The sequence below is a fragment of the Callorhinus ursinus genome, unplaced genomic scaffold, assembly GCF_003265705.2.
Source record: "Callorhinus ursinus isolate GAN/ISIS: 27379988/994484 unplaced genomic scaffold, GSC_fseal_2.0 scaffold6, whole genome shotgun sequence".
Lineage (NCBI taxonomy): Eukaryota > Metazoa > Chordata > Mammalia > Carnivora > Otariidae > Callorhinus > Callorhinus ursinus.
The window spans coordinates 32,001,272-32,073,360 of record NW_027397068.1 but is presented as its reverse complement, the minus strand read 5'-3'; the positions used below and the strand labels follow the sequence as shown (position 1 = coordinate 32,073,360).

At 35.3% G+C, this 72,089-nt stretch overlaps 1 long non-coding RNA gene and 2 pseudogenes across 1 annotated transcript; 2 read left to right on the top strand and 1 right to left on the bottom strand.

The window, feature by feature from the left end:
• Positions 1-28,572: 28,572 nt before the first annotated feature.
• On the top strand, positions 28,573-39,799 carry LOC141372901 (uncharacterized). The gene is made up of 3 exons (XR_012378420.1): positions 28,573-28,690; positions 28,936-29,084; positions 39,674-39,799. It is a non-coding gene; the product is annotated as an uncharacterized lncRNA (long non-coding RNA).
• Positions 39,800-57,462: 17,663 nt separating this feature from the next.
• Positions 57,463-58,634, top strand: LOC112814068 (heterogeneous nuclear ribonucleoprotein D-like pseudogene; annotated as a pseudogene).
• Positions 58,635-64,187: 5,553 nt separating this feature from the next.
• LOC112814059 (SAGA-associated factor 29 pseudogene) lies at positions 64,188-64,712 on the bottom strand (annotated as a pseudogene).
• Between the last annotated feature and the right edge of the window lie 7,377 nt (positions 64,713-72,089).

The window sequence follows — 72,089 nt, the reverse complement described above, 5'->3', positions numbered from 1 at the left end:
GTGTATTCCAGTGGATTGTTAATCAAAACTGGAATTGAATCTAATAGATAATCTTATAGGTTTTGAATTTCTCAGAACACTAAAAAGTTGAATAATTTTTTGTTCCCCACTTAAAGGAAATTCAAAGTCAGTTACCACATTTGTTCTAGGTTAGACTGTGAGGAAACTAGTAAAGGCAAATGATTCTCAAAGAGATAAAGCAAAATTGACAACAACAATAAGCCCCTATAATTCACAGTTGAACAGAATAATAGATTTTAAATATATAAATTCACAAAAATTAAGGTCACCTCTCAAGGTATGTATTTAGTATCTTATATATAATTAGCTGCAATTCCATAATAGTTTTACATTTGTTTTGGTTTTTTTATAGATAGTCACACTTTAGTTCAGAAATAATGCTACCAGTATAGTGGTGTGTTCTTTTGCTCAGTTTTGGAATAAACTAATTTAAAGTCAATAATATGTATGTATGTACATAATTGGGCAATTTCTGAATGATCTAATACTATGGTATTTTTAAGAGTTATTTCTGAATAGGTAGGCTAAAGTTTAGTTTTTGACTTCTTAATTTATACGTATTGTTTAAAATTTTAACAGGATATGCATTATATTTGTAAAATATAATGATTTCTTATCCAAAGCAAATTCTAATATATGTCATAAAGTCTACCCATAGTACTTATTTAACATTTAAGCCTTCTTCGGAAGTTATCCTTTGAAATATTATGAAATAATAGTCATTAATATTTTAATATTTTAAAAATATAACTAGTTTGTAGGAAATTTGAAAAGGATAGAGCTACTTTGCTTTCTAGTAAAAATATGTGTGTCACAAACATCATTTAAATTTGATAATAGTCACATTAAAAAGAACAAATAAATGGGTAAACTTATATTTTAATGTATTAACCCAATATATCCCAAATATTATCATTTTAATATGTAATCAATATAAAATTATTAACAAGAGATTTTGCACTTTTACAAAGTCTTCAAAATGTAGTGCATATTTCATACTTGAGAGACATCTTAGTTCAGACTATCCACATATCAACTGGTTAATAGCCACATATGGCCAGTGGCTACCCTATTGTACAACAGAGAACTAAGAAGTGGAGAATTAAGATTTTAAATTTTAAAATTTTAAATTATGAAGGACAATAAGGAAAGCAGAAGATGAACATGAAGTCACAGCCATACTAGGGACAAAGGCCATACCAGTCAGTGCCAGAAGACCCAACTAACCCCGACACTACCTCAGATTAAAAAATGTAATCCTGAGATTTATTGTTAAGCCAAGACTCTTAATGTACATTGTGGTCCTGATTCAGTAATACTGATTGGCTCCCAACAAATGCAAACACTATTTCTCTTTGGGAAAAATGCATCATCCATTTGGGTTTTCAGGTTACCCACAAATAACATGAGCTCACAATGAAAAAAATAAAAGGCCAAATAACAAATACATTGATTTCATGATAGCTACAAAGACAAATAATTAATTTGAGCCCCAGGGACTTCAGAGAATGGAATTATTAGGTATATAACTTAAGAAAAAATTAAGAAAATAACAGATACAGTGGTTTTTTTTTTTTATTAAAAAAAAAAAAAAAAAAAACAGCTCCCCCCAGAAAAGGGCAGAAGAATAACTTTTTTTTAATGAAAATATAATTATTGTAATTTTGAATTCCAACAGCAGAGAGAATGCACTGAAAAACATATCTGAAGAACTGATCCTATGTTAACATAGAGAAATAAAGAGAAACATATTGTGGTTTACGTCACCAGTTCTTTAGTACTATGCCAGGATCTGGCACATGGTAGAAACTGAATAAATATTTATTTATTCAGGGGCGCCTGGGTGGCTCAGTCGTTAAGTGTCTGCCTTCGGCTCAGGTCATGATCCCAGGGTCCTGGGATCGAGCCCCGCATTGGGCTCCCTGTTCCGCGGGAAGCCTGCTTCTCCCTCTCCCACTCCCCCTGCTTGTGTTCCCTCTCTTGCTGTGTCTCTCTCTGTCAAATAAATAAAATCTTTAAAAAATATATATTTATTTAATCAGTTATAAGATAAAATTAATAGTTTTACATTCAATATATTTAGGTGGTACAGATTTAATATTTGAGAAATTCTCTTCCTCATAATAAATACTACATGTCATTATTAAACATGTTCTCAGCCATCTGGATTTTTTTCCCCATGATATCTAGCAATTGCATCTTTGGAAACATTTGAATAATGAAATATTTCCTTAATAATAGAACACTTTCTATTATATAAAGACCACCTCATGATTTCTATGACTAAATAAAAGCAAATATAATAATTTTTATATAAAAATTTGCAAAATCTCTGGAATTAAGCAACAAATATGCTCACGTACAAAAAACTAAAGAAAAACTATAGACTTTCATTTAATAAGGGTAGCGTCCAGCTCTTATCTTGCAAATACAACCAGATGGTAGAAATAAAACATGCCATCATTGAGATTTAAACCTCTGCCTTTAAAGCAAATGACAGACTCAGAATTTTATTCAGCTGGTAAATTTTGTTGCAATTCATATTTAAATAAAATTAGATGCCTTCTCAACATTGACACATTTAGTGCTGGAGAAAAGACAAATATGAAATTTACAAATTCTGAGCACAATCTTTTGGGTCACATTTTTACTCATAAAAATACTGATAACAGAAAGATCCAACCTGGCATTAGTCTCTTGCCTCCCTATGTTTTTATGTGTTTTTTTTCTTGTGACTATTCAAATTGTGCATATTTGTAAGACGATATGATCATTCCTCAGTACAGTGCTTACAGTAATATATAATTAAATACATATTTTTTAGATTCCCTAATGTTCAGTTGGTTTACCAAAAGCTTTGGTAGAGCTAGAATTAAACCCACTTGGGAGAGCCTAGAAAGGGAGGGGGTAAATGCAAAAAAGAGCTCCTGAAAAAAAATTCAGCTCTGGAGTTCTGCCTTTGCTTTGAAGCAAAGGTCTCGCACAGTCAGTGAAATTGAAATCCTATGGTATGACCTGAATGAAGCCCCATGCTCTAGCCTTACGGAGAGTGTGAGTGCATTATGGGTTGCAACTCCTGAAGTGTGAAAAGCCCCAAAAATGGAAGCCAGGATATTTGCATACAGAGTGCAGATTCCTTTGTCTGAGTGAAAGCCCCTGTTGCTTCTCTTCAATCCTTGCAAGGATCAGTCCAGCCAATTGTTTATATGCTCTCCATTATGTTGGTTTTGGCCAGCAAAGGGCTGTTTCAAAGAGATTTTCTTTCAGCTTACACTCTGGGAAATCATGGGAGTTCATCAGCTTGACAGACAGTTAGACAAGCCTGCTTTCTCTTTCCAAGAAATAAGAGAGTGACTTGTGGTCTGTTGAGATATACATGACAGTAAACAAGGGTATATAGCCTGAACCCCATCCCATGAAGTTCAGTTCTCAAATGAAGGAGGGGGCAAAGCAAAAAAGGGCTGGAGAAGAGAATAAAGTCAAGGTTATGGTATTCAAAAGATCTTTCTAGACTCATCATTTTGTTATTAAAATCCACTTCTCTGGCCTGTTTGAAGTAGGAAGATCTCTATTTTAAAGAGCTGGAAGTTAGCAGGTTTGGAAAATAGCATGCTGTGATTTCTGTTGCCTAAAATATTAGCTTGAGTCCATAGCACTGCTGTCACAGAATCAGAAAACAGAGTGCCCGGTTAACTCAATTGGTTACAACACAAATCAGATATATCAGGATAAGTCTCATTCTTCAAAATATAAGCAACTCAGTGCAAGAAAGATGCTCATGTAGCACCCCTGAGAATCTTCCTCCATTCCATGTATATGGAATTTATGTGATTTTTTTTTAAGGCTTGAGTTTGATGGGGTCAGCCAGGAGGGAGGCCCAATTACATAGCATAAATAAATTTCAGTAGGTCTAAGTGTAATTAGTACTAATAATGAATTTGATAGTATCACATCAGCTGTGAAATCTTAAGGTGTTTTATAAGTTCACATTTGAGACCTTGTCTCATTCCTGCAATCCAACCAAACACAGAGTTTTCTCAGTTTATCAAGAAATAACTATTCTTAATTGAAATGATTTTGTTACAAAGAAAAAGTAAAAACAATAATTTGTTCTTAAAGTTTTGCATAACTCATTTTAATGTTTTCTGCTTGTAAAATTAGAAATCAAGGGAGAACTTAGAAATGTATAAGAAATAAATTCATCAAATGCAAAATAATTAAAACATTAAAATCAAGTAGTGGGGGTGGGCATATTGACTTACAAAGTATACAAGAGATTTTTAGGGCTCTGTTAATGATCTCCTTCTTTATATGTGTGCTGGTTTTCCAGGTTGTCTCATTTTGTATTTAATATCGATCAAGTTGTACACATTATTGTCATACTATTTTGTTACATATACTCCAAGGAAATTATTTTAAAAAATCAAACTCCACAGATATCCTTTTCTCTCTCCCCAAATCACTCACGAGTATTTTCATTAGAACATTATGGTATAGGCTCAGTATCTTCCCCTTTCTCTTTCTGGAAATCATACCAAAGAGACAGGAAACAAAAACACACAACAAAATATACATTTCCTACATAGAAAGTGCTCACTCTGTGATGCAGAACCAATGTCTCTTGTTGGCAACAGCTAGTTGGAAATCTGGAGGACCATGGTTTATCATTAGAATAAATTATCATGGCCTGGTGTGGTTGAGAAGCAATTGAGGCAAAACACTACACAGGGTTCACTGGAACCTAAAATCCCTGTTTCAGGAAAGTTCATCTCATAATTATGATTAATAAAAATATCACTGGCAGAGCATTAATACAATAGTATATTTATAAAAAAATAGTGGAAAAATAGAGTAATAAACAGATAATGCTTTCCAGAAAATAATGATGTCACAAATCAGAGAAAAACAGTTAACAAGTATTCTATCATAAATTAAAAAATAATATAATGCTGCAGTCACTTCTCCAATGGAAGAGAAGAAAGTACAAATGCAAGAAATCAGAAAAAAGATGACAAAAGACACAGTAGACTCTAAAACATAAGCTGGCAGAATTCAGGAAAATAGAAGAAAGCTATGACAGAAATAAAGATAAAATTGGAAAAAGAAAAAGGAGTATGGATGATACAGAAAAAAAAGAGAAGCACATAAAATACAGCAATAAGAAAAGACAGCAAAATGAAATGGGAACAAGGAAAGAATTAAAAAGAATTGACATAAAACAGTAGCAATAGACAATAAGCAAAAGAGATACAACATACTTTTCCTTAAAGCTTCAGAAGAGGAAGAAGAAAGAGAAAGAAGAGGAAGAGAAAGAGAGAGAGAAGGAAAGACAGAGAAAGAACAAAAAGGTGGAAGAAATAAATATTTTAAAGTACAATTCAGAAAAACTGGTATCTAACTGTAAGAACGCAGTATGTGCCATATCCTGTAAACTACTCCCAAAAGTCAGTACCGACGCACAAACTTGTGAACATATCGGACATTAAAAGCAGAGGACAGGGACGCCTGGGTGGCTCAGTCGTTAAGCGTCTGCCTTCGGCTCAGGTCATGATCCCAGGGTCCTGGGATCCAGCCCCGCATCGGGCTCCCTGCTCCGCGGGGAGCCTGCTTCTCCCTCTCCCTCTGCTGTCCCTGCTTGTGCATGCTCTCTTTCTCTCTCTGACAAATAAATAAATAAATAAATAAATAAATAAATAAATAAATAAAATCTTAAAAAAAAAAAAAAGAAAGTGAAAGCAGAGACTAAATCCTTTGGAAAAGCAGGCAAAGAGATCAAGTATTTTTGTATGAGAGGAAGGAGGCTGCCCACGGACTTTGCCCTGGTGACATCTTCACAAGAAGACAGAAGAACAACACCTACAAGATGCTCGTGGGAAAGAGGTTTGAGATTGATATCCAATCAGACTCTCTTTCCAGCACAAAGACTGTTTTGAACATGCAGTATCTAAGGAAATAGTCCTATGAATCCTATGGAAGACTCCTCTAAAGGATGAACTTCAGCTGAACAAAAGATTACTGGAAACACGGTGGCAGAATTGGTCTCATTTAATCTCAGACAAGGAAAATCTAACATTTTTTTCTTCTATGAGACTCACTTAAAAAAAGATATTCAGGAATGTTAAAACACTTATTTTTTTTAAAGATAGAGAAATGTGTACCAACCAGCAAATATACAAACAGAAAAATGTAGAAGTTGCAGTCCTAATATCAGGCCAAAGGGTACTTCATAAGGATAAAGGGAATAATTCTCATTGAAGACATACAGTTCTGTATATTTATGCACCAAATGTCAGTAGCAGGATCCATGAAACCAAATTTACAGGAGATGCAAGAAGACATACAAATGAACTAGCTGGAATAAATGTTAATTCACTATTCTCCGACCGTCACAGCTGGAGTAAACAGTAAATAAAAATGCTGAAGACATTTAACATATTTAATGAAGTGACTTTCTATCATCTCTGTATCTATGCATTTGTCTAAATATCCGTCTATGCACCTCACAAACTCTACTGAGAAAATAGAAAATTCTACACTGAACACGGAACACATAGATGGTCTTTAAAGCCTTTATAAAAGCTGTCTATGTATTAGTCCATAAAGTAATTGATCAAATTGAACTTTAAAAAAAAATACAAACATATGGAAATTCAATTCAAAACATAAATGGTGGGCGCCTGGGTGTCTGTCGGTTAAGTGTCTGCCTTCGGCTCAGGTCATGATCTCAGGGTCCTGGGATCGAGCCCCACGTGGGGCTCCCAGATCAATGAAGATTCTGCTTCTCCCTCTGCCCCTTCCCCCCCACTCGTGCTCCCTCCCTCTCTCTCTCTCTCTAGCAAAAATAAATTAATTAAATTAAATTAAATTAAAAATAATAAACGGTTTGTATAAGGCTGTATGTAGGTGATCTGCTGTCTTCCTCTTCTCCCGGTGCCTGACACTCTTCTGCCTGCCTCTCCGACCTGCTAGGGCCACCACAGCCCTCCCCTCCATCCCTCATGACCTCAGGCAGGGTCTGCCTCAGGGTTCATGTCTTATTCTTTCCTTGGAATGTCCTATCCCCTAGCCACGTGACTTGCTTCAACATTTCAGTATGATTTTTATCAAATGCCATTTTGGTGAGGTCTTGCTTGGCTCTTCTACCTAAAATTTGAAAATTTCAAATCATGCCTTGACACTTGTTATCCTTCTCTGTTACTTTTTCTTTAGAACTTCCTTTTTTTCTGGCATACTTAGGTGTAGGTACTAACATTCTTGTGTTATAAATATTGATTATTTTCTGTCTCTCCCACATAAACTTCACAGAAGTCAGGGATTGCTGTTGGCCCCATTCACTTTTGTATCCTGGCTTCCTAGAATAGTGATTGGAACTCAGCCAATGCTTGATAAGTGTTTCTGAAATGGATTTCTAAAAGAACAACCACTTGGAAAAAATGGTCAATTAAAGATCACATTTAAGATATCAAGAAAAAAGGCAAAAACCTAGGAATAAGCTAAATAAGTAATAAGACCTATATTAAATAAAAACACAGATAATAAAATTTGAAATGTTTACTGAAAAACACAAAGGAAGATTTGAACAAGTAGTTTTGAGAAACGAAATCATCATAAATACTTCAGTTCTCTGAAGGCAAAGGGATACACTTCGTCCATTTCACAATAAAAGTACTAATAGGTTCAATTTTTAAAACCATATCATTCTGAAGTTTATATAGAAAAAAGTAACAACAGACTATATCCAGGAATAATATAAAAAATAAGAGTGATAAATATTGATAGCATTACCAGATGTTAAAATAATAAAGCAGCAGTTATTTAAAAAGCGTTCTGTACATTTAATTCTGCTTATGAATTATTAAATCTTTTGAATTTTTCTTTGTGATTTTTGTACTTGATTTGAAAAGTTTTTTTTTTCCAAATTTATTATTTTTCTTCTAACATTTTGAGATTTCCTTTTTTACATTGGACAATTTATTTCTTGTGGAATTTATTTTAACATTAAGTACAAAAAGAAGATATGTGATGATTTTTTTTCTCCAAAGACTTGCTAATTTCCCTGACACATTTATCAGTTCACATGTTGACATATGTGCTTTCTTTGCATATGTGAATTGTATTGTATATTATATATAATTACATTATGCATGTAATATGTCATATATATAATATGACATATTACATGCATAATCACACAGAACTATATCTATAATATCTGTATCTATCCATCTATCTATGAGATTGTCTCTCTCTCTCTCTCTCTCACTGTCTTTCCACGGGATTCAGCTGAAAAGGGTTTGTCTTTTGGATACATCTGCTTCATTGAGTTCACAGATACCACAATTTTTAATTTACTGTAGTTTCATAATAATTTTTAATATTTGATTATCTTTGGTTAGTCTTCCTTTTCTAAATTTTTGATCATTCTAAGTGGTTTATTATTCAATTACAATTTAAAATTGTTGTATTAATACAAAATAATCCTTTGGTATTTTGATGTGGAATTTTCAAAAACCTGAGGATGACATTGTGTAGTTGATGCTGTTCTGATATCAATCTTATATTCTAGAAGCATAGCATGTTTATTTGAGGCCCCTTTATCTCTCTCAGAAAGATATTTGTGCTTTTATTAAAGGGCCTACCCGTGTCTTACTAAGTTCATTCTTAGATGTTTTATGTTTATGTTGCTACTCTGAGTTTACAGAGTCTTTGTTTCAAATGTATCTTTATTAATTTTGGCACCAGGATTTTAAGGTATTTGGGCTTGTTTCAAAATTATCAATGATGGCTTAATTCCTTTTTATACTTCACATTTCTGTTTTATATCTTATTTTAATGACCAAGAGATTAAGAACAAAACATAAATGATTATGATGTGACTTTTCCTCTGCTATCTCTGAATTTAGAGGAAATTGTGATGTTTCCATGTAGTTTGAGAGGTACTTTTATATCGAATGAATCCTGTTTCTAATCTGATCATTTTTTAAAGATTGGGATTAGGGTTTAAATTTTATCCAGTGGCTTTTCTATGATCTATTCATATGGCATGTGGTTTGCTTAATTGACTAACGGGTGTTGACTGACCAAATATTATAGTTTATGATACTAAATCACCTTGCATTCTTATATAAACCTAGTTGAAGATGACAATTTTTAAGTAAGACATTAATTTTAATTAAATATCCAATTAAATATATGTTTAATTTAATATTTATTTAATCATTCATCAATTATTTATTAACACTTATTGGGATTTCAAATATATATCAATTAGCGAAATGGCCCTATATTGCTTATTATTGAATGATCTTAGTATAAAAATGTTTCTAGTTTCATATTATAATTAGAAAATTTTTAAATTTTAAATGTAATATACAAATAGTAGTTAATAAATTCAAAATTTCAGGACAAAACTATCACCTAAAATAATCTATTACTCACATCCTAGTGAAGACCATTCAGTATCAAATTTCCATATATTAAACATTTCATCTTGTATATTATTGCCAATTTAAAATGTTATAGCTGCTAATTTTATGATGTTTTATCCCACATTTATCCAATATTTAGTAACAATAAAGCCTGCAACAATTCTTTTAGAGTTCTACCAAATCCTTACATATCCATAGGACTTCTGGGAAATCACCTTATCATTTAATAAATACACTTAACACATGACTTTCCCTTGTACAGAATACTTAAAACTGTGAAAAGAATACAGACAAATAATATTTCAAAATTAAATTTTGGACCTCCAGCCAAATGATGATAAATTGAAATAAAGTTGAGGGTATATACATATCTTTCTTAATTAAAAATATGTGTATATAAAGAAGAAATGAAAATTGTAACTCTTCACCCTCCCTTTTATGTTATTTATTAAAAAGTTGTATTTAGCTATGTATTTACACACACCTGATTGATATTTGGTGAGAAATGGCCATGGTGGGTGAATGTGATAGATTATCTAGAATAGAACAAACTCTAGTTAGTAGCCTAAACATGCATTTATAGTTATTTGTTCTGGGAAAGTTGCCAAATGGGGCATTTTGCTTAGTAACTTTGGAGAAAGTGATTTCTTGTGTCTACCAACAGGCAAAATATGGGGCTTCCTAAAATCATAAAGAGCAGAAAGGTAGAAATTTTTTTTAAAAAATTTTATTTATTTGAGAGAGAGAAAGCAGGGAAGAGCAAGACGGGGAATGAGAGGGACAGGCAGACTCTGTGCTGAGTGCAAGCGTGACCTGGGGCTCCATCCCAGGACCCTGACATCATGATCTGAGCTGAAACCAAGAGTCAGACATTCAACCAACTGAATCACCCAGATGCCCCAGAAAGGTAAGATTTTTATTTCACTGTTTCAGGAAACAAAAAAGGACCTCCCTTTAGTAGAATATCTTTATGCTCTAAATAAAACTTAAGTTTATCACACCAATGGGACCACTAAATAAAAGACAGCTCTTTGTCTTTTATCTTGTTTGGTTTCATTAAGCACTTACACCTGTAAGATATGAAGAGTTTCAGGATAAAATAAACAAAAAATATATTTCAAGTAAAATCACTTGACTTTTCACTTAAAATAATCTATAGAATACTAGTATATGCATTTTTTTATTTATGGAAACCATCAGTTTGATCTCTGTATTTATGGGTCTGTTTCTGCTCTTTGTTGTTTTTAGGTTCCACATATAAGTGAAATCACTTGATATTTGTCTTTCCCTGCCTTATCTCACTAAGCATAATATGCTCTAGGTCCATTCACATTGTCACAAATGGCAAAACTTCATTATTTCTTATGGCTGAGTAATATTCTAAAGTATATATATATATACACCACATCTTTATTCATTTACTTACTGATGAACACTTGGGTTGCTTCCATAGTTTGGTAATTATAAACAATGCTGCAATAAACATAGGGGTGCATATATCTTTTTGAATAAGTATTTTCAGCAATTGGAAGTTCAAGTTTTAAAATATTATTTAAGATTCTATGAAAAATATTTTTCACATGAGGCATATTAAGCAAACAACATATTTATGTTTGCCCATTTATATTTTGCATAAATGTTTGATTTAATAGTCATTATAGGAAAAGTATTTTTCATAGGGTATATACATATTGTTTTGTAGCAGTGCTGGCAATTTTACATGATTTAATCTAATATACACGTTGATTGTATATTTTTCTTCATTATTTGAATAAGCTATTTTCTATATGTGTGTATTTCTTGTTAATAAATTTTCTTCAATCTGTATAAGCCATTAATTCAACAAATACAAACTGAAATAAAGCTTTTAAGATGGCAAATCACTGTACAATTGTACTTTAGACAGAATCATGTAATTTTCAAGTGATAAGAACAATTATTTTTAAAAATAATAGACAATACTCAGCTTTCCTGGATCATACAGCTTTGCCTTTTTTTCTAAGTAGAGTAAGAGAAAAAAGATAATAAAAAGAATTTGAGCAAGAAAAGTAAAGAAAGAAGTGAAAGAAGACTGGAACGGAAAGGAGAAGTTGTGAGTGGAAGGGAAAAGGAAAAATGTATTTTTACCAAAAGGCTCAGAAATATTATTGGACATATTTCTGCCTCAATATTACATAGATTATCTGAGATTAAATGAGAATCAGGAAATAATGCAATATCGTATTTCCTCTGTTTACAAAGATGTGCCAATGGAAAGACTGACTGTGAAAAAGTTCTTTTCTAAACAATAGTTAAACCAAAACTACCTCTGAAATTGCCAAAGAATATTTGAAAGCATAGGACTTCTATTTAAATTTAATATTTTATTTCAACATTGGGATTCTATTTTCCTCTCAAAGAATACCTGTTTGTTGAGTGCAGCAATAAAATATAAGGATAAAAATTATGACAATATTTTTAGAAGATTTTAAAACTTCTAAATTCAGTCTGAAGAGTCTATATGTATATCCAGGGGTGTTGTGGTTCCATCTTCTATTTTACTTTTGTTTCCTTGGAATCCTATAATTATATTTGGTAGTAACTTGAGGCAGACTTAATCCCAAACAGTTTTTTGTTTGTTTTTTGGCAATGATAAAGGTATGATTTGTAGATGTGCCATTGTCCCTTGTGTGGTCATTATTACCAAACACACTATTCTTTCTTTTTCTAAGGAATTAAGACTCTTTCTGGTTTTTCCAGTCATTATGCTAGAGAGCCCTCAAAGTTCAATAGAGGTTCACAACCCAGTGGGTTAGATGGAGATCTTCTTAGATGGAAACTCCTAGAGAAATGTAGAGCATAAGGCAGCATGACCAGGTAGAGAGACCCTCCAAGCTACCACATTAGGTGTCACTGTAACTTAATGAGCCAGAGGTCAAAGGTCTTAACTTCCTTGACCAACTATTGCTTGTATTGCAAATACCCTTCAGTGAACCTTCAGGATCTTCTTAACTTTCTAGTCAATAAATATTACCTATTCTTAATACCTTTTAAATAATATTATTATTAACCAAGCAGCTGTTGGGTCCTGAGGATGTAATAGCAAACAAAAAGATATAAGAAAGGGCAGAAACTTCTGCCCTCATGGATGAGAAAGAGAAAATAATTATCCATAATTTGGCATAAATGAAATCAAATTTATACATCTTCAGTCCATTTTTAACTACCACATCCTAGTTAGTGTGTTTAATTTCATCATAAAGGAAGACTTTGGCCTAGACTCTCAATTGATCTTTTGGTTTTGAGACCATGGTCATGTAAATTAAGCCTCCCCACCTCTTTTTTCTAGGTAACATTAGTTTAGCAGCATATGCTAAGCAACACTCAATATATTGATTTATGTTAGCTTTTTAAAATCTTCACTGTAGTTCTATGAAGCAAGTTATGTCCACTTGAAGATGAGGAAATTGAGGCATTGAGTGGCACACTGACTTGTCCAAGGCCACAGAGCAGGCCACATACATCTAGGTGAAAGGCAAGGAATGAAACAGCTTCTCTCCATCACAGATAGGTGGTACAATCAGTTGAATTGATTCAGAAAATATCATGAGACAGGATTATAATTATTTTATTGTTTATAACAGTAAAAACTTGGAATAACCCAAATCTCCAAAAATAGAGATAGTAAATGAAAATATAGTCTAAATATAAAATGAAATAGTTATTATATATAATATATGCATATATTATATATATATAGCTATTCAGAATAATTAAGTAGACCTATGCTTAATAATATGGAAAGAAGCCACATGATATATGGTGTGGAGAAGAAAAAAACAGATTAGAGAACAGCAAGTAGAGTGTTAACATTGTGTAAAATTGCATGTGTGTAGATGCAGAGAGAAATGCCTGAAAATGTGTTTACTAAGAATGATTACTTGGAGATGTTAAGATCTCATCTAAGCTTCACATTTTCATTTGTACATTTGTGTAATATGTGAGCTTATTTTTATTCTAATCATGCATCAATTTTATAAAATCATAACTATATAATAAATAACACAGAAAAGTATATCTGATCCAGGCTTTGCATCTAGCTACTGGTGTGACCTTGGTTAAGTCTCTTGAATTATTTCTATCTTAGGTGTACCAAGTTAGCTTTAAAAATAAGCTTGATAGTCTTATTTTCTAGTGACTATGATTTATTCATTCAGAAGGCACTTGGTTACTTACCTGTGTGTTCAGAGTGGGACTGGACCTGCAGCATGGACTGACCTAGAAAACTAGGGAATAGAACCAAAGATGTGTCTCAAAACAACTTTGCCTCTCTTCTACTCTTCCTCCTTTTTCTTCTCTTTAAACTGATATGTTGACAGTGAACCTTGGATAGACAGATAAATAGAATTAAACCATGGTGGCTAAAGGACAGGAACTTCCTTGTGGTCAGACCCCCAACATCTGGTGGCCTTGTGGTAGAGCACAGGGTTGGAGGGTAAGTTTGAGGGCTGGGACTAGGAAGAACTGCCTAATCAGACCTGGTCTACCCACACACATAGGACCAACTTTGGCCAGAAATCTTTACAGTTGTTTGGATAGTAAAGTGACTAAATGAGAAGAGGTTTCAGTGAGTTAAATAAAGGAAGTTCTCAATATCCAGAGATACGTCAGGAAAAAGCTATTAGAGAATGATAACCAAATGTAATTTCCTTGAATGTTCTGTGGGATTCAGGAGTATTACCAAACTGTGCCACCAAATGTTTAAAAAAAAAAATGTTCTATGGGATTCATGAGTACTACCAAACTACGCTACCAAATCTTAAAAAAAAAAAGTTCCAGTCTTAGTATCATCCAGTCATTAATTTATTTAGTTATCAAACACTTATTAAACACCCACTTGTCAGGCACTGTACTAATTGCAAAAATGAGTAGGTTCTAGACCTCAGAGTTGGTGGTAAAATAAATGATCTATTAATGTACAGATACTGCAATACAATGTAATACATACAAAGATGGTAATCAAAGAATGCTACAGTAGCCCATCTTAAAGTCCTAATAAGAGCAGAAAATAAAGTCCTTTGTCTTAACAAAGGTTAAATAATCTTCCAAAGTATTAGGGAGATTTACAGATCCCTGTAGGATAGAGGTTTTTCCTATGCATTTCTGTTTACAAGAGAGGTTTTATAATCTACAATCAGATTCCATCCAGTTGCATTAGGTCTAACTCATTACTCACTTTTTCAAAAATCCCAGACTATTCCCTAAATCCCAGGAAAAGACCCACAGTTGAAAGTTAAAAAAAATCCTCAGTTCTCCCCAAATATAAACACACAATGGGACCTGGAAGAAAAATTCCCTCTGGCCACTGTGGTTTAGTGGCACATGTTCCCACCTGTGTCAGATTCCCAGGCCTGCCATAGCAAATTACCACAAACTAGGTGGCTTGAAACAACAGAAATTTATTCTTCACAGTTCTGGAGGCCAGATGTCTGAAATCAAGGAGTTGGCAGGGCCGCACTCCCTCCAGAGGCTATAGGGGACATTCCATTCCCGTATTCCAAACATTTTTGAAGAAACCAGAGTTTAGTTGATACCTTTAAGCACATCCGTTAGAGTTCTGAAATAATCTTATATGCAACTATTATTTACTGTTTATCATTAACACCTTTCTAATTCACTGACAAACACCACTAAATGTATGACATTCCAAACCTGATAGTAACTACAATTTTAAAAATATATTGACTGAGAACTGTTACACATTATTTCTCATTGCACTCTCTGAAAACTAAGATTTAGCAGCATCTCATAATATTAGGTTATGTGCAGCCACATATAGACTTTAAATTTGCTCAAGCATTTCTTAGAAGCAAGAAGATATAATCACATCAAGGAGTTATTTCTTTTTTTGATATATTTTTATTTTATTTTATTATGTTATGTTTGTGTGTGTGTTAGGCATACTTATCTATCTATTTTTTAATTTTTTATTGTCATGTTAATCACCATACATCATTAGTTTTTGATGTAATGTTCCATGATTCATCGTTTGCGTATAACACCCAGCGCTCCTTTCAGTACATGCCCTCTTTAATACCCATCACCAGGCTAACCCATCCCCTCACCCCCCTCCCCTCTAGAACCCTCAGTTTGTTTCTCAGAGTCCATAGTCTCTCATGGTTCATCAAGGAGTTATTTCAATACGACATTAACAATTAAGGTCATAGCTGAATCTAGTTTGACTACTGTTTAAGTTACCCAGTGGGTAGCAGCAATGGACTGTAGAGTCCACAATATTTTTAGGCCACATTCTTGGCTTGTATAGCCATTCTCATTTGCTAATATAGAACTGTTATGCTTCATTTAACTTTTCTAAAAGAGATAATGCTTTGATCTATTGGAAACCCAATTACAGTTAATCTATTATTATTTTTTTTTGTAATTGAGAAACTACCTATTTCCAGGGAGATTCTAAAATATTTATAGTATTGAAAAATGTTTAAGAAGGAGAATCATTATTTATTTTAACAGAAGAAAAACAAATAGGAGCCTACAGACACAGGAGACCTGGGGTAATACTATTACCACAGAAGAGCTATACTCAGTTTTAAGCTTCTTGGGGAAAGGACAACCATCAGTTTATAACAATGATATGTGGTAGCTACTGCTTTTTGTCAGCCTTTCTTCTTTTTGAAGGCCCTGTCCTTTGCTCACATATGACCTAGTTTTGGCTCATCACAGCATTCCATCTCTCTAATAACAATGGATGGGTCCAAAAATGGGCATGTGACCCAAGTAAAACAAATCAAAATTCATCTCTGGAATTGTTACACTGACATTAGGGAATGGAAGTTCTTGCTCTCACTGTCTCTCTCTCTTTCTTTCCCCATCAGGTTGTTAAATTGGGGCTTCCAGACGCATAATCCACAGATACCTAGGGAAAGTTGTTTTCTTTAGGAGGGTGTTATGTGAACAGGTAAAGACAGGCCAAGATTTAAAAAGACAGAGGGTGGGGGAGACAGAGAATACTAGAGGAGAAGTACTACATTTTAAGTCCCTTTTAGAAAGGTTCTTGGGGCTAGTCTATGGATTTTGCCTCAGCGTCCTCCTTAATTAGAACAAACAAATTCCCATTTGAGATAAAGTTAGCCTGGATCTGACATCTCTCACTGGCAAACAAAAAAGTCCCAGCAAATATCATTCCTTTGTTCTGATTTCCAATAAGGAATTCGTTCCATTTCGTCTGAGGAGACACAACCCCCTCCACTCTTCCACCATCCCCAGCATTGAACTTTAGGAGATGAGATTTCTTTTTTCAAGAGAATCCTTCCTGGCAGGAGGGCAAGAGGAGAATTGTCAAGGAAACACTACACGAGTTGTCCCACTGTAGTTTTGCGTCTATAAAGATACTTCGTTTAAATAAGGAGATAGTTAAAGTCTCCTTTTATATTTCTTGCAAAACTATAGTAGGACTTGCCCAATGTTTCCTCAAAGATATTTTTCTTTTTTTTTTTTCAGTAAAGATCACCAAAATGAAGATATATCAGCTAAGGCTTAAAATGAAAAAGCAACAAGCTGTGTTGCTTCCTGAAAAGACATTTTAAAGCAGTCGTTGAGGGGCACCCACGTGGGTCAGTCGGTTGAGCATCCAACTCTTGGCAACACTGATTTTTGTCAATGTAAGTCTGTTCCTTTGGAGAAGGACGTCAATCACAAAATATTGGTTTACTTTTAGGAAAAATATCTACTAAACTGCATTGTTTTTTCCTCACCTGAGTAAAACAGGTTATTACCAACAAGTATTGACTATGGACAAACATAACTGAAGGTTCCCATTAAGAACAGTTTGGAGGCGCCTGCATGGCACAGTTGGTTAAGCCATCTGAGTCTTAGTTTCAGCACAGGTCATGATCTCAGGGTCATGACATAGATCCCTGGGTAGAGCTCAGCACGGAGTCCGCTTGAGTTTCTCTCCCTCTGCCCCTCCCCCCCACTCTCTCTTTCTCTCACTCTCTCAAATAAATAAATCTCTTTTTCTTTTAAGATTTTATTTATTTGACAGAGAGATACACAGAGAGAGAGAGGGAACACAAGCAGGGGGAGTGAGAGAGGGAGAAGCAGACTTCCCCCGGAGCAGGGAGCCTGATGCGGGGCTCGATCCCAGCACGCTGGGATCATGACCTGAGCTGAAGGCAGATGCTTAACGACTGAGTCACCCAGGCGCCCCATCAGATGCCTTTTAAGCAGATGCACAAATGAAATTTTCTTCACTTTGTGGCCCTAAATGTGTGAAAAGCATTGCTGATAAATTGTCATAAAGATTTCACAGCCGTGCTTCCATTTTGTTCTTTAAATTGGAATCCTGCAGGGCACTTGGGTGGCTCAGTTGGTTAAGGTTCTGCTTTAGGCACAGGTCGTGATCCCAGGGTCCTGCTCAGCGAGGAGCCTTCTTCTCCCTCTCCCTCTGCCTGCCGCTCCCCCTGCTTGTGCTCTCTCTCTCTCTCTCTGTCAAATAAAGAAATAAAATCTTAAAAAATAAATAAATAGCCATCCTGCCTTACTAAGAAGTGGTTCAAAGGGTTGCCTTCAGAGAGGGCCATATTTACAAAATTGTGTTTGTATTTATGTAAGCTCTCCTACAGATATTTAATTAATGTTGCAGTGTTTCCTGCCTTAAACTGTGCACAGTTTAGGGCCTAAAATTCCTGAGTGTAATCCCTGAGGAATGTGAGACTGAATAGAGCTACACTGATAAACACATGAGGAAAACAGCTCGAAAAAATCCTTCAAAGGGTATTTATTACATCATTCAACACTATAATAATCTATATTAAAATCCCACTGAAGCCTGAAGACACACAATAGAAAAATATTATAAAATATGTTGCCCAAATGAATTACTTTAGAAAATATTGTCATCTTGATAGGGTTTAGGAAATTTCTAAAATTCTCTTGTATGCTCAGAATATAAAACTACCTTAGATAATTATATTAGTTACATATGTGAATATCAGCTATAGAATAATGAGGTATGTTTGAGAAGTAAGCTAATAGAATAAATCTTATTAATTTGTACAAATGTATTTAGTCAAGTGCCAATGTTGAATGGTACTCTTATTAATAGTCCCTATCATTTAGGCTTATAAATTTAGGTTGGATTATTTTCCAGTAAAGATATTATTAGTTCAGGAAGTTCCAAAATATCATGAGAATCATATTTTTATTGCATTCATGAAAAAAAAAGTCCTGGTCTTTGCATCATTATTGACACATATCTGGCATACATATTGGCAGCTGACACATTAGCATCAAAAGTGTGACTAAATTGATTACTAATATTTCTGTTCCCCTAGGGTCATGGACTCCTCATTGGATGCTAAAAGTATATAAAATACTATTCTGGTCATTCCTTAAAATGCTTGGTTATGAGAAAAATTGAAGCTTAACCACCATGCATTTTTTTCCCCTAAAATAAATTTTTTTCCTGAGTGATTAAACAGCATATGTTGGCAGAGTTAGTTCCCCTTATTAAAATATTTCATGTCAAGGCCATCACACACAAATTATTTGTTAGTAAAATTAAGTTATCTTACTCTTCAAAAAATGACACTATCATGTTACTCAGATTTTCTTATGGAAATACGTGTCATTACATCTCATCAAAACACAGAAAAGACTTTTCTGTGGTTTATATTTGACCAGAAAAATCAAGGTTTCTTTCCCCTCTGTTAGAAAATAGCCATATTAATAAGAGCTTAAAATTACAGTCTCAAATGGGCACCATATGGACATTTAAATTATGGCATCTATTTTGTTTGGGTGCTTAACAGAGTGTTATATCATAAGTACAGTGCTTTTACTAAACTATGTAGGCAATCAATGACCAGTGTTATTTGTATGTAGAATTTTTCATTTAGGTAAAATAATTTGGTGATTTATGTTCCAGTTTGTACTTGATACAGATTTTGACTGCATGCTATTTTTTCATGGCCATTTTGTCATATCTTAATATAATATTGTTTGGAATCAGTTGTCATAAAGTTTATAAGAACTGATTTTTATCTAACACAGTTTCTATCCAAGGCATAAATTAGCAATTAGTTTTAAGTTGTCTGATCAAAAAGACAACAGCCCCTAAAGCTCCCCTTTGAAAGTTTTTCAAAATTACAATGGAATTTATGTTGTAATGCAAAAGGCCTGGAAAAAATATTCATGACAGTTTCTTACTTCAGTGCATCATCCTTATCATGTTGGACTCCACTGTTTTGGCAGATAACATTTTCAAGATAATTTTAAAATTCAATATGTTTTCAGTAAAATCTTTTTTACCTAGTGATTATTGAATGCTTTCTGATAAAAATTGAGTCTTTGACTAAGAGACATAAGTTTCCCTACCTTTCTCTCTCTCTCTCTAGGGAACTACTGATATCTATCAAATAGAACAATAAAGAAGAAGCTAGGAATGAGTTAAGCATAAAATTTCACCTTAGGAGCTGAAAACAAGGCAGGGAAGTTAAGAATTTGTATAAATTACATGCAATAACACAGTGGGAATAATGGGGTGTGAGTAGAGGAATAAGGGGAGAAACCCAGTAAGCAACCCCAAAACAAGAAAATTAAAAAAAATAATAGTGTCAGCCTCTTGCCGATCAATTAAAAAATGGGAATTGAGCCAGTGTTTGAGAGGGAAGAATAGTACTATAATTTCTTTTGAAAGCAATGGCAATGGGCCATTTATCATGTGGGTTTTACCTTGGGTTGTTGCCCAGCCTTGACAATTAATAAAATATTCTTATTACAGCACTAGCAACTTTATCTTGCCACTATTAACTAAGTGTCACTAACAACTATGTGCACAGATCTGATACATATTCTAAGTTCAAATGAAGTGAAAACACAATCAATAAAGAAATTCAATGTAAAGAAACAAATCAGCAAAGGAGAACAGTATCTGCTTTTTCTTGGGGTAAGCATGTTGAGTAGAAGCACAAATAAACCTGAATAATTTCATGATAAAGTTCATGTTTACACTGAAATATCTAGGTGATATCTGAGTATCTGAATGAGTCAGCTGGGTAGATTATTTGTAGGATTCCAAGCAACTGGACATTTGGAGGTCCATATACATTAGTCCTCAGTAACACCCAGGTAAAATAACCTTGCATAAATGTGTTTCCTTTTTAATAATAATAAAATGTATAGTGCATTTTATTATTTCCCAATAACATTTCTAAATTAGAACCTGTATTTGATAATTCTCTCTACTTCTCTAAATATTTTGCAGAGCAACTGACCACAAATACATTAGAGCTTTTCTATGGTGTTATCCCAGTTTATTTATTTATCCCCAAAATAGTTTTTATGAATAGAAACATTGTCATTTTAAAACAATGTATTGGGGCACCTGGGGGGTTCAGTCATTAAGTGTCTGCCTTCTGCACAGGTCATGACCCCAACGTCCTGGGATCAAGCCCCACATCAAGCTCCTTGCTCAGCGGGAAGCCTGCTTCTCCCTCTCCCACTCCCCCTACTTCTGTTCTTGCTCTTGCTCTTTCTTTCCGTCAAATAAATAAATAAAATCTTTTAAAAAATAAGTTAAAAAAATAAAAACAATGCATTTTATAATAAAATTCACATAATTAAATGACAATATATTATTTGATGCAACAAATTTTCTTTTGTTTTTTTAAAAAAGTATTGTACCTGCTTATTTCTGAAAATTCTTATCTCTGAAAATACAATGTTAGCCACAACTGGGTCAACTTAATGTCTGTCAGAATCAGGATCCTATCCAAGTACAATAAATCACTCTCATTATTTTAATCATGCTACATAAACATTAGAGAAATGTTGAAAATTCAACCACACTCTTTCAGAGCTTTTTCAGTTACCAAAAATAAATAAATACACTGAATGAAGTCTAAACAATATGATTGAAAAATCCTGATAAAGACGCATTTATTCTCATTATCCTAAATCTTACAGTTTTCATATAGCATGATAGTTCACTAAAAACTAAAGATTTGGTAAGTATGTTGAATTTTAGTGAAAATCTAATATCTTTTCTATGTTATTTTATGTTAGAAAAAAATACCTTAAAATGTTAACTTTACAAGTAATACATTTTGTTGCTTTTTTTTCTAATGGAAAATTAAGATACACTCTCCTGTTATCTATGTAATTTTTATAATGGTGGAAAAGATGTTTTATTTGATTACCAAACTTACCACTTACACGAATGTGCATACATGGTATGAAAATGAGAATACAAAATTTTGAATATTTTAGTTTATTAACATAACAGATTAGACTATTCTTTGGAGATGTAGTTATATCAAAAGGACAAGAAACATGTACACATCCTTATATACAGAAAATACTAGAAAGGCTCAATTAACCACTAAGGTATAGCCCCAATTATTTAATGATTTGGTAAATTGTGTATCCATTAAGATAGCTTAGATAGTACAGTAGTTGCTCAAGTGGTGTGTCTTACTTATATACCAACATGGCACTATCATTTCAAAGCAAATTTTTAAAATAAAAGTTATTTAAAGATCTGTAGTTCATACCAAGGGCTTGAAGATAGGCTGCCAGTTTTCTAAAACTAGCCTCTCTCCCTACTTTATTCTGGTAATTTTAATATCATGTGTTTAAAACAGCCTAAGTAAAATAAATCAGAGAAGACAAATACCATATGATTTCACTTATATATGTAATCTAAAAATCAAAACAAATGAACAAACAAACAAAACCACAGAAACAGACTCATAAATACAGAGAGTAAGCTGGTGGTTGCTGGAGGGGAAGGGGAGCGTGGGTGGAGGGTGAGTGAAATATGTGAAGGGGATTAAGAGGAACAAACTTCCAGTTATAAAATAAATAAGTAATGGAGATGAAAAATATAGTATAGGGAATATAGTTAAGGATATTGTAATAACATTGTGTGGGGACAGATGGTGAGCATTGTGTAATGCATAAAATTGTCCAATCACTATATTGTACACCTGAAACTAATATAACATCGTATGTCAAGTATACTTCAATTAAAAAAATAAAAAGACTAATGAGACTTTGCATGAAAGTAACACTCTTGCTAATGTATAATGATAGTAAACCCTTAGAATAGTTGAGGGTGGTTTTTTTTGGCTCTACTCCATTATTTTGTATGATTATTTTATGCACGGTTTATTTTAACCAGAGGTTTTTCATTGTTACTGGAGTTGTTTGGAATCATGAAAACACCTTTGATGATTTAAATAGGTAAATTCCTATATACCATTTGACTAACAGTAGTTCTTTTCAGCAATTGTGTGATGAAACAAAGGACATTTCCTCTATTTACAAAAGCTATGTTTTAATCCACAGATTGTTGTTGCCTTCCAAGATATTAGGTACAAAATTCAGCTTATCCTCATAAAATATTCCCACTGAAATTAGGTGGAGTTCTGATTGGTTTAGAGCTGAAGAGCATGGCTCACTGTAATACAGGCAGTTGAAAAGTTATGTGAAATAATTGAAATTGGAATGGGACACACCCAATAATGCTCACTAGAAAACAATATAATTAAAACCACACTGATATATTATATGACCTTGACCTAAATGGAGTCAGTCTTGGATGATGCAGCAAGGCCTGTTTATCTTTGCTTTTTAATATTTTTGTTCATCTTTTTTCAGTACTGAGAAGAAAAGCAAATGGCTTATTTTTGTTGGAAAACACCCAAACATCTGTATGTGGGTTTCTATTCTCCCTAATCATCCAGCTAAAACATAGGTCACTTCCTTATTATGTATGTGAAACTCTGTATACAGACTCTACAAAGTGGGGCAGAACCTCACTGAATTTGGAGCATGGGCATATGACAATAAAAAAGTTCATTTCCAAATTTTGTATATTTGAGTTTAAACTATTTTCCCATAATTTCTAACATTTAATGATTTTTTTAATCTAAAATATGTATTTTGTACCCGATATTAATAAAGATAATTCAACTGCTCTTATTAAATATTTCCCTACCTTCTCATTCCATGTGACCCACCCTCAGGACTAGAGGTGCTTCCCCTCTAGAGTATGATCTGCCCTCAGAGGGTGGATGTAGTGAGGAGGGACTGCAAGTTCTCTGGAAGTGGGTCTGGCACCTGTGCTGGAGTCCCTGGTTCCTGGAGTACGGTTCAGAAATAGTGACAGGAGCTATCGCCTCTGGATGAGCAGGTTTCCTTGGTCTATCAGTTTTCTCATTCAACATGAAGAGGTACCTGGAGGAGGACCAGAAGAGACGCCTCTAAGATATGGAGGCCCAGTGTAGGGGCACTAATATCAGGAATATAGATATTCAGGAAATGAGTTTCAGACAAAGATGGCAAGCCATCTTTGCCATGCTGGCCCTTTAGAGCTTGAGTAGAGGCAGCTCTATCAAGAGGTAGGGTGAGCCAGAGGTTGCACACTCAGCAGGGACCTAAAGTGAGCAGGACTGGACACTTGTATTTTATAAGGTGGACTCCTTACACTTTATATATTCTTTGTGTTTATTCTCTGAGGCATTGTTCTCCTTTGTATTTAGGAATATGGTGTGTATTTTCAGCCTATTGTTGCTTTGCTATAGAGAATGATTATCTATACTTGGTTCATTTAGAGCCTTTTGAGGAGATACCACCTACAAATGTAAGCAAACCATAAGAGGAATTATCAAAGGGAGGAGGAAGTTTAGGAGAAAAAATTGTAACTAAAGAGAGCAAGGCTCAGATGACTCAAACTCTGTACAAAGGTAACCATGAAAATCTTGAGTTTTATTTAATTAAAAGAGACAATTTCAATTCTCTCGCTTAACTTCTATTTTTTCTCATCACTTAATTAGTCTGTCTAAGTTAGTGATACAGCATATGATTTCCTAGCTCAAAAGCTACACATGACTCCCTATTACCTACTGTCTCATATCTAAACTTTTATTCACTCATTTAACATTCATTGATCATCTACTATGTATCAAGCACCATGTACTAGGCATGGGGTATATAAAGACAAACAGAACAAACATGTCTTAACCTCACACAGAATGGAGGAGCGATGGTAGTCAAATCCTAACAGAAGAGAATAGGGCATGGAGGGGAAAGCAGTGAAGGAAAGGACTACTTCAGACTGAGTGGTCACAGAATATTACATTGAAGTACCTAAGAAGAGAAGGACTCAGACATTCACAAAGGAAGAAAAAGAGTGTTCCAGCAAGGGGTGACGGCATGTGCAAAGGCCCTGAGATGGCAATATTTGTCTTTTACTGAATTGAAAGAAGGGCAGTGTGCCCACAGTGTAGAAAGGAAGAGAGAAATGATGTTGGAACATTAAACAGGAACCACATGAAGTAACAATATTCAGAAGTTTGATTTTTTTTTCCTTGCAAAAGATTGCCGTTGAAGAATTTTACAGAAGGCACTGGCATAATTGATTTTATGTTTTACAAAACTTACTTTGGCTGTTTTGTGAAGAGTGAATTAGAATGGATCAAGAATTGGTCCTAAGATACTATGAGAGGCAGCAGTAGTCCAGTGAGGAGTCGTAGGGTTTAGTTTTTGTTCACAGTAGAAATAGTGTTGGACAAATTTGAGATATATTCTGGTGGCAGAATCTGACCAGTTAGGTGAAATTTCTCCAGCAAGTCACAGTTTCATAGATGCAAACCTGGAAAAAAATGGGATTTTGCTGGAAAGATGGCAAAGGCAATGAAAATATTTACTGGACAATGGTTATAAAATGGACTATGGAATCTAAGTTGGAAAAGAAGAGCTGATAAGAGAGGAGATTAATGGATGAAGGAGTATGATAAAATGAATAGATTTGAAATTGGAAATTTATACAGTAAGAGTTACAGTATTGATAGAAGTCTATTGGGTTTTTTGTTATATTTTGTTTTATTTTGGTTTGGTTTGGTTTTTGTTTCATTTTGTTTTGTTTTGGTTGCAAAACAAGAAACTAATCCTGACTCCCTTAATCATTAAATAAAACCCTTAGGATCAAGCCCTGGAAAATGCAGGCAGAAACTCATGGAAATTCCTAGGTCCATAAGATGAATCAGTGAAACCACCGTTCCGCCCTGTTTACCTTTGATGATTTATATTTTCTAAATTTCCAAGAGAAAGAATTTTTGGAGGACTTCAAAAATGTATTTATATATTTATACTCATTGACCATCTATGTACATTCAGAAGACAGGGCCGATACACTTCTTCTCTAATGCGGGAAGTAACCATTACCTACTAAAGCCCTACCAGCCTGAGCAAGAGAGCTGGAAAGCACAGGAAGTTGTGGTCAAAGAGTAGAGTGTTAGAACTGAAAGTGTGATTCCAGAAATGGTGCCATTTCTGGTGATAACAAGGACTGATAAGGGGTGGTGGCTGAGGACTGCAGGAAAAATCCTAGTCAAGGAATCAAGGTCACTCATTACATATTGAACAAAGAAAGAAACAAAGAATGTTTCTGGCCTGAGATATGGGAAGAATTGAAGCAGCCATAATCAAAATAAAGATTATGTGTTATAAAAGCTAATTGGAGAGCATGGAAAGAAATGACAGGGAATTATGTGGGTTAAAAATGTTAAAACAAGGAGCAATGCATTATATGGAACAATGGGAACAGATCGAGAAAAACTAGATGGCACACCATAGGTCTCAACCCTGCCCTGGCTCCAGTAACCTATTGCTCCGTATATCCCTTCAGGTCTCTGCACTCCCCTTATAATTCTCCCATACTCTCCTATACCTTAGTTATAAGTCCTCAAGTAAATGAATCATTCTCAAATTATTCCGATTTGAGTCTATCATTGATTTCCTATTAGGAGCCTAAGTGATATGTCAGCTAATCTAAAACATCTTGTCTCATTTTTTCTTTTTTGTATATTATGGTTAGTAATTATGATCAAATTTTGAGTAATCACTAATAACCAACCATTATGTATATATAACATAATAATAGATATTATACTATTTAACATCTTAACAATTCTGTGAGGTAGGTTGTGCTATCTCCATAATATAGGTGAGAAAACCAGGACTCGGAGATGTTATATAGTCAGTTGCAGAGCCAGTCTGCTCCAGTATTTGTAAATTTTTTTTTTTGTTTTTTAGAGAGGAGGAGAGGTGGGAGATGGGGCAGAGGGAGAGGGAGAGAGAATATTAAGCAGGCTCCACACCCAGCAGGGAGCCTGACACAGAGCTCAATCTCACAACCTGAGATCATGACCTGAGCCGAAATCAAGAGTCTGATGTTTAACTGACTGAGCCACCCAGGCATCCCCAGTATTTGTAATCCTAGATACAAGTACTATACGACTCCCACAAGAAGGGTACTAAGATGGGTAAGCCTGTTCTCTGCACTTAGAGTAGCATACACATGCACACACACAAGACTTGTGATTAAGGCAATGAGTGGTAAGTTTCTTGGAACAGACATAATTGCTGGTGAACATTTATGTTCACCAGGCACCTGGATGGCTCAGTCAGTTGATTTCCACCCAAGTCATTCAGGGTCGTTAGATCGACTCACGTGTTGGGCTCTGCGATGGGCATGGAGCCTGCTTAAGATTCTCTCTCTCCCTCTCTTGCTGCCTCTTCCTGCCTCAAAAAAAAAAAAAAGTTTATGTTCACTACAGTCTGAGGAAGACAAAAGAAGAAATGGTATACACTCTAAAGAAAGGGTGTTATTGTCTTTATCTGCATACAGTATGATTTTCATTCTTTGTACATGTAAATTACTAAATTTTTGAAACAGTTATAAAGAGTGTGTAGGAGTGTTTTCAAACAATCAACTGATTAGTTGGTATTGAAGAAATCCACTTGAAAACTCCCTGAAGTCCATCAAAATGGATCATAACTAACTTGAGTTAGCTGGATGAAAACATTTGAGGAGGTGTATATAGTGGGGAATTTAAGCCATTCTCTGCACACAGACAGCCACGGTGAAAAACAGCTCAGTAAATTCAAAGCATGACAATCAAAGGTGTTATAATTACATTCTATTTCCATTTCACCTCACTTACTGTGCATGCTTATTATTTTATGCTGTTTACCCAGCCCCTATTCCCTCTAGTTCTGAGGTCAGCGGAATGGCATTTCCCCTTTAGAGCATTATTACCTCACACCCTGTAATTGGCTCGTGGAATTAGAGAGGTTGTGGTTATGGCAACGGAAGATTCCCCCTTTAATAAAAAAGCAGAATTGTTATGGTGTGATTTATTTTCGCCCATTCAAAACATTATGCAGACTCACAGGGTTGTTGTTTTTTATCTTTCATTTTTTAAAAATTTGATATGTTTGCTATTAAACTGAACAGGCTAAAAACCATTAGACAGAGATATTTACAACTTGGAGGAATTACAGACACAATCAATCCAGACACTTTTGTTTAAAAAAAAATCCTTAGATATCATGTACAATTCACAGGACAGTTGTTTTCACATAAGGAAAGTTGTTATCTGCCAAAATTATATCAAAGATACCACACAATATCTGACAGAACAGAAAATTAGAGAAGAAATGTTCTTTGAGTTTGGAATCTTCATTTTATTTTTAAAAACGCAATATGTTTTTGTAAATTACTTCATTTATGATTTGGTGTTTCTGTTGTCAATAATTTATAGAAAGTGAGAACAGCAGTTGGCTTATTTATTTCAGGGAAAATTTTGAATCTTTTCTGAAGTCAACAGAACTTGAAAACTAAATTGAAAATCTTGCCATTCCCAAAGTACATCTTTTAGGAGCAGATGCCCAGCCAATCTTGGTAATCTTAATAGTAACACTTAATCACTGGTGACAAGGGGACTTTTCCATTCAGTACCATCAAAGACATTTGAAATTAAGGAAAATGAAAATAAAAATAAAGGAGGTGGGTTGAGTAGAGGGGAGCCACTGGTATAATCTAATCCACATTAAACCAGACACTGATAAAAAAAATGTTTTAGTATTCATATAAATTGGATAGTTCATATTGGCTTTTTTGGGGGGGTCATATGTTGGATTTTTAGAGTTTTTTGTTACTTCTCCTGGTTATTGTGACTCTGCACAATGGAAATAGAAATTCTAAGGGTTTGTGGTGTGTATTTGCAAGTCTGTGTATGCTGCACAGATGGGAGAAGGAGGGAGAGAGGGAAGGAGGAGGAAGGGAGGGCATGCGTGGAGAGGCTTCCTTGTTCCTCCACCATGTGGCCAAGAGGCTTTCATGGTTGCCAAAGCCAGAGGGTCCTCAGAATCCTCCTCAAAGTGCTGGGCTAGAAGTAACTATCAATTGATTGGAATGAGGTGAAACCAATCCACTACTTGGGGCAAGAATGAGCTTTGGCAACGCATATAATAAGGGTCACTTTTCTTCTCTGTAACAATATTGAACTCACTGGGGCAGAAAATGAAATGGTTTTATACATCATGGCATCATAAAATACCCGAAATAGAGCTTTGTAGAATGTGGGTACAGTACTCCTCCCTTATCTGAGGTTTTGATTTTCATGGTTTCATTTACCAGCAGTTGTCAACCGTGGTCTGGAAGCAGATGATCACCTCTGATATATGGTCAGCAGTAGCCTAATGCTAAGTCATGATGCCTATGTCATTCTCCCAGCTTCATCTCATCACATAGGCATTTTATATCTCATCATCACAAGAAGAAGGAGGGTGAGTACAGTACAATACGATATTTTGAGAGAGAGATCACACATAATTTTTATTAAGTATATTGTTATAATTGTTCTATTTTATTCATTATTGTTAATCTCTGATTGTGCCTATTAAACTTTATCATAGGTATGTATATAGAGGAGAAAACACAGTATATATATGGTTTGTAGTATAGTTTTGGCATCTACTGGGGGTCTTGGAACATAACCCCCACAGATAAGGGGGGACAACTGTATTCAGTGCATGTCTAAAATTAACAAACAACTACTTTATGGTCCTTTTTTTGTTGTTTTTGTTTTTATTTTTTCATTATGTTCAGTTAGTCCTTCTTTTTTGTTTTTCTGTTATTGTCCCTTTGTTTTCTTACATTTGGGTTCTTATAGTCTTTCTCCTAATTAAGGTCTTTTTGTTTTCTTCATGTTTGTTCAGCACAACACACCCATGCAGCAAGCCTCTTGGTTCAGGATGCATTTCTAAAGTTATATATAAGATAATGGGAACTCCTAAATAACTTGAGAACAAATTCATTTAACATGCAGGAAAGGTTAATAGATATAACTAGACTATGAAGAAAGAGCTTTACATGCAATTTCTTTGCTATGTAACTTTGAGTTGTGTACGCAGCTAAAAATAACCCAAGCACACCTGTGCTATTAAGTAATCCTTTATATTATAGACTTTAAGCTATACTGTGTTTCCACTTAAAAGTTGATAGCTAAGTTGTTTCTTAAATTTATCTGATGCATTTGAATTATTTCAAGTTAGCACCATTTTTCCATGATTGGCAAAAATAATAACAGTAGTAACTTATGAAATGTAAAGCTCTTCCCTTGGCTCTGTCAATGATAGGTTACTGTTTTTAGTCTTGGCCTTTCTGTTTCTAGTAACTGGTAAACAAAAAGAAACTGCATTAGGTAATAAAAACTACAAATAATAATAATACTTCAACAAAGAATCAACACTATACATAATCATAGGGAAATAATTTGTCAAGGATTTTTCTCCCTTTTATAGATAAGATGACAATCATATCTTTTCCTACAGTCTATGAAAATTCATAAAAATCTCTATGTGGGTGAGTGTCTTCAATTACATATTTTCGAAAAGCACATGCCTAGAAACCATCAGCAGAGAGGACATCAAACATTTTGGATTAGATAAGGAGCAGGACCAGGATAGGCTCCCAGAGCTTGTGTCAGCTTTGAGTCTCTAAGGGAGGCACATTTCAAAGACAGGGGATTCATTAGAGTTGCCTGGTGAATGGAACCCACTCGTATCAGAGACTCTTCAGTATTGTACTAAGCTGAAATTTTCCACTTCTTATCTAGATTTCCTTTAGATTTTGTTTTTAATTCATCGATAATCTTACTGTCTTATATAACACATTTTTATTTTATTATATATTACCTTCTAGTCTTTTTTTTAAATTTTTTTATTGTTATGTTAATCACCATATATTACATCATTAGTTTTTGGTGCAGTGTTCCATGATTCATTGTTTGTTCATAACACCCAGTGCTCCATGCAGAACGTGCCCTCCTCAATACCCATCACCAGGATAACCCATCCCCCTCCCCCCCTCCCCTCTAGAACCCTGTTTGTTTTTCAGAGTCCATCATCTCTCATGGTTCGTCTCCCCCTCTGACATACTCCCCTTTTCTTCCTCTCCTGTTATCTTCTTCTTTTTCTTTTTTCTTAAAATATGTTGCGTTATTTGTTTCAGAAGTACAGATCTGTGATTCAACAGTCTTGCACAATTCACAGCGCTCACCGTAGCACATACCCTCCCCAATGTCTATCACCCAGCCACCCCATCCCTCCCACCCCCAACCACTCCAGTAACACTCAGTTGGGAACACTGGTTCTTGATGATTGCAACCACAGGATCAACCAGATTGAAAGCCATCCTACTCTGGGACTTTTTGATAGGTGGGATAATTTTTCCTCTTAAGCTCTTTTGGTATTTGTTGGCCAACTCATTCTAACTGATGTACCAGATTGATTCATCCTACTATTAATGACAGCAAACATCCAGTTCAAATGTAAGATGATATATTTATTATTGCTAAGCATTTCACCTAAAGTAAGTTCATTCAAAATAAATTTACCCCAAATTCCATTCTATAGCCTGTTCACTTGAATTCTATCTTGTTGGATTGAGTACACCATAGTGGCTGTCAAGCTATATTTTTGACCTAATTTTGTTACTTACTATGTGTGCTATTCTGTTTTATTTATGCTGTTACAAATTCGGTGAGCCTACCTTCTATCAGCTAATCAAACATAATAACAAAAGTTATATATATTGAAATCTGGTCATATTGTCTTTTATTATATTTTTCCTTTCTTCTTTATGTAATTTATCTAATTTTCCCAATAGGGACAAAAATGTTATTCCAATTTTTTCTAGATTTTCTCTAAATCTTTTTCAATTTGATATATTTGTCTTTAATAATGTGGAGAACTAATCTAATTAATTCTTATCCATACTGATATTCAGTTATTTCAGCAAAATTTATTAATGATGACACCTTTCTAGAAAAGAGTCATATTAATCTAGAAACATAATAGATAACATTTATTCAGTATGCATAAAGTTGTTTACATTCTCCTAAATATTTTACTTATATCTTCTCATTTATTCTTCACAACTATTATCTCAAATTTACAAATGAAAGAACTAAGCTTAAATCTTAAACCACTCACAGTAAATGTCCTAAATTAAATTATCTGCACCTAAATTTGTAAAATGTCATAAAAAATAACATGAAGTATGGGCTCCTGGGTGGCTTAGTTGCTTAAGTGAGTGCCTTTGGCTCAGGTCATGATCCCGGAGTCCTGGGATCGAGTCCCACATCGGGCTCCCGGCTCAGTGGGGAGCCTGCTTCTCCCTCTGACCCTCTCCCCTCTCATGCTGTTTTTTTTTCTCTCTCTCTCATTCTCTCTCTCAAATAAATAAATAAGTAAAATCTTTAAAATAAAAACATTAAGTAATGTGTTCCTTTTTTGAAATGTATTTCTTTTGGCTATAAGGGTAAAGTTTCATTTTATTTCATTAATTTCTCGATACTGTTAAAAATAAACATGCCAACGCTTCTACATTAAAACCCAAGGGCTGCACTCAGTATAAATGTATCCATATGGTTCCTATTTCTGTTTTATATTTTGAAAATTGCTCTAGCTGAAAAAGGTAGCAGCAACAACATAACCTATTGCCAATACATATGCGGGGCCCCTTAGAACCTAGCAACGTTCTTTAGTAAGCCTGTATCCCTTATCACTCACCTGATATGCAGTTATGTATTTCAGTAGATACAATAGTTACACCCACACACCCTGCCATGTGTTTGTCCTCATCTCAAAAGGGATTAATCAAGGAATCAGATTATATACTAAAAGTATACTGACGAGACTGAGAGTCTTCTGTAAGTACTTTATAAAACTTTATTTCCAACATGATAAAACTACCATGAGGTGATTTTCTAAACCATCTGTGAGTGTTTGAGGGAAGACATCGATGCCTTTCTTAGCAAGTCATAAAGCAGGTTGCCCTGGAAGGTTTGCTGGTACCCCTGCCCAATGGCCTTTTTTTTTTTTTCTCCTAATTTGCTTTTATAGTCAGTGAGTGTATTTAGTCGTGTCTCCATTAATCATCTCCAGGGGAATCAGCCAACAAAGGTTATGATGTTCTGTTTTAGGATGTCAGTCCTGGTGTTTGCTTGAATACAAAAATCTCCTAGACAATTAGTCATGGCAATTCCAAAGCTGATGCTTAGAGGCCTTCGTTCAATTTAGGAAAGAACCCTGGGAAGCTACAAGAAAGGCTACAAAGTAGAAGAATGTCTCTGTTCCAGATAGGCTGAGACTAATGTATAAATGTGGGTAATGAATATGCAAGGAGGCTTCTTACTTCGGGAAGCAATGGCTTCTGCCCCAGGCATCTGTGTCTTTATAGTAATAATAACTGATGCCCCTGCTGCAGCTTTGTGGGCCAGAGCTGCAATAAACAAAAGGAACCCATCAGTACTAAAGGCTATCATCCTATCGTCTTACCATAGATTGATTTCTCTCCATCAACTTCAACAGGCAGGACACTCAGGGAAGAAGTGTGCATCCTGTATAGAACACTATTTCAGGAGGATTGGGAAATGCTTGCTTGGGGAATTTCACTCTGTTTCACATCCTAGCTCTGTCACATCCATGTCATGTTGGCCAATTCCCTAGCTTCTCTGTGCCAAAATTTCCTTACCTTATAGAATAAAAATAGTATCCAGCTCATTAGGGTTCTGATAAGTTATTTCATGTTAAGTGAAAAGAACAGTGTCTCGCATTTTATAGGCCCTCAATTAATGGTAACTGTCATCAATCATTGTGTTGTATATATAATTACAGTTCTACTTTAGGACATCATTTGAAACTTTTTATAACTTCTAGGTACCAGCATCCATCAAATACTTGGGTTCCACAAATACCAAAACACTTGAATGTCGAAAATCTAAGTTAGTATCTTTATGAACTAACTAAAATTCACCAAGGAGAAGATTTAATCATAGAATATGTTCAGATACTTAAAGATACATAAATGCTATTATTCTACTCTATGTTATTCAGCATGAATATATAGTTTCTATATTTTTGTTTCAGTCATTTTCAAAAAACGACTCATTTAGAAGGTACTAATTAAGAAAGGAGAGAAACTTTTGAGGGGTGCCTGGGTGGCTCAGTAGGTTAAGTGTCCGACTCTTGATTTGGGCTCACTTCATGATCTCAGGGTGGTGAAATCAAGCCTCGTGTCAGGCTCTGCTCTCAGTGTGGAGTCTACTTGGGAATCTCTCTCTCCCTCGGCTCCTCTCCCCACTCTCTCTCTCAAAAAAATAAATAAATAAAATCTTTAAAAAAAAGAAAAGAAACTTTGAGACACAGAGCTAAGACTATCCTTATTGTTGACATATTTTACTTGAAATCTCTGGAGAAAGATTCTTTGTTATATGATTTTTCTACTTTCTACTCCTACTATTTCTTAAATCTCTTTGCCCTTGGCCAAGAAAGCATACTCAGCTATTCATATATAATAGCAATCATACAGAAGGTAATATGTGTAGAGTACACATGAACGCTCAACACTGTTGTGAGGTCTTCACATGTATTATCTCATGAGACCCTTCACAACTCTATTGGGTCTTACTTATTATCCCCACTTTAGAGATGGAGAAACTAAGGCACAGAGAATGTGAAGGACCTGTTCCTGATCATAAAACTAGTAAGCCAAAGAGCTGGGACTGAAACCCTATAGAATATGCCCTCACTACCTCTAAAGCCAGCCCTCCAGAGTCATCATAATCATCCCCCACTAATCATAATCAGCCATATGGCTTGACTGGTCATCCAACAATAATCTTCCTGGTTATTTTATACAGAATTCTGTTTTTCTTTGGACTAATATCTTTTAAAATATGCTGTTTTCTTATTTAAAAAATGATACTATCATAAACACAAAGCAAGAGGGTTACTTGTGTCTGATTTCCTTTAGTGAGCAAAACTTCCACGATCAGATGATCAGACAAAAGAAATATTAGGTCCTTAATCTCTAGATTTATGAGGTTGGACTATAAAGTAATTAAATTAACTTTTTAACACAGCTCCAAATGAGTTCTGTTCTATTCAGTTTTGTCACAGCTTGGTGGGGATATGATTACCATTTTAATACCCTCACTACTCTTACAGATTTCCTCTTATGTCTAGCACATTTCTTTGTTTTTCTCCTTTTAATTCTCCTTAGTGGTGAATGGTCATGTGTTGAAGGAAGAGGATTAATTTTTGGAAGGAGCCAAAATTCATTTAAACAAAAGTATGGGTGAAAGACTATGTCAGCATTATAGCAAAGAGAGAAAGGGAGGGAGAAAAGAAAGTTTCTCTATGTTGTTATAATGGATCCAGAATGAAATCTGAAAAGTAGTCTCTAAGAATATTTTGAGTGGTATCGAGTTGTATTCACTGGAATATATGTGTAACCCCCACATTTGACAGCTATAAGGGCAACATTCCTTTTGTTAAAACATTGAGGAAAAAAGGTTTTAAACTGCATTTTTTTTAATGGGCACTGAGTCAAAAACCTGGAATTTTTTGGATCTCCAGAGGATGGCAGGAGGGTAAAGAAAAGCAGTTCGTTCGAGTGTGAAATTTCATATAAACTTATGCTTGTGTCCCTTTTTATTGTTTTCTTAAGCAGCCAATGCTCCATTTCTACATACTATTTCTCCTAAGACCCACTGCTCTGGAATTTTGGGCTCTAATCCAGTTACAACTGTGGAAAGAGAATAGTTTTAATAATAATGGAATCTGGCTGTTATTATTCAAACTTTTTATCAACCTGGAAGCAACGCGTGTTATTTGTACCATAAGACCTTCCATAAACCTGCATTATCTATCACACTATTCCTAAGCTCAAATAGCAAAAGTGCCCACTTTGCTTTCAAGTGTATTTCTCACCTGTCTTAGTTAGGTCACCTTCTGAATTGTATTTTTCACCATCCTCCCCTTCTCCTTGCCAAACAATTTTTAAAGTCTCAGGAAAGCACTCTTTGAATTGTGTTGTTCATGGCAGAGTCTGCATTGCTAATTCTTCCTGAGTGTTCTCAAATTGTGGCTTGTCTCCAAATCCAGAAATGCAAAACGATGTGATTTCTGTAGTTTCCTACATGATCCAATTTAAGGCATTTGGGCTACTCACATTTTATATCATTAAGAGGTTTTTTTAATTTTTTTTATTGATATGGTCCCTAAAAATTACTTACATGGTCAGTAATAGATAAATTATGTGGTCAACTAATGATATTATAAACATATGGTTATGTAACCTCTAAACCCAAAGATCTATCATGAATAAATAAGACAGAATACAAATCCTGTGAGAACAAATTGCATGCCTCCAGTTTCCCTTAGGAAACAGCTGTACTGAATCAGGTGGATTGATGAAGGCCAACTACATTTGGCCTTGAGAGTTGGCCTTAATTAGCATCCATGACTCTCACTAAAATTTATGAGGATAAACTTTCCTTGGACATAAAGTTACCTGCTTTTTTGTTATCACGTCATGCTCATTGGCATCCACAAAGCACTTTAATATGTCCAGACCTGCATGTAGAACTTTGATAGCATCTTATTCCTAAGGCTTCTTAGGGTTGTATGATATTTTCTCTAGATATATTGAATAAGTTTCCATGAGACTTACAGATTATTAAATGAGAAGTTTTCTTGCTAGCTAGGGGTAATATGAGTAAAACCCAACATTAGAACATTCTTATGTATGTTTACACAGACATTTATAGCAGACGCCAGTTGCTAAAGGCTAAGTAATTTTATTTAGCAAAAATACTAAACAGGGTAAGGTCTTTCAGATAGTCACCATTATCTGAAATTTGATATGCTCTGAGGCTTTTTGAGGTTTATATGGAAACAGTATCATTGCAGACAGCTTCAGGCGATGCACAGGGCATCCATGAACTACAATAGGTGTCTATTTCCCATCAATTATCCCTACCTAGAAATTGCCAGATGGTGCTTAAGAGATTGGCTAGATCACTGGATAATCTATAGATGGAACTGAGAGCAAGTTTTATAGGAACAAGTGAATATTATTCAGTTATTTAAGAATACTAGGAATAACATTGACTTGGTCAGATAATTTAATATTTAGTCATTATTAAATTAATTTTTGTAAGGAAGTTAGAGATTTTCTGATTTGAGAGGACCTAAGAAACAGAATCACTCAAACTATACCAAATAGGTCAATATTTAATTAGTCATTTACATCTTATTTAATACTCTGATCTCATTTACTTATGCATTTAGGGTGACTTTTGACTCCTATTTACTGTGAGTAAGTGAATGAATGGGTATTTAATAAAGTCAATACTTAATTAGTAGCCTTTACAATATTTTTCCATGAAGAACCTTGAAAAAAGACCTAAATTGTCTTACTCTGAGGAATAAAACTTCATCTATGGATGTTTGATTGGGAGATCAATATTTTGCCATTTATTAGTAAAATTGGCATAAGAATATATCTTATTCTGACTAGCTCCGAACAGAGCTGTTAATTTTGGTAAAATTGTGTTACAAAAAAAACTATAGAAAATTTTGAAAATATAATTAAATGAAAAATTATCCATAACCATCAAGGCATAACCACTCTCATATTTTGATATATATAATCACTTAGGCATTTTACTATGTACATATGATTATATATATAAGTATATATGTAATATATAAATGATAAATATATAAAAATAGGTAATTAAATATATAATACAAAATATGGTATAATAAGGTTTTTTGAGGAAAAAATCATAATTCCACAACACTACAACTCCTGCCGCTTTTCATTTTACCTTCTTGTCTGCATTCATATTTCTTCTTAATTGTAATTATAAAATTCATACTTCAATAACTGCTTTGATAAGAAAATTATTTGATAAGATATATGCATTTCTATTGTTTTAAAGCAATTCTTTTAATACACATTCCTTTCAAATTCTTCCAAGAAGTGCAAAACCATGACATTTACATCTGAAGTGTTTTAGTCTTTTTGGGTGACAACTCAGGAGACGTAAAAAAAGCAATAACATGAAAAATTCCAAACATCTTATTTCCATATGGGAAGCAGCTGTTCTTTTTCATGCTGGTAAAGGGAGATTTACATGCTCTCTGCTCTATCTAGCCTACTGGGGCCCTGATCATTGAAATCTCACTCCTGCTTGGATGCATCTTTGAGGGCTGGTGGTGATACAGATAACAGTCATTGGAATTTATTCTGCGACAAGCAGTGTGCTGTGAATTTTATGGTCATTACCTCATTTAATTCTTCGACTACTATTTTAAAGATGAAGGAACTCAGAAAGGTCACATGTCTTGTCCAAGGTCATACAAATTATAAGTGGCAGAGCCAGGATTTTCATCTGCATGTTGTCAGAGCCCTTGATCACAGCACAGTGTTATCCTGTATGTCTCTGAGTAGCTACATTCCACTGTTGACTAGGAGATTAGTAAGTGGATGTCTTTTGCTGGAACCCTCCATACCCTATCAGTTGTCTTCACATCTTTAAGTAAATACTCTGGCTTTCAGAAGATAGTCTAGCCTTGGAAAATCTATATTCTAGTCCTGGGAAAGCTCCTGATAAACTATTCCTTTTCTAGCAATTTTTTCTCGTTTCTTGGCTCAGTACCTTGAATTAATCCCTATATAGAGTCAATCATTAGCTATTTCTACTTTATTCTTCTCACCCAGACCCGGAAGCTTTATGCCTCCCCCTAAAATCAACTTGCATATACTTTTCTTGTCTGCAGTTTCTTAGCCATTTGAGACATTTGAAGGATCTCCTAACATTTCCAAAGCAATTCAGTTCCTCAAAAGCCTTCCATCTAGTTTTCCATTTGCTCAGATCAAATGTTTGGAGTCAACTCTGAATCCTCTTTAAATCATGAGCACATTCTATAGGTTCTACTTTCAAAGTAAGTTCAAGATACAACCACTTCTTACTTTTTTTCATTGCCACGACCCAGTTCCAAGCCTCTCCTCCCTTCTACCTATGATTCCTCTCCTTCTACACTTGCCTCCATATTCTATTATCCACACAGAGGCCAGAGGGATCCTGAAACTTGTGTTAAATTGGGCCTCTCGTCTGCTCAAAGCCCTCCAGTGGCTTCCATTTCAGACCAAAAGCCAGATGCCCGCAAGGCCCACTACCCGCTGCCCTGTCAGTCTCCCTCCATTCTGTTTGTCTAGCCAAACTGGTCACCTGAACTTTCGCAAATAACCCAAGCATCTTTATATTTCAGGAGCTTTGCACTTATTTCTCTCTTTGCCTCAGACATTTTTCTGACCAACAGACACATGACATGATTCTCCATCTTACTTCGTGTCTTTGCTTGTAAGTGACTATTTTAGAGGGGCCATTCCTGAGCACCTTATATAAATTAGCAGCTGCCAACCTCAATGTGCCTTATTCTGCCTTTCCTTATTTTGTTTTTCACCATAGCAGTTATATAAACCTGACCTATAATATATTCATTTCTTTAATTACATATTGCATCGCTACTACAGTATGATCTCCATGAGGGAAAGGAGTCTGCTGTGTCTATTGCTATATTGTCAGCCTAGAATAGTGCCTATTCACAAAAAATATTTGTTGAAAACATGAATGAAATTCACCTTTTGAGATACTGTTTTAGAATGATACTAGTTACTTTATAAGTATTATGGAAATCACTTTAAAAATCATGCTTAAAATTTACCATTTATTTTAATAATCCATGTTATATGTTGACACTTGAGCCCAGAATCAAATTTATCATAAAATTATCAAATTTAAATAATTAAATAGGTACCTAAACAGAAAGACAAACTAATTTTTGATGGTGTATATTTATAAATAGCACTTGTTGTCTGGTCCAGATACCTTATTGTCAACATTGCATACTTTGGCTATGTACCATTTTCTAACACTGAGAATGTTCAGAAGTGCAATAATGCTATCTCCACTTCCCTTTTCCCCTTAAGATTTTTTTACCCACTCTACCTATAGCTCTTCTTTAGAAGACCATGCTGGTTTTTAAAGCTGTGATCACAAGGGAAGAAATTCACTTTCCCCAGACTGGATCAAATCTATTCATTTTGTCATGTAATATTTTCTATTTCCTGCTAAGAAACAGTTAATGAAAGCCACCAGGGAGAATGATAAGAGGAAAATAAAATCTCAACCAAAAGAATTATGGCTATTCTTACAAATTGAAAACTTATTAAAATTAAACTTTCACTAGCAAAGTTGGTCTTTAATGCTATTCTGAATGCTATCCAATTTCATGTAGAAGATGAACCTAAGATCAAATGGGCCTTTACCCAAAAAATCCACATAAAAGATGACTTAAGCCAAATACCGATTAATATGCAAAGAAAGGAGGAGACATGAGATAATTTAAGGAAAAGAAGTTTTGTTTTGTTTTGCTGGTTTTCTTCTCTGTTCTTTTCTTTTCTTTTCTCTTCTTTTTTGGTGGTTTATTATGACCAGGACTGAACCCATCTATTTACAGTTTTCAGGGGAAAAAAAGGATTTTTTTCTGACCACAGCTGAAGAGAGACCCTGACAGAGCTTTCCTGCTCCCCATCTCCCATGTCATCAGTGTTTTCTGGGAGAGGAATCTGAGGTGGTTTTCCAGCTAAGTGCTCACAGCTGTTTCCACAGCATCAGTCAGATGGAGTTTCTGCTCATGTTGACTTTGGCTTCAGTCTTCCCCTGGAGCCCAGGAGCATAAGAGCACTTGCTCTGAGGCCTGGGGCTCTGGACAAACATTCCAGTTTCTGAGTTCTTAACATTCACATTTGATGAATTCTTCTTTTAATTTCTCCTGGAGAAAAGTCAAAGACACTGGAGAGTCCCCTCTGCCCTCTGACAACTATGGTATTTCCCCCCCACAGAACCCTTTCCTAGTTTATATGTAGCTGACAACCTGGAAAATAGCGTGTACAAACTATGCCAATCCATAAAAATATGCAGTCTTTTAAATATGTTTCAACACATTTTGACAGTCTTCTGAAATTCCAGACTCCTTTGAAGACTAAAAGTAAAAGAGGAAAACAGTCTTTAAAGTAAACCCTGAAACATTTGCGTCAAAGGCACTATGAGAAAATATGAAATGTAGTTACAGAGTTAATTAAGGGGGTCAGCTGTCATAATTGCACTGAGGTAGGATAGCACTTCTTAATGTTATTTTGATAAACTTTCAAAAATAATAAGTCTAATGCTGACTTTTGGTTAAAAATAGTTTTATGTGCATCCTCACAGGAATCATGAGGCAAAATTAATGATTGATTCTTCAACATCTGAAAGATTGCACACAAAAAATTATAACAAAATGGACTTAGGAAATGGTCCATTTTTGTTAACTGGCCAGCATTAAATGGGTCCAAACATGTAATGGGTGAACCCTGCCTGCATTTGGGATAGCAGTAGAGCTTTACAGCTGTGGTTTCCATAGAAAGATGTCAGTTGTGAATAAGGCAGAACATTCAGACAAGGGTTATGAAAACAATCATTTGGATAACAAAAAGGACCTTAGAATCTTTTGCCTGGCAAGTTCCAAAAGCATGCGGTTTAAAATTATTGTAATAAATCTACCAGTATAGTCAAAGTTGGCATTAAAGTGGTATTAAATGACATTTCAAAGTTCCATCAAGTCCACTACTATGATATTTATATAATGCTACCCAAAGACATAAAACTTCTACATGCCTGGTCAATTTATTTTATACACACCACACACACACACACACACACGTGTATGCACAGGCAAATGTTATATACCACTATAGTATTGTATATCTTCTTGTGAGTGTGTTATTTAGACAATCAACTCTATCAGAGCATACTTCTTGCGTCTTATACTGATTCTGTAAATAAAGCACATAGCAAATAACCTGGAATCCATGACTATGTTAACCATGTTATTTGCAACATTATCCTAATGATAAACAAATAAAATACACATTGTTCATATTGTTGTGAGTTGTTTATACCCCACTTATTTCTGAACCATTTAAAGCATGAAATCAAAAATATCTTCACTTTGACAGTATAGTTTGATGCATCAGAGTGTGGTCTCTGGAGGCGGGTTGCCTGGGATTAGGTCTTATCTCAGTTTCTTGTTAGCTGTTTGACCCTAAGCCAACTATCGATACTCTATGCCTCAGTTTCCTCATTTGTAAAGTGAAAATAATAAAGGATTAAATGCATATTTGATGTAAGGTGATTACAGAGCACCAGGCATATCATTTGCTTTCAATAAAGAATAATTATTTTTGTTGTTGCTTTTCTACCTAATGCAACTCACCTCCTAATGGAAAAAACTTTCTCAATAACATTGTGTCTGTGGTCGTCTAATATAAGCTTAAATAGTAAGGGATTGCTTTCTGGAAGGGCCCAGGGCTTTGTTGGACAGCCCTATGGGCTGGAAGTTTCAATGTTCAATTTAAGCAAAATCTGCATTCCTGAATTTTCTAGGTATAAAGATGAACTCAGATCATTTCTACACCTTCCCCATTACAACCTTCAAATAAAACTTCCTCTAATTCCACTCCTAACATCTACCTATTATTATTCCTATCCAAGCCAAACATGCTCCATGCACTCAGATATTTCTTCTGTTACATAATTTTATTAGTCTCTCATCATCTTAGTGAGAGGTTTGAAAACTTCATTTTTTAGTCTCTGAGCCTAACAGATAGATTATCCTCTCTGACTTCTCTGCTCTAATATTTTGGTTATATTGTTTGTGGTCAAATAAAACCCTTTGGTCTCTTTCACATACATTTTGTAAATCAGCCTCCTGTAATTATTTATCAATATTTTTAGTGTAAATATTGACTATAGGATTTCTGATTTTAGCAATGACAAAGTAGCTTGTATCAAACCAACCCACTGGCCAAGAAAACATATAAATGTTGGGTAAAACAATAAGAAAAATGGCAACATAAATGTTGCAGGTAGCTGCAGTCGTTAGCAATCAAACAAGACAGCCGTGACTTAAGGGGTCAACATCACTATGAGAAGGAAAATATAGAGATGTATGGGGGCCATTCTCTACCATCTCTTTCTCTCTAGGAAAGTAACAGTCTGGAGCTTTTAGCAGTCCCACAAAGTTGTGGAAACAAAAACTACAATGAAGAGCTACCAAAGCAGGCAAATCCCACAGACAAGAGAACCACAGAGAGCCTCATAATTGATATGTCTTTTTCTTGTCAAGACATTTGTTTAAGTCCAAGCTTCAAAGGGAAGTGTAGGGAAGACACTAACTAGAAAATGCCTACTGAGAGCAGAAAGCCAAGCAAAGTCCTTGACATTTTATAGGACTGTGGGGGAAAAAAAATGTCTGGGTGTGCCAAGGAGAAGAAATTTTGGTAAACACTCCAGGCTTTCAGTTAAGAGCCCTGATGTAGGAAAAAAGCACAAATTAGAAATAAGTCAATCTTCACAGAGCTTGCAACCCAGCAACCAGTCATTTCAATCTTTGACTGATTCAAGTGATCTATACCATAACTGTTGCTATCAAAAAAAAAAAAATTCTGAAGGGACAAAATTCAAAGCCAGAGCCTGTACAGTTTTTAAGCAAAATATCTGAAATTCAGTATATATATTTTTGCCTTTTAAAGAAATTAAGAGGAAGACACAGTCTTTAATACTTCATGAGTTAGCCAAGTCCTTCCTGTGCACTTCCATTCTACTTAGCTTATCTATTGGATGTTCTTGTTTTGTTTTTATATTATATTTTTCTGTTCTAAAATGTCCATTTTTTTAAATTTTCTATATCTTTCCTGACACTTTCTGTTTTTTCATTTATTTCCAGAATGATAATAATTAGTCACTGAAGTATTTAGTAATGGCTGCTTTAAAATCTTATTCGTTAATTCTAACATCTCCATCGTCTTGGTGGAGTTAATTCTAACATCTCCATCATCTATTGATTATCTTTGTAATTCATTCATTTGTGGTATGACAAGTGATTTTCAACTGAAGCATGGACATTTTGTGACTCTGGAAGTTATTGAAACCTTGTTTCAGTTGGCATCCTCTGACACCACTCTGCAGGGAATCGGTAATGGCACCACCTTGTTACTGCCAAGTGGGGCTAGAAGTCCAGGTTTCCCACTTGATCTCTGTTGTCATCTAAAAAGAAATGGTTTCCTCATGCTTGCTGGGCAAGAATGTTCATGTTCATGTAACTGTTCATGTCTGCTTCTTATAAGTAGTCATACTGAATTAGGGCCCACTCCCAATGACCTCATTTTAACTTAATTACCTGTTTAAAGATCTATCTCCAGGGATGCCTTGGTGGCTCAGTCAGTTAAGCGATTGCCTTTGGCTCAGGTCATGATCCCAGGTTCCTGGGATTGATCGAGTCCCGCGTCTGACTCCTTGCTCAGCAGGAAGCCTGCTTCTCCCTCTCCCTCTGCTGCTCTCCCTGCTTGTGCTCTCTTTCTCTCTGACAAATAAATAAATAAAATCTTTAAAAAAAATAATAATCCCACTACTATATATATACCCTAAAGAAAGGTGTGACCATAAGGAAACCTTCACAAGGATTTTATTACAATATGATTTTTAGAACAAAATTGTTGGAAATAATATAACTATTTATTAATAAGGTGTTATAGACTGAATTGCATTTCCCCCAAATTATATGTTGAAGTCCTAACTCCCAGTACCTGAGAATGTGACTGTATTTGGAGATAGATCTTCATTTTTTAAAAGATTTTATTTATTTATTTATTTATTTATTTATTTATTTATTTGTGTGTGTGTGTGTGTGTGTGTGTGTGTGTGTGTGAGAGAGAGAGAGAGAGAGAGAGAGAGAGAGAGAGAAACACAGCAGGGGGAGTGGTAGGGAGAGGGAGAAGCAGGCTCCCTGCTGAGCAAGGAGCCAGACACATCCCAGATCGAGCTAGACTCGATCCCAGGACCCTGGGATCATGACCTGAGCCGAAGGCAGATGCTTAACCAACTGACCCACCCAGGTGTCCCTCCATGGCAGTTTTCATTCTAAAATTATTTCTTGGGGTTTCTTTTACAATAAGACTTACATGACTAAAAGTGGTGCTTATCATTGTTTACCATGTCAAAGTCAAAGATAACTGCAAGCACCCATCAAATACCTGTAACTATTTCTAAAATGGTAGAATTAGAGCTGCCTGGAAATGCCAAGTAATAAGTCATAATTTTAGGTAACAGAAAATTTAAATAAAAAATCATTCTTCCTTCGTTTCCATTTTCTGAACAATGTTGGTTTGCATATGATTGGGATTGTATTAATGTTATCTTCTCCTGCTGTTTCAGGAATACGTATTTCCTTCTAAAGGCTTTAAGTATCCATTTTTGGAAAAGCAGAAAAATCATTCTTAATTACATCACCATCAGCCTATCAAACAGCCAGGTCAGAAAACTCAATCAGCACTGTGGAAGGAGAAAGAGAAACTGAGACAAATATTAGAAACACCATACTATCTTTTAGATTAGGTATTATAATCAACTTGAAAAACTAAGTGTTAGAGAAAAAGTATATTAAAATTAAAAAGAGAAACAGAAATAAGTCCAAGTCTTTCTCAACATTAGAGAGGTCTGTTTTGAAAGGTATTTTCTGATGGGGTCAGACTAAATCATCTGACAGAAAAAGACTCAGACTAATTTTTATACTGCACAGCTGTGGAACCATGAAAGAATATATTTATTCTCTAGGAAAACCCAGTCTATTTAGAAGCTTCAAAACCTGATTTTTAGTATGAATCACACAATGGAATGGAAGGAACCCTGAAAGATAATTTAATTTAACCACCTGGCTGTAGTGATGAGGAAACTGAGGCACCCTTGAGTTAAAGGTCTTGATCAAAGTAGAAAGGGATTATGAGGGCAGGGTCAGGAGCAAAATTCATTTGTAATCTATAGTTCAAACTTGTTTTTTTTTAATCCTATCCATTTAATCGATGTCTCCATTAAAATACTCAGCTCTTCTTTGCCTTAAAAATGCTTTTGGGAATTCTCAGTTGGGATTTCTATACAACTTCTCTCTGGGTTCTGAGTGTAACCTAGGTCTAACGCTAACTGCTGACTCTGTGTATGAGATCACTGGCATTTTTCAGTGCAGGTGCCTTTGAAGGTGCTCAGATTTCAGGCCACCGCCAAATGGCCTGGACAAGCACAGGCACTGAAAACCACCCTGTTGATTTTGGAGATCTGTCCAAATTTGTGTCCTTTCATTCCTAAAAAAAAAAAAAATCACTAGATCATCTGAAGTCTAAAGAATTTAGTTAAATATGGTGAAGAATAAACATCTTTCCTAGGCTGATCACTTTTCTATCTTCTGTTCTCATTCCTTTTTCTCCATTCTTAAATAATATTCAGAACTACCAGTTTGCTGCTTTGATAATCAAAGGAGTCACACAAGTAGGTTTCTAAATCAGTCAAGAAACATTTTTTGAATGCCTACCATATTCTAGGCAGTATGCTAAATATATTTAAAAGTATCATGAATACAGGAGAATCTGGATAGCCCAGGTCTTTTCCCAGGCTATTTTGACTCAGAATCCATTGTTGGTGATTCTTGTCAGATGTATACAATCATCATCTTCTTTCATCCTCCCTGATTTGTCATACTTGAAGACAGTGATCCAGTGCAGTTAGAGTTTTTGCAAGTTTTTGGAAATAAGCCTGGTTTATATTGACAATAGGAGACTGTCTAGTCTTTATCCAGAGTCTTTCTTGGGATATAATCCAGAGCCCTGACACATTTCAGGCCATTTCTGCCACCATCAACATCACTGGAACAACCCCTGCTGGCCTTTGACAATATCTCCTCAGCTCCAAGCTGAGATCAAAGTAAAATAAGTTGGGTCACAGAAGAGAGAAACCGATGTGGGGTCAAGGGTAAGAAGGGAAAACAGTCACATTTATGAATGATCAGCGCAGGGAGTAAGGGAATAATTTTCTTGTCAAATTTGTTTATAGAAAACAATAAAGAATTTTTTCATTTTTATTGAAAGAATCATTTAAGCAACTGTTAAAATTTTTGACCTATATGTATTCAAAAATTATCATTTTAACACAAGCAATAATACCTGTTATGCCCCTGTTTTAAACAAGATGGGGTATGAGAATTGCTGGTATTGAGTAAGGAGAGGATTTCTATCTACAGTGAATTAAATCAGGGAAAGTAAGAACTCAGAGATAACTACACCATTTGTGTATTCATTCAGCAAATATTAGGACCCATTGGTGAAACTATGTGAAAAACAAATGAAGCATGAGCTATATCTTATTTAAATTTTTGCATCTAAATATTACTAATAAGAACTATTAAACTGCTTAATGCATATTCTGTTTAATAAATTTCAAATACAAGGAATAAATATGTTAGAAAACCATTTTGTTTCCATATGGAACTGAGGCTTAATTAATAGAACATCAAAAAGTTCTGATGAATACTCTACTAAGTGCTCTGATCTCAAGTGGGTAATTAACTTTAAAAAAAACATTAAATACAGTATACAACATAGGATTCTGACAAAGGTAAAAAATATCCCAGAAACATCATGGATTTAGAATTTGAATCAAGAATGATTTTTCAAAAATTAGGCATGGACATACACTATCTTGGTTCTATGCAAAATTAAACAATGTTTATTATCAGATATATATGAATTTATGAATATATATTCATAAATATAAATATATATATTTAACCTTCTCCAAAGCTTGTAGAATGAGAACTGGCTTTATAATGGATTTACTGGAGGAACAGATAACACATATTTCAAGACCTTGAGCCTTTCAGAATTGGGTGTCAGTTTGTTCACTCTAATTCTTTTTGGGCTGGGAGTATGTCAGAATGGAAGTATTCTGTGTGAGGCTCTGGGGAGTCAGAAATGGAGTGGGCAAAGAAAAATCTTGTTAAAGGATGTACTACTTAAAATTAAAATATTCTTTTGAAAGGCTAAGCCTAAGCATTTACTTTTAACAATGATCTCTCCTAATCAGATGACAAGATACTTTCCTTCCAGATAAACCAGAGACTTAAAGAAATGAAGCAGATTGAGGAGCAGGTAGGTTGATGAGGGAGTGCAGGCAGTCCAGTACGTAGTGGAGTGGGAGGGGATGAATGCTTACTCTGCCACCTGCTAGTTTTGTGACCACAGAGAAGTTACTATCCCAGTCCAAGACTCTGTTTCCTATCTGTTATATGATTATAAATGTACTAATGTTGGCATAGTTGTGAGAACCAAAGGAGAAAACAAGTAAAAAAAACTAGCACAGGGCTGGAAGAAAGGACAGGCCCCATATAAGGGGTAAGTCTAAGGTTTTAGGAGTCCCAAGTCAGAGGAGAAGCCACAGGGAACAGAATTACTCTGCTTTAGCAAACTAGGAGGAATTCAGCTTTCTTATGAAATGAAGAGGCAGAGCAATGTCAAACAAGGAAAAAAAAAAGCAAAAGAGAGAGATAAAGCTGCCCAATGCAAAAATAAACATATCGGCAAATAAAGGAAGTAGATAACTGCAGACAGAAAAGTGTTCTGAGAAAAATATAGTGTCCTAGAAAGAAATGAAAGTGGACACTTTATCCTGGATGTCTAGGAAAGTTTTGTAAGACCCTAACTGCAAGACAATTCATAATTCAAATACACAGGGGAATAGCATTGCAAACAAAGGGAGCAGAGTGTGTATAAAATGAACTCAAAAGTAGAAGCAGAAATAAGTCAGTAATCCTAGAACTCAGAGAATTAAAACAATAATAGATGAGGTCTGAGAGGGAGGCTAGAGTCAAATCATGTAGAGTTTTTAGGGTCTCCTTAGACAAGGTAAAACTTTCAATTTTGTTTTTTAAGACTAAGAGCAAATCACTAGAATCTTTAGTAAAATTTGATATATCATATTTTAAGATAAACATTTTGGCAGCTCTGTGGCATTTTGTCTTAAAAGCAAGAATAGAACAAGACCATTTAAATGGCTTCAGGAGCTATGCAACAGTTCATGATTGTTTGATCTAGTATGGAGATGTAGAAATGATTAGAGATGGGCAATCAGATTCAGAATAGATGGTAAAGGTGGATCTGATGCTATATGAAGATGAGGAAAAATGAGGAATCAACCATAACTCATAAGTTTTTGGCTTGAGAAACAGGATGAGTAAGGGTGACATTTCCTGACAGAGGGAATATTTGGAAATAAGCAATGTGAGGAAGAATGGATTGATGTAGGCAAAATGGTAAATAATGAAGGTTTTAGTTATAATTCTAATTTAATAGACATTAAATTTGAGATGATAATTTCTCACCCAAGAGGAGATACTATTGAGGAATTGGATTAATGAGATTGGTATTCAAGGAAGAGATTCAATCTGGAAAAATAAATCTAGGAGTTATTAACATATATTCAATTTGATGTGATGAATTTATCAGATTCCCCAAGAAGAGAGTGTAGGTAGAGAATAAGCCCTAAGAGTGCGCTTGGAGTGCTAACATGTTTGGAGATCTTGAACAGTAGAAGAAGCCAACAGATTAGACTGCTATCCTGGAAACCACATGAAGAAGCCAAGTTTCAAGTCGATCTTCAAGGAGGAAGTGTTTACCTATCAAATGATCTAAAAGGGTTGGTTACAATGAAGACAGAAAATTGAGTATTGGATTTACAATGATTGAGTTGTTGATGACCTTAACTTGAATAAGTTCAGTGGTGCAGTGATTATGATGGCCTGAGTGTGGTGGATTAAGGGGAAAATGGGTGATAAAGTGTGTAGACATGAATTTTAACAGCTTTGTTTATTTAAACAAAAATATAAGCAGTTCTTCCAAACATAAATTGAATTGCATCTGTCTCCAGGAAAACAAATAAACAAACAAACAAAAAACATCTTCTTATAAGACACCTGCCATATCTTTATGATTAATTTTCAGAATTGATTCCATGGCTTCCTTAATAGTGCACATTGTCTTAATGGTGCTAAAGCTTAATGGTGACAGAGCAGAAAATGTTCTTGTTCTCAAATTTTTTGAATTTTAATTGAATCAGAGTAAAAAATAATAATGTGTCTCTTTTTGCAAGGTGAATAAAGCTTGAAATAGCAATAAAATTATTCAAATCATTCCAGAGCACTATCTCAAGAAAATTTTTTCCCAAAATGTATATAAACATTCAATATGAATTTTTGACCAAAGGTTCTCAAGCTCATCCATGGCCCAGTCAGATGCTTTTGGTCAATTATGCAAAGTAAAAGGACTCAAAATACTCTACTTTTAATTCTTGTCAATATCAGAACCTATTCCAGACACAGCTGTTAGTTAGGGGTTTTAGTGGTTCCATGTGCACAGTTCCAGATGTGCTACCTGCACCACGGCCAAGACAATGTGATATCTATCTCATCAAATAGCAAAAAAATTCTCTTATATATGGTATTGACTCATGTGATGGAATTGTGAATCTCCCAACAATTTCTCCCGGGTATTACCTGCACATTTAGTTTTAAATGACTAGGATCCACTGCAGTTGGTCTCATCATCTAGCCTCAAAACACAGTGATATAAAAATGTATTTACTGAAAATAGCATGCAGCAGTACACAACATAATTCAGAATCTACAGTGGCAGGCACCTTGAGCCTTCAAAATCCAATGGTATTCTTCTATAGTTTTAGGCAATGGTTGTTAGCACTATGCAAAATTTTCCCAACCAAGGCTATTAATCACAAATAATAAAAGTCTAATATAGAGGTAGTTGTGGAACTTCTTTATTTTTTTTCTTTTCCTTATTTTATTTTATAAGCAGTATTTGTTCAACGTAAAGACATCTTATTTTTTATAAAGTACAGATAAAGAAGAGAATAAAATTATATTTTATTATCATCCTCACTGTTGAAAATATATTTATCTGCCTCTGTCTCAAGAGAGAGATGGAGACAGGGAAAAAAACTATAATATACGTATACAAGGAAGAAATAGGAGAAATTTGGGGCAGTTGGCCTGGAAATGCATTCCTCTTAGGGAAAGCAATGTACATTTTTTGGTAAAACTCCTTAACTTGCTATTTTTCTGTGAAAGGTGAGAGGCATCTGACTTCAGTCTAGATTGGTAGCATTTAGTAAACATAATTGGTTAAATGGCTATATATAAAAAAGAAACAGTAATTTTGGCATTGTTTCTGTCAACTAGAAAAACTGAATGGACTAGGAAGAGGAAATAGAAGGGTCTAATTGACTTTACAATCAAGAGGTCCCTTGTTAAAACTATTTCAATATAATTGGTTTTCTTTGCAATCCTATGTATTTTCACTATGCATTAAAAAAATCCTATTCTGAGAAAGGGTTCACAAACTTCACCAGACTGTTAAAGATATTTAAAAAGCATTTTTTAGACATCCTGCTTTAAGGAAAGATGATTCAAGTAACAACATTATAGAATAATACCCACAGGAGAACATAATAGGAAAAAAGTTCCCTATGGAAGAGAATGGCCAGTAAATTTCTAGGTATTATGGAGCTGTCATATTTAAAAATAGTTTGTTTCTTCAACTGTAATTACCCTCCATTACTTGCAGATCTTTGAGTAAAAGCCCATTACATATAAAAGCTTAATGTTAATGCTCTTTAGAGAAAGAAGGGATGGTAGTACTAAAATGGCATCAAATGAGGCGAAGCCTGAGTGATCCAGCAGAGGCATGGGGTGAGGGGGCAGTAAAGAGTGATATGGACACAATCATGTGGTAAATGTCTTTAGCCAAAATGTGCTGGGGGAAGGGCACCCTCGAAGAGGGGTTAGAAGACAAGAAATTAGATCTTGCTTCTATGGAGGAAAATGGTCTCAAGAGAAGGGTAAATCCAGAAGGATAGAAAAACTATGGATAACCAGGAAGGAGATACTTTGTCTATTTATCAACCAATCTTTCTGTTATCTATCTATGTAAAAGAGATCATATACCATCTTATAAGTTGCTTTTCTCCTTTAAACATATATTAGGAGACTTCTCATTTCTAAGAAATATATTTCTATGCCACAATCAATCTTAGTGACAAAATGTATGACTATAATTTTCTTTATCCTGTAACTTATTTTTATGTATTTCAACTATTTCCTTTCTTTCTTTTACTTTTTCCAAATGATAAATGCCTTGAATATTTCTTGAATGAATACACTGAATACTACAATAAAAATTCTTTAGATTAATTTTGGCATGTTTGTTCAATTACTTCCTTTTGAAGGTGGAATGCTTAGTCAACCAGTATGCGTACTTCTTAATTGCAGCACTTACAACAGATTAAAACTCATTTATCAATTTGTTCTGAGTTTCAATGTGCAGTTGACAATTGACTAAATTACTTAATTGGGATATAATATCACATTCAGAACATCTGAGGTAATTCGGTAACCATACCAGCAGGACTTACTCCTAAAAATTTCATCTAGGCTATGTATTTAAAGTAAAATGTCAATTGCTGTTCTTTAAACAGTTATGAATAGGGGCCTAAAGTAGATATCTTTTTGCTTATAGTTTAGATATGAAATATAGGCCCAATGCTTAAATTGAACAGAAGTTAAAAGCTGAATTGACCTGCATTAAAAGGTTAGCAAGTCTTGTTTCAATGTAGATAAGCTGCTCTAGACCTAATGACCAACTGTCATCCTAAGGGTTCCTTTCACTGAACTTTTGAGTTTACTCTTTCTTAGAGCCTGTATTTTGCCTGGATATGACAGTAACAAATTCAGAAACAGTACATATCAAGTAAACTTTCTTAGTTCTTGTGTGTCTGGAAACGTTTTTATCTAGTCTTTGTACCTGATCATAGTTTAGCTGGGTGTATAATTGAATGTTAAAAATAGCTTTCTCTTTGAACTTTAAGACATTGTTTTATTGTATTCTACCATAAATCGCTTCTCGGCCTTTTGGCTAAGATCAACTGTATTGTATTCTACCATAAAGGCATTACTAATGAAAAGCCCAATGGCCTTCTGATACTTTTCTTTGTAGATGATCTATTTTTTTTTTCCAACTAGAAAGTTCAAGAATCTTCTCCTTATATTTTATGGAATTTTATGAGGCTACATATAGGTGGGGAATCTTTCTTCATTTATCCTATTGATAGTAGAATGAATCTAATGACTATACCTTTCTTAAGTTTTGCTAACTATTCACGTATTTCTTTTTTATTTTGATATGCTATTCCCTTCCATTATCTCTTTTTTTCCTCAATTTCCTATTTGTTGAATATTATACCTCCTGTATTGATCCTTCGTGTCTCTTAAATTGTTAACCATTTTTCTCTCTCTTTAGCTATTTGTCTGAACTGCCTTCTCAGTTTTATTTTCAGACCTTTGAAAGTTTTATGTCAAACATCATGTTTCTTTAATTCAAAAAACTCCTGACCTCATGGAATTTTACAGAGTTTCAGTTATTGTTGTATGAATGAAATATCATCTCACATATTTCTATGAATATTAGACATTAAAATTTTTTCTTAATTACCTCTGCAATAAACATTCACTGAATGTCACTCAGAGCTCTGTGTATAACTCCAGTAGAGTAGGTCAGCAAGCTGCCCTTCTTCCTGAGACATTTGAATGAGGACAGTTTCCAATTTGGAGCACTAGAATCCACAATGGAAACCCACCCATCCTAAGGAGCAGCTTTCCATTTGGATCATCTCAAAATAACATAGTTGTTAAATCAGAGTCAACACCATGTTCCAGTGATCCTGATTCCAAGCCTGGTATTCTTTCCTGGATACTTCTGGCTGAGTGAACCAGCAGATATGATTATGGCCAATTAGTTTAATATCATAAAATTTTAAATGTTTCACATAAGGTACTGGTCCTTTATGGTTACCATAATCTTTAGTGTGTAATATAAATCATATAAAATTGTATCATTTTTGAAGGTATGAGTCATTTACAATAATACATTTCTTCACATTTATAGAAGTTTTCATGTGTGTAAATAGTTTATATAAGACATTTTAGTTGAGTAAGCTCTACTGTGCCAAGAATGCTGGGTTTTCCTTGAAATGTCAAGGCTTTGAAGTCTAAGGAAAATATTCTAAAGCTCCATGGCAGCTGTTTTCAGAGAGAGTTATAGTTACTAGTTTATGGTTGCTGTAGTGTCTCAGTTAATACCATAGCAATGAGGCTTAAGTCCTGTCAGGAACACAAAGTCACTGTATTTATATGGACTCAGAGGGTATTTCTGCTCTACGGTTAAGGCCCAGTCAGAATTTTCAACTAGAGAAACTCAGACCTCCTGCCCTTTCAAAACACCTCTCTAAAAGGGAAGGAACATATAGCATCTGACCTATCCACAGGAGCATTTAACTTAAAGGTGTCAGATAAGAGAGGAACCAGGGGGATGCCTGTCATCTGGAATCCTTGGAAAGTTCTACAGTTTCCAGCCCTTCCTGAATAGCAAAAGGATTTTAGGAGGAAATCTGAAAGAACTGATTTTTGGTTTAAGTAACATGAAAAAGGACTGAAAACAATACACTTTCTTTGCAACAGTTGATTTTTCAGGACAGGCAACTGCAGAGAACATTTACCCCCTACTTTAGCCATACTGTTCATTCTCCATGAGGACATAAGATTTTCCTCGAAGAGTGATCAAATGTCTGCTCCCTAAGAGACAGAAGTGCCATAATGCCTCTGGGAAATTTACCCACTGGGGATTTGTCAAACATATGTAGAGGCTATCAGTTCTTGCTATCAGGTGGCTAGCAGAAAGGCTTAACAACAGTGATTTAGAATGTCATGGCATTCTGTTGTCTCTTGAGGTAACTAAAGTTTTAGCCTCACTTTTTTTAGCTGTTCATTTCTTGGGAAAATTTTTTGTTTTAAGAATGGGGAATACATTTTAGTAAAGTAGTACTCTGGATAGTAGACTTATGTTGAATGCTTCTGTGGATTTTATTTTAAGAAATGCAAAATTAAGAGCAAGAACACAGACATTTTTAGAAGAATAGTGCACAAGAGAAAACAGAGAATACAACAAGGAACACATTTTTTAAATGACTCACTAGCTTTAAAAAAGGTCACAAAAACATTCAATAAATGTGTGGCTGTTCAGGCAGGAAATGAAAGGCCTGAAAGAGTTCATCTGCAATTGGACAATGCCAGCATACCTATATTGACCACCCTGGAGGTAGGAATGTGCCATACCTGCCAGTTGTGGATATGCTCTAATACCTGTGCAGGTGCCACCTGTGCTTAGATTAGCATCACCTAAAGGGCAATGATTTGCCTGATGCATTAAATTTATTCCAGCACCCATGGGTAAAATGACAGATGGCATGGGTAGTGAAGTAATTTCAAAACTTAGGGAGAAGTTAGATGACAGCAATTTCAGAAACTTCCAATTAGAGGTAACATGCGCATTCTTCTGTGTTTTCTGTAATGCCACGGGTTGTGTTGTTGCCCAGTAAAGTTCAATAATATTTTGCCAAGAATGACTCCTTCCTTCAATTCAAGGGAATTTTAATTTGAATGAAACTTCCAACATAGTACAAAGTCTCTCAAGAATTCAAATTCCATTTGCTTGATGAAATAAAAGCATATCACTCTACTTTGAGAGAAAAGTGATACCACTCTACTGAGTGGCAAAGTCCTACAATTATTAAAAGATTAATAATAATAACTAATGACATCTCGAAAGGTAATTATCATTGAATTTACCAAAAGATATTTATCATAGAAGCACTTAATTCTGCACTTATATATGTACTTAATTCCCTGCTTTTATGTGATCAAAAGTGTATTTAGTATCAGGTCAGTTGGAACGTAATTTAAATTGGGTACATAGATCACTCTTAGAGTATGGTATATGTTTATTAACTTTTACTGAAAGAGTCCCTAATCCCATTTCTGTGCTATTCACAAGTGGGAATCTGGTCAAAATTCTAACAGTAGAAATTACTGCTGTGTGTTTGTTTGTTTGTTTATTTATTTATTTATTTAAGGTGGAGTGTATACCTTACATAGAAAAACAAGAAGCAAACTCAAATTTAAGGAATGATTTTTAAAAAAATTCAAAGAACAACCTCTGGTATTTTCCTAACTCAAAATTGTCAATTAGCAAGTACTTTTTGGCTTACAAATTTAAGTGAAAAAGTGCTAATCAGCAAGACATAGCCTCTGAATCATACCCTGTCTTTGACCACCCTCTGAGGACCACAGGACAGAGGACCACAGGACCTCTGTGACTCATTAGATCCTTGCTACACTTTTCCATGAACCTAAACTTTTCAACAGAAACACAGGAGCTGACTTAGACTGCTCACTACATACTACATACTTTTCTCATCCTCCATCCCATTCCACCCTTTATTTTTGGTTTCATTATGTACTGAGTGATTTTTTTTTTCTTTTTGTTAACACTCTTTAAATCCTGTTTGGATAATCAAATGCAAATGCTAGACTGCTAAAAAGCCCATTTTCTAAAGTGAATAAAAATTATGGGCAGAGAAATAACCAATATTAATTTACCTTTTAAATGGGAACTTTGAAAGATGTTTTGGGATTTTAAAGAGCAGACTTTATCTTATCCAGTGCCTGAATGCCTAAAGGAAAACATGGAAACTTTCCAATTTTTACCTTCCTCAGACAGGAATACGCACGCCATTACCCTCTATAGTAGTTTGCTGGAGCTGCCATAGCAAAATACCAAAATACCAATAGATGGCTTAAATAATAGAAATTTATTTTCATAATTCTAGAAGCTAGAAGTCTAAGATCAAGGTGTCAGCAGGTATGATTTCTTCTGAGACCTCTCTACTTGTCTTGTAGATAGCCACGTTCTCTCTGTGTCCTTGCATGATTGTCCCTGTCGGTGTTGGGTATGATCTGTGTCCAAATCTCCTTTTCTTATAAGGACACCAGTCATATTGGATTAGGACCCAATCTAACAATTCCATTTGAATTTAACTACCTTTTAAAAGGTCCTGTCTCTGAAGACAGTCACATTCTGAAGTATGGGGGGTTAAGGCTTCAACATCTGAATTCTGTGAGGTGGGGATACAATTCAACCAATAATGCTCTACAATAACATTCTCCTATTTATTATCTTTGATGATAATTTCCTTATTGCTATTCATGGTAAATATTGCTGTTATACTGTTTAAAATAAAGCACAAATTTTTATGATAAAATAACTTTGGTTTGGTAATGGAACATTTTGTTTAACAACTATTAGAAATGTTGCCTTTCTGTATCTACATTATTAATTCTAGTCCTCAGTGAACATCCTTTTTAATAATATAATAAAAGCAAAGTCTACACTTCAAGTCTTAAGATGTTACCTCTTGTATTAAGCATCTAATATTTTCAAACAACCTACCTTTTTAATTCTGTGTCTACCTTCCAAGATTTTTGTTTATTTGGGACTTCTTAACATACAATATTTGTTTTCAATAAAAATAAAATACAGTATCATAAGAAAGCATAAAAGGGAGATAAAGTAAATAGTAGTTTTCAATCAAAGTGGGAAAAAGAGGAAGAGAGATGAAAAATGTAGCCAGAAACAAAGGAAATGCAGATGGTGGTGATGTGCGATTCACCTGGAGCTTGTTGGAATATGACAGAATGGCATGCTTCAGGACCACATGCCCACAGCCCTATGTGACATAGTTGGCACCACTAACTTAGAAGCAGAGTTACGATTTTTGACCCTTCAGCATAATGGCAGTGAGGTTAATTTTTAAAAATCAATGACAGGTTGCTCTTCCGCCGCCATTTTAAATCCAGCTCCATACAACGCTCCGCCGCCGCTGCTGCCGCGACCCAGACTGCGCGCCAGCACCCCACCGCCGACAACTCCGCCACCATGAAGGACATGAACGAGTACAGCAACATAGAGGAATTCGCAGAGGGGTCCAAGATCAACGCGAGCAAGAATCAGCAGGATGACGGTAAAATGTTTATTGGAGGCTTGAGCTGGGATATGAGCAAGAAAGATCTGACTGAATATTTGTCTCGATTTGGGGAAGTTGTAGACTGTACAATAAAAACAGATCCAGTGACTGGAAGATCAAGAGGATTTGGATTTGTGCTTTTCAAAGATGCTGCTAGTGTTGATAAGGTTTTGGAACTGAAAGAACACAAATTGGATGGAAAACTGATAGACCCCAAAAGGGCCAAAGCTTTAAAAGGGAAAGAACCCCCCAAAAAGGTTTTTGTGGGTGGATTGAGCCCAGATACTTCTGAAGAACAAATTAAAGAATATTTTGGAGCCTTTGGAGAGATTGAAAATATTGAACTTCCCATGGATACAAAAACAAATGAAAGAAGAGGATTTTGTTTTATTACATATACAGACAAAGAGCCAGTAAAGAAATTGCTAGAAAGCAGATATCATCAGATTGGTTCTGGGAAGTGTGAAATCAAAGTTGCACAACCCAAAGAGGTATACAGGCAGCAACAGCAACAACAAAAAGGAGGAAGAGGTGCTGCAGCTGGTAGACGAGGTGGTACTAGGGGTCGTGGACGAGGTCAGGGCCAAAACTGGAACCAAGGATTTAATAACTATTATGATCAAGGATATGGAAATTACAATAGTGCCCATGGTGGTGATCAAAACTATAGTGGCTATGATTATACTGGGTATAACTATGGGAACTATGGATATGGACAGCGATATGCAGACTACAGTGGGCAACAGAGCGCTTACGGCAAGGCGTCTCGAGGGGGTGGCAATCACCAAAACAATTACCAGCCATACTAAAGGAGGATGTTGGAGAAAACAGGAGGGGATTGCTAAAGTTAACCCATCTTGCAGGACGACATTGAAGATTGGTCTCCTGTTGATCTAAGATGATTATTTTGTAAAAGACTTTCTAGTGTACAAGACACAACTGTCCAACTGTATATAGCCGCCAATTAGTTTTCTTTGTTTTTACTTTGTCTTTTGCTATCTGTGTTATGACTTGATGTGGATTTGTGTTTATACAAATTTTATTTGTATGATGCCATGTTAAACCTCAAATAAATGCTTCCTTATGTGATTGTTAAAAAAAAAATCAATGACAGGTTAAATATTCATTTCCTCTAAGGTAATTTTCTGTTGTGTAGCCATTTTAAAAACTATTATCCCATATTGTCTTGCTCACACCCATAGGGCAGATATTCATAAATTAAGACCATGTCTTATCTGAGCAATAAGTGTGTTTTTCTCTTTTCTGTGGAAAACAGTACATTGTCTTTGATAGTGCATGTTTTCCAGGGCATAGTCAAAAATATGAGTCCCTATTTTACTAAAATCATCATTCATCAAATGCAGTATGGAGAGGGTGGGAGGTATTCTAGGGACTGTTTGTTAGTCTTGTGTTGAACTTTTTTTTTTAGTCGTATTCTAATGTTGTCAGTGTCTAAAAGTATGTGTGTTTTTTACCAATCTGGTTGCTATTTGTTTTTAAATATGGATTATTTTGCTAGCTAATAATTTTAGGGTTAAAAAAAACAAACACAAAGGCATATACATGTACTATATCTTAACATATAAGTCTATCCATCACCCTATTACTAGAATCAAAGAGTAAGTTAAAATTAAGGATTCCGTGAAGCTGTAAATTTAAGCTTAGAGTACAGAAAAATATTACCCAAAACTAACAATTTGACCACTCTTAGCAGAAAAAAAAATTAGTATTACAGTGTATTTCATGTTTATGCATTTTCAAAAACAGAATAAACTTCATTCATAAGTGCATGGATGGGTATTTTGTCTCAGCACTAGTACTTGCAATGAAACACATAAAATCACAGCACTACATCTCTTTCTATTCATATAATTTTACAAATTTACTCTTAAAATTTGTCCTATTTTTTTATGTAAGCTTAGGTAGCCTCGGTGAGATTGGTGAATAGTCACAAAGTGCAGGAATATATATTTGGCGTATATATACCAAAACACATTGGCATTTATTCTGGGACTGTGTATATGGCATGTGCAAGTTTGTGAGACATGTAATTTAGCCCACAAAATAATATATGGTACTTTGAAATTAATTGTGCAAGTGTTGTGATTACCAATAGCTCCAGTAGAGCTTTCATTTAGAATTTTATCTACATATTATGCCACCAAAGAAAATTGCTGCCTTGAATTTTCAGACAAATATCAATTGATTGCTAAATTTGCTCAAGAGTTGCCTAACTCCGGTGTGCTACCAATAGATTCCTCATGGTACCTTTACTGCCCTGGCATTTATTTTGAGATTGTAAACTAAAGTGGTTTTCTCATTCCCTTCTTTTCCACTGTAATTAAACCTGCAGTGATTTAAATTTAAATCCTGTGGTCCTAAGCAAAATTGAGCAAAGTAAAATAAAACAAAATTCACAATTTCTTATTGAGCCTCCTCTTTGCCCAAAACACTATGAGTAGCTCAAAGCTATGTAAGACAAGACCTCTGTCCCCAAGGAGATTCCTCTTGGGCCTATTGTTCTTAGAAATGCTCTTCCCAGAGATTGTGCAAGGGCCCTTCCTCTCAGGCGATCCCAAGCTTATAGGAGGCAACTGGTAGAGTGACAACATTTAATGAAGGGAGTACTATCCTCTACTCTCCTATCTTGGCCTCTAAAACAGGGAAGCGCATCTATTAGAAACGGAAAGTGAGTATCCATGTTTTTTCTTTTTTTTAAAAAAATATTTTATTTATTTATTTGAGAGAGAAAGAATGAGACAGTGAGAGAGCATGAGGGGGGGAGGGTTGGAGGGAGAAGCAGACTCCCCGCTGAGCAGGGAGCCCGATGTGGGGCTCGATCCTGGGACTCCCGGATCATGACCTGAGCCGAAGGCAGACACTTAACCAGCTGAGCCACCCAGGCGCTCCATCCATGTTTTTTTCTTAAATCTCACTCTTCCTTATCCCCCAACCCCCACCAGAGAAGAGAAGTAGTTGACCTAATTCAGGGGATTGGGAGCCTGTTCTACTCAACCCTATCTTCCTGTCAGCAGGGTGTTTGGTTCTTTTCTCCAGGCATGCCTTCCAGAGACAGATCTGGAGGACATCTCACTCTGTTCAGCTGCCTGGGTCCCTTGCATATGAGGCAGGAATTCTGGATCAGAGTTATCTGCTCTGCAGACACAAATTCTCCCTCTCAGGTGGATTATCTCAAGTTTTAGATGGGGTAGGTGATAGAGTGGGGACCGGAGCATCAAATGTCAGATGGTTTCCCCACATCTAAAATAGATTCTCCAGGCTAGTCTTACCAGAATTAATGGCAATACATTTATTTGGTTACCACATTTAATTTTAAATTTTTGGTTGGAATTTTAGAGGGTAAAGATATGTAATATTTATTGTTTTTCAACACTCATGCAACTAAACATCCATTAACAAAAAGAAGTAGTTTATATATCCTGCAACTCCTAACAAAGTTATATGAACATAGTAAGTTCCTATTAATAGATTAATTGATTAAATTGACTTTGCAATCAGAAATCTGTGTTTATTTATTTTTTATTGAATGGTAACAAAGTAATAGACATCACTTCAGTGACCTTTGAATTTACTTATAGACATCTGTGTAAGTGCTCCAACTTTGGCCTTATCTTGAAAATTACCTAAGTATGGGACCCATATAGTATAATTACTACCACAGTACTACATTAACTTTACTGCTTAGAAGACAGCAAGACAGCACAATTTTTAGTTGTTAATGTGTTATTAAGAAAATAGTCCAGGAAAACAATGTAGATTATTTGTAGGTCAACAAATTAGAGGATGTTCAAAACAAAGAAGAGGGAAATGTCCAGAAGGATGAAGCAATAGAAATGTCTCCAAGCTAAAATTGGGAACCAGTAATTTGTTACATTCATCTGATACCTTAACAAGAACTTATTTTCAATGGTACTTGTTTTCAATGGCACTTAAAGGTCATTATCAACTCGTATAGTAGTGTAATAAAGTTTGTTTGGAGTGTGTTGTGACCTCTTTCCCTATATGTGTTCCTCCTACCATTATGCTTCTTCCCCTGCATTCAGCTACCCCACATCCCCTTTAGCACCTGAAAGTTCCACTTTGATGGGTATGAGTCACATATGACTTCCACTCTCAAGAGTTCCCTGGAAAACTGATTCATAATTACCCATCTGTCCTCCATGGGACTTCGCTGGATTTCATACTTCAGGGTGCTTTCCTTTCCTTCCTTCCAAATTCCCCAATCCTTTACTGATTTTTCCTCAGAACACTTTTTAGTTTTACTTCCACATTATTCTTCATCCCAGTGTCTAACTTTGGGAACTTCAACTTAAGATACTGGGCTATGTAAATAGAATGCATATAATATAGGAATAGCTTCTAAATAAATCAATGTCTCATTTTTGCCTACGTTTGAGATCTTAGAACTTTAAAGATTAGAATATTAAGGGTGGGTATTGATCATTTGATTGGTTATTTTTCCTTTAAGATTTCCATCGAATCAGAAATATCTTTTATGTCCTTCTAAGTTTTCACTCTTTTTTTGTAAAAGGGAGGAGGGGAGGATTGGGTTAGGAATGTCTGCCTTCTAATTAAATTGGAGCAGCTAATGTGTCAGGAAATGATCTATATTCTCCTAACTGTGTCATTAGTTGTGGCTAGGCAACTTAGATAGGAGAAAATAGAGATTAATGGATAAAATAAATGAAAATCAATGCAAACATGAATGAACATTATAGAATTTTCAGGTACAGTGTATCTTGAAAATGTTTTGAGAGGCTACTTAAGAAATGCTTATCACTGGACTTTTGCATCTGGTAATGGCGGCCTAGGTAAATCAGACCAAATCTGTTACTGAGAACAACTAGAAAAACTGGATAAAATATTTTTAAAAATCTGCTTGAGATAACCAAGCTGCTGACAAGGCAATGAAGACTCATAGGTCAAGATCTATAATGAGAAGAAATCCCAGAGGGTCAAGACCAGCACTGGGGAATACTTTTTACTCTAGGGACTCCGCCCACTCTGGATTAGATCAGAACTTTAACAATCTTCTGGTGTTAGGGCAACAGAAATAAGATTCCAAAATCACCAAGAAGTGAAGACCCTAATAACTTCCCCAAGATTGGGGTTGACATCCTAAAGGTATAAACTCTGGAATTAAGGATAAACAAAAGTAAACAGGCACCAAAAGGAATGAGATCTAGGTAATAAACTCAATCCCTGAAACTGAATTAAAGAATGCTAATGCCTCTACCTGTCTGCACAAAACATTTCTCTTTCTGGAAATAGACATTATGATAGGTGTCAAATAAAATCTACAATTTTTATATACAACTTCTGGTAATTGTTCAGAACTTACCCGACACAAAAGGAGATAAGACAATATGATTGAAAACTTATGGAGAAAAACATAATAGAAACAGACCAATTGAGTACGTACGTAATGAGGTTGTCAGATACAAATATTAAAATAAACATGCATGGTATGGTCAAAAAAATAAAAAGAACAAGAAATTCTAAAAGGAAACTGGAAATATATGTAAAAAAACTAACAGGATTTGAGAATTTAAAAAAAATAATAATTAGGAATTAAATGGATGGGTTTGCTAGCTGATTAGAAACATGCAGGAAAGAATTAGTGAATGGGAAGACTTAAAAGTGAATACCCAAAATGAAGCCTGGAAGAGACAAGTGAAGAAAGGACAGAAGATAAAAGGAATAGAAAGACTGACATATGTGTATGGAGAATCCCAGAAGGAGAGGACAGAGATAGAACTAGGGAAAAGCTATATTCAATGAGATAATGGCAGAGGATTTCCAAAGTTAATCAAAGAAATTAAGCTCTTGATTCAAGATCTAATGTTTTCATACTAAGATTCATTAAAATCTTAGACAATGGACAGGTTATATTCAAAAGGTCAATTAGTCTGACAGCTGGCTTCTCAATGGCAAGTTGTAAGTCAAAAGACCATGGGGTTGTATTCAGAAAGTTACAGCAGCAAGAAAGAAAAAAAATCACTACTCAAGAACTCTATATCCTGTGAGAATATCCTAAAATGAAGCTATAGCAATGGCATTTCAAAAACAAACAAAATTCTGAAAAAAATCTATCCAAATATATTTTCATTAAAAGATATACTTAAAGGTATTCTTAAAAAAAGAAAAGGAAAAAATTAATGTCAGAAAGAAATATAAAAATACAGGAAAAAATTAAAAGCAAGTAAAAAGGTAAACACATGGGTAGACATAAATAAAAACTGACTACATAAGTATATAACAATATTAATCACAATGTTTTTAAGAGACATAACTTTTAGAATAAACTGACTCAGAAGCAGAATTTAGTATGTAGAATGTTGATTAAAGACTTCCCTTGAGATTAACAGCTGTGGGAAGGAAAGGGAAGATATATGGATTAGAAAGAGGGAGATGTCTCAGCTACAGTCTTGGAAGATCCCGTGGGGAGCTTTGGATCTGAATAGATCTAGGTTTTTTTTTTTTTTTTTGTATTTTTTGTTTTTGTTTTTTTTTTAAAGGGGAACAATATATATTTGCCATGAAATCTTTTGCTGCATTCCCCAGTGAGGGTGGCAGGAGATTGTGAGTCTGCCAGTCCTCTTCACTTTTTCTTGGGCTCCCTACAAGCCACCACGTACCTCTGGGCCACAATGAGGGGAGAGGAGTAACCATCTGCATAGGAGGTGTCTTCAAACAGGACTGAATAGTCATCCTGGGGCCATTGTGGGGGCATGTGGATCAGGGCATGGTAGAAGCAGATGGTCTGGGGATACAGGGCCAGCACGAGCTGCTCCTTCTGAAATAAGGCTTCAGGATCCGTCTCCAGGTTGGCTTTCCACTGGGACAGTGCGATGATGTGCCACCAGCTCAGGGTGTGTCTCTCTTTGCCTTCTTCATCAATGTCATCTACCTCATACTTGTTGGTGGCATGGCTATAACTGACCACCTTGGCCAGGATTCACTGCTCATCCCCATCCACAGCCTTTACCCAGGTGGCCACCTTGTCCCCAGAGGCTGGAATGGCCCCACAGAGGGGTGGGGGCTTGTCACCAGGTTTCCTGATTCACAGGGGCAGGGTCATGGCTGACTGCTGCCAGGATTTTGTACTCTTACATTGATCAGTCATTCGATGTGGATACGCTTAAGAAGGAGTAGAATCTTGGTTAAGGAAGCTGTCTTCAGCAGAGTCAATTTTTGAATTGACATATGAAGGCTATTTGCCAACAGCCGTCCCAAAGGCTGGGACAAAGAAATGGTCATTGAAAAAGAATCTGGACAGCACATTACAGCACTCACCACAGTCTACCCATTATGCCACTCTGACCCACTTCTTCACGTATGTTCTGGAGCAGTTCTAGCAGATTCTGGTGGATGTCTCTTCCTGAAGCTAAACATAAAAGAAGGATAGCAAGAAAAATTAGTTCTCACCAATACAGCATCTCAGGGCCAGTACTGATTGTCATTATATTACTTCTTCACTATCCATTCTAGAGTCCTGCTCTTCAGCTAGGATGTCTGCTGGACTCAGTGGCTTATCTAGTTACATAAACCAGACCCTTATCACTGACAGTTCTGTTCACCTCTTTGGGAACTAGAGTTTCTAAACTAGTAGAGCCCATATCTCTCTATGTACAAGTTCCCAAAGTGGGCCAATCTCATTTCTAATCCTTGATTTCCATTCCCATGTATTTTTTTTTTTAACACAGTATCATAACAAAACTGCATCCTAACAAGAGGAAGGTAGAGCATTTTGGACCCTATCCTTAGTTTTGATGGATGAGAAATATCCAGATTCTCATGAGAAAGATCATGCTATGAGTAAGTAATGAGGGCCTCAAATAAAGATTAAGAGAGTTAAAGTATCAGAGATAATCTCATCTCCCTGTTGTAATTTTCCTGACTCTCTGCCACTGGGTATGAGCTGCCTCTTGTCTGAAGGCAGCCTTGTGATATTAGCCTCTCCTAGGATTGCCTCAGCTGCATAGAGTCCCCTCACACCAGGTCACACCCCTTTCTGGGGTAGCTCTCATCCAATAACTGATGCAGGACAGTAAAGACCTAGCCAAGTAGGGCCATCTCTAAAAGCTGATTTCAACTCCAAAACTTCTTATGAAGCAAACTATTCATGTAGTAACCACACTTGTAGCTTTCATTCCAAATGCTTATCTTTACTAGAACACGACCTCAGGCACATGATTTGGAGCTTCTGAAGAACTTCTTTTAACATTTTTTACAAGGCAGATCTCTTAGCAACAAATTCCCTCAATTTTTATTTGACTAAGAAAGTCTTTATTGCTTTTTTACTTTTGAAAAGTCATTTCGCTGTATGCAAGATTCTGGGCTGGTAGATTTTTCTTTCAACATTTTAAATATTTCTCTCTACTCTTGCTTGCATGATTTCTGAAGACAAGTTCCTTTATAGGTAAGGTTTGCTTTTTTCTCTATCTTCTTTCAAGGTTTTCTCTTTTCTTTGACTTTCTGAAGATATGGCTAGACATAGATTTTTTTGTATTTATTTTGCTTGGTATTCTCTGAAATCTGAATCTGTGGTGTGATAAATAAGTAATACTTAAATGGGGGAATAAGACATCTATTCCTTTTATAATTGAAAAGAAATGAGCCCCGTATTTTACTACATATTATGTCTCTGCTTCTACATGTAGACTCCCAAAATTCACACTAAAAAGTCAGTAAGAGACATTTAAAAAAAAAAGTGTAAGTTTTTTTTTTTTTTTTTTTTTTTGAGAGAGAGAGAGAGAGGCAGAGGGAGAGGAAGGAGCAGGCTCCTGCTGAGCAGGGATCCTGAAGACTCCAAGACTCAGGCTCAATCCCAGTACCCTGGGATCATGACCTGAGCTGAAGGTAGGTGCTTAACCAAACTTGCCACCCAGGCACCCCAGTAAGAGATATTTTAAAGAGAACTCCGTTGATCTTTCATGATTGTTATTTTATGTGCTCCCCCTTTATGCTAAGTGTTGAAATTTGTTGTTTTCTCCCTCCTTTCCTTTTCCCTCCCCTCCCTTTCTCTCTCTGCCTCTCAAAAATAAAGATGTGAATAAAATTGGGCAATGAGTTTCTCCTTTTCTATATTAGTTGCTATAATTCCTTAGTAAAGTAATCTTTACTAAAATTTATGCTACTGAGAATACAATGTGAAAAATTCTCGATAGCAGCAAGATAAAATGATTTTACTCTACTGAGGTCACCAACTATAGCATTTCTAAATAGTTCACATTCTAAGAAAACTTGACAGTACACTTTATGAATATAATTTAATGAACACTACAAGAAAATAAAGCTATTCTTAACTTAATTCTTTTTCAACTCTCACTTATTAGGCCATCAAATAATTTCTCTTTATACTCCAGGACACAGCATGGAAAGGACCCAATAATTTCAATCAAACCTAAAGAGCCATGAGATGATCACTTCCCACTGAGGGCTTTAAGTGTTCACAGGCGCCTGCTGTGTTTAATGTAGATCCAGTACCCTGTTGGGAGGATGCCTTTTTTGTTTACGTTTTAGCTTTTACAATGATCTGTGGGGTCTCTAGTCCCATGAACAAAATGAAATACTCATCTACAAGTGCAGGTCTTATAAAATTCGTGCAAATATTCAGTTAGAAAAAAAGAATATATATATATATATACATACGTATATATTATTTATTCAGTTAGAAAAATATATATATATATTATTTTTTTCTCTGTCATTTTGGAATTAATGACAAGGGATTTTTCCAAGCCTTTATAAAATCTTTTCTAACTAATAGTCTGCTAACCTAACTTAACTTTGAATAGCTCCACTAATGGAGGAAAATTCTCCAAGCTGCACATTCTGTATGGACAGATTTTATAATGTTGAATATAGATTGTTTCATTCTAGCTTTCATTCATTACCCTTCTTTTGTTTATCTTTCTCCCAGTATTTTATATGGCAGCTTTTGGGAAAATGAAATTTGTCACATCCAACAACCATTAGCACAAGACATCTCTTTTTCAAGGCAAGCATCCCTAGTAATCTCAATGGTATCTCATACTACATGGCTTGCTTTATCCCATCCTGTTTCCTCTGGAGGTGTAGCACTCAGCATGAGACTCAGAAATCTGTGAGATCAGTGTATAAATTTTAGATTACATACCCTCTGCCCTTATATTTGAAATATACTCAAAACTGATCACTCTCTTAGCTAAATAATATCTAGTGGCAGAGAAGGAAATTTACAACAGGGAGATAAGACTATCTCTGGAGACTTACCTCTCTTAACATTCTTTATTTGAGACCCTCATTACTTACTCATAGTATGATCTTTCTCATGAGAATCTGGGTATTTCTCATCCATCAAAACCTCCTTTTCTGTGCCCTATTCCAGCAGGAAACTGATCTTCTCTGCAGAAAGTGTATTGGTGTTGAGTTAATTAGAAAAGTTTAATTTCAGACTTAGCTGGCAACGCTTTTATATCGGCATCAACCACAGAGTTGTGCACAAATCCAGCATGTTTATAAATTGCTTATAATAAATGTCTTAACCCACCTAAAATGCAAATGTACCCCGAAAGCCCTTAAAGGATGGCTAAAAAGGCCATATTCCATATTTAGAAATACACAGGTCTGAGCTGCCTCTGTTTAGGAATAGGAAAGGACAAATCTCTTCTAAACCAGTGCTACTCAAAGTGTGGCCCCTGAATAGATGTATCAGCAGTATCTGGGGACCAGTAGAAATGAAGACTCGAGGTGTCACCAGACCTACTGAATCAGAATATCTAAGGATAGGTCCAGAATGCTCTTCCTTCCTTGGAGTTCTGGCTTCCTGTTGATACGGCATCAAATGTGACAACCCCCCAAAAGTATACAATCTCCAGTATTGAGTGTCTATAGTATTCAAGATTTTCAATTACCTGATTTGTTAGCCTTACCTCCAGCTTTCTCCTAAAGAATCTTTCCTAGATTACTGCTCTTGGACACACTTTTGTTTACCATTACTTGACTTGGAACACCAGCGATATCTATCTTCATCTGTTAGAATTATATTCATTTTTCAAAATAAAACTCAAAACCTCTACCCTCTACCTCCTTCTTGTCACTTTCCTGACATGCTTAGAAGCCACATGTAGGGGGAATAAAAACTCCTCTTTTCCTATACCTTCATATCACATCATTCACAACCCTCTTGCACTCATTGCCACATTTTTCCATGTATAATAATTTATTCTAGAAAATGGAGACTGAAACAAAAATTTATATGCTAATAATTAATTAGAGACTGATCACAAAGAAGCAGAAGTAAAAGGAGAAGAGAGCAAGTCATGGAGGGAGGAAAGAAATTAAGTTCAAGAAGGTGAATTCCTGACATGGATACTGCTTGGTATCAAGTACAACTAACTGGTTATTCTTGAGAATCATCTTGACGGAGTCCATATGAACACCTGCATTTCAGGACAACCTGTCCAGAGTGAAGAAGGGAGAAATAACTATCTGTCTGCTCCTGTTTTCATTGGTAAAACTTGGTTCTCTGGTAGGTTAACTTCCTTTCTCTTCCCAGTTGTAGTAGAGCTATCCTCCCTGCAACTTAAATCTCAGCATGGACAGCAAAGCTCTGGGGTGCAAGGTGAGAGAAGAGCAGTGAGGACAGGGAGCAAAGCAGCTGTCAAGTTCTGTTCACATGAGGTTGGTCTGAGCCTATTCAGAGCTGGCCAACCCATTGGCAGCTGGGAATCAGAGGCAAACACAGGCCCTAGAAACAGATGATACTCAGGGGATCTAAAATGATTCTTAATGATGTCTAATACAAGTTATGTGTATATGTGATTTATCTGCCTGTAGAAACTGCATGTTCCTTGAGGATTGGACTTTGCATTTTATATTTTCACTTCTCAAATACCATAGTTTCTTCTTGAATGTGCTATAGAAGTGCAAGATTATCAGAGCTTGAAACTGTTTGTCTAATGAATTGCATTGTAACTAATAAGTTCTCCTCTTTCTATCAGAAATTTACAGTCTGGAAGTTTACTGTATGAGGCAGAATTCTTTGGCCGTATATTTTAACTGTGCATTTCAAGGACTTAGAATAGTATATGGCACATAATTGGTATTCAATAAATATTTGTTGGATGAATTAATTTCATCAAATCCTAAAAGAGGTATGCAAGAAGAGAAACACGTGGTCTTGAACATACTCATACTCCAAAGGAGCCACTAAAATTGATCATCAGAAAAGGTGCAATTTGCATCTGTGACTTTGTCAGTTTCCTCTATTGTAAAGGAATAATAAAATGAAGGTGGACTTCACTTGAATGCAAAATTGGAAGTTCCCAATTTAATTGTGTAGGACACTTGACCATACTGAATGCTGGTCTCCACATATCCTTAAACTGTCAAATAGATTAAAGACTAGACTCTATTTTATGGGTTGTTATTGAAGTTAACATGTGGGCTCCAAAACAGCATTAGCCATAGACATATAGCTGGTAGATTAAGAATAAAGAGAGTAAATGGCAGCGGGGAGATTTTTTAAGGGCATAAAACATGTCTGCCCATTGCCATTACCCAGTCACATGACCACACTTAACAGCAGGGGATGCTGGGGAATATAGTTTCATGCATGCCCAGAAGGAAATGAAAAACTTTTATTGAATAATGAACTAATTTATGCCACCAGAATTAGACAGTAGGTTTCACACTGGCCTCTTCCTATTAGTCATGTCTGTGAAGATATATTTTTGCAGAGACATTCTATTCATTCCATGTGATATCAAATGTAAAACTATCTACTTGGAGAGAAGTGAGGAGAAATCTGGGTAAGTTTTCATTACATAGCTGTATGTTTCAGAGCATGCTCTCTTAAAGTATTTGCCAGTCCTTTTCAGACTTGGACAAAAAAAGAGGCTGCAAACAGGAGTTGTGGTGATTCTAGGATCTACTATAAAGTTTTTCTTTTATATAAAAAGACTCCATATACACTCCACCTATCTTCATTGATTCCTCAGGTGGGAGATAACTACAGTGTCCTGCTGTTGAGGTAATCAGTCTGATTTCACAAAAGGTGGGACAACCGATCAATTTCTACAATACTGGCTTTGGTGCATCTCCAATGAATGCTTTGGTATATTTATAGTATTTGATTTTTTAAAGCATATTGTTAATAATAATTATAATAAATATTCCCACTTAGTACACCAACTGATAGTGTGACCTAGGTTTATTGACAAAATGGAAAATTAATTCATATTCCATGTGGTTAAAGAATATGAGGTAAGAAATGCAGGAATGAAATGAAGTTGAGCTTTTCTATCTAATGATATCAACTAAAAGAAACTCACAATCTCATTTTGTCTTAGATGAAATGATTCAAAATGATTATTCTTCTGGCATCCAATACATAGATTCAGACTAATTATATTAGTGCTTAATACAATTGTTTTACATTTGAAATATTTGTAAATAGTGTTAGAAGCATTTCTAAATCAATGAATGTTATGTAGAGAAGGAATTAAAATTGATTATCTTTATAGCACCTTACTAATAAAATGCTAATTCAGTTAATAATTAAGATTTCTGTTTTGGGCGCCTGGGTGGCTCAGATGGTTAAGCGTCTGCCTTCGGCTCAGGTCATGATCCCAGACTCCTGGGATCGAGTCCCGCATCGGGCTCCCTGCTCCTTGGGAGCCTGCTTCTCCCTCTGCCTCTCTCTCTCTCTCTCTGTCTATCATGAATAAATAAATAAAATCTTTAAAAAAAAAAAAAAGATTTCTGTTTTGAAATTCAAATTCCCTCAGACAAGTATTCTTCCAAAACTTTGAAATTCCCATATTATGAATGGTATGTAGGCTGGGTTTTAAACTGTTTATCCCTTTTCTTGAGTTAGATCCCTTTATTTTTCTACATATCTTTTTATTTTTTTAATTTTATTTTATGTTAATCACCATACACTACATCATTAGTTTTTGATGTAGTGTTCCATGATTCATTGTTTGCATATAACACCCAGTGCTCCATTCAGTACATGCCCTTTTTAATACCCATCACCAGGCTAACCCATGCCCCCACCCCCCTCCCCTCTAGAACCCTCAGTTTGTTTCTCAGAGTCCATAGTCTCTCATGGTTCATCTCCCCCTCCGATTTCCCCCCTTCATTTTTCCCTTCCTGCTATCTTCTTCTTCTTCTTTTTTTAACATATAATGTATTATTTGTTTCAGAGGTACAGGTCTGTGATTCATCAGTCTCACACAATTCACAACGCTCACCATAGCACATATGCTCCCCAGTGTCTATCACCCAGCTAACCCATCCACCCCACCCCCAACCACTCCAGCAACCCTCAGTTTGTTTCCTAAGAATTCCTCATATCAGTGAGATCATATGATACATGTCTTTCTCTGATTGACTTATTATACCCTCCAGTTCCATCCACATCATTGCAAATGGCAAGATTTCATTCCTTTTGATGGCTGCATAATATTCCATGGTATATGCACAACACATCTTCTTTATCCATTCATCTGTC